Source organism: Nomascus leucogenys, chromosome 15, assembly GCF_006542625.1.
Source record: "Nomascus leucogenys isolate Asia chromosome 15, Asia_NLE_v1, whole genome shotgun sequence".
NCBI lineage: Eukaryota > Metazoa > Chordata > Mammalia > Primates > Hylobatidae > Nomascus > Nomascus leucogenys.
Window position 1 is genome coordinate 46,725,589 of NC_044395.1, and position 60,948 is coordinate 46,786,536.

The window sequence follows — 60,948 nt, forward strand, 5'->3', positions numbered from 1 at the left end:
GGGTGTGTGGTGGGTGCCTGTAGTCCCAGCTACTTGGGAGGCTGAGGTGAGAGAATTGCCTGAACCCGGGAGGTGGAGCTTGCAGTGAGCCTAGATGGCGCCACTGCATTCCAGCCTGGACAGCAGAGCAAGACTCTGTCTCCAAAAAAAAAAAAAAATAACTAGGCACTAGACAATAAGTAAGCATTTTAAATGTATGTTTTGCTAAAATAGAAATAAAATAAAAACCTAGGCCAGGCAAGGTGACTTAAGCTTGTAATCCCAGCATTTTGGGAGGCCAAGTCAGGCAGGTTTTTTGAGCTCAGGAGCTCTAGACTGGAGACACGGTAAAATGTCTCGATAATCCCATCTCTAAAAATACATATATAAATTAAAAAAATAGGTCTGGCGCGGTGGCTCACGCCTGTAATCCCAACACTTTCAGAGGCCGAGGCAGACGGACCACAAGATCAAGAGATGGAGACAATCCTGGCGAACATAACGAAATCCCGTCTCTACCAAAAAAATAGAAAATTAGCTGGGTGCGGTGGCGGGCGCCTATATTTCCAGCTACTCTGAGGCTGAGAGTCATTTGAATCTGGAAGACGGAGGTTGCAGTGAGCCAAGAGAGCGGCTGCACTCCAGCCTGGCAATAGAGCATGATTCCATCTCAAATAAATAAACAGACAACAAATAAATAAATAAATAAATAGCTGGACATGGTGGCCCATGTTTAATCCATAAACTTATGGATTATGTTTAAATTAATTTTAAAAAAGAAATGGAGCCATTTTTAAAACTCAGAAAATGAGATCATTTCATCTAAAAATAATCAAGTTTGCAGATAAATTAAAGTCCCCAAATTTTGTTTTGGTTTGTAACCTAACAGTAGCTCCTACTCTGAAAATTGTATACTTACCTCAGAAATATATCTATGTTCTCACCAAAGCTTGCTGTCGAATAGGATGAATTCAGCTCAGGAATGAGAGTCTACAGTGCAGTGCTGGTAGCTTTTGGAAGTCTCCAAGGCCAGTTGCAAAGCTACTCTGTGGGCTCTGGAAAAATGAGCTTGGCTCCTGAAGTGTCCGTTTATAAATCTCTGAAGACCACACTCCTTTCTTCCAACTGATTGCATTTCACAGGGCGTAAGTGGGTGTTAACATAGATGATTAAGTTTCTTCAAAACAGAAGTTTTTTGTTTATTTATTTATTTATTTATTTTGAAAGGAGTCTGGCTTTGTCGCTGGCTATTTTTTTTTTTTTTTCATTTTTAGTAGAGAGGGGCTTTCACCATGTTGTCCAGATTTGTCTGGAACGCCAGACCTCTAGTGATCTGCCCGCCGCGGCCTACGAAAGTGCTGGGATTACAGGCATGAGCCACCACACCCAGCCAATTATTCGTATTATAATGTAAGAATTTAATCTAAGAACACCGTTGGTATTACAAGCTGGAGCCACTGGGCAAGCTTTACTTTTTGAATGTTATATTTTGACTTGTTGACTTGTGTTTCTCACCCTACAACTTCATTAGCTCTTTAGGTACAAGAAAATCTGTCTCTTTTGTTCAATTCTGCATTGGCTTAGAATACTTATTAAGACACAGTAGGCAGTTGATACTTTGAAGAAAAAGGTATTGTAAGTAATATCCTTAAAGATATCACCTTTAAAGAAACAGGATGACTTATAATATGAATAATTAAGCTGATGATATCTCTCACTGTCTTTCACACAGAACCATTTGATTTCTTTCTTAGTGCTTAGAAGTGTCTTTAATATTGTCTGTATTTGGCTGGGCGCGGTGCCTCACGCCTATAAACCCAGCACTTTGGGAGGCCCAGGTGGGCGGATCACGAGGTCAGGAGATCGAGACCATCCTCCTGGCTAACATGGTGAAAACCTGCCTCTACTAAAAAAACATAAAAAATTAGCCTGGCGTGGTGGCGGGCGCCTGTAGTCCCAGCTACTTGGGAGGCTGAGACAGGAAATGGCGTGAACCTGGGAGGCGAAGCTCACAGTTAGCTGAGATCATGCCACTGCACTCCAGCCTGGGCGACAGAGCGAGACTCCGTCTCAAAGAAAAAGTATTGCTTGATTTTTACTTTTCCGTCAGGAAATCTGTACTCCTTTCAGAATATATATGTACTTTCATTTCATCTCTTCTCCTAGCAGTATTCATTTTATGTCCAAATCAATAAATAATCAATACAGATTCTTCAGCTGTGCATTAGGCCCCATCTTGAACTACTCTATGCTACCTTTTCTGCTACATCTCTAAGCACTGCCTCTCTCATGATATATGTGTAAATTACATATGTGAACTATACGGAATTCCAATAGTATGATGGTTTATCTTGTATGTAGTTTCTAACCCCACTGCCCCAATTTACCTGCCTGAAATTCTCAGGAATTTCCCATTTTTTTTGTAATGTTACTTTAATTTTATTTAGAAAATGAAAGAGAATATAGTTTTAAAACTTTTGACTTACACATGCTGTTGATCCTTGAATAACACTGGAACTATGTGAGTCATTTATAATTGGAGTTTCTTCTGCTTCTGCCACCCTTGAGACAGCAAGACCAACCCCTTCTCTTTCTCCTCCTTCTCAGCTTAATCAACATGAAGATGATGAGGATGAAAACCTTATAATGATCCACTTCCACTAATTATATTTACTATTCCGTTAGTGATAGCAAATATATTTTTCTTTTCATTTTCTTCATAACATTTTCTTTCCTTTAGCTATCTTTATTGTAGAAATACAGTATACATATAACATATAAAATATGCATTAATCAACTGTTAACATTATCAGTAAGGCTTCTAGTCAACAGTAGGCTATTGATAGCTAAGTTTTGAGGAAGTCAAACGTTACATGCTGATGTCTGACTTCATGCGATCTCGGCACCCCAACCACCACGTTGTTCAAGGTCAACTCTAAGTTTATTAAATTTTTTTTTATCATTCAAATAATCTGAGAATCTCTTTGTGAACATTCAAAGACTTTATCTTTCTGTGAAACCCTGTGTTTATCTCATGTAATAATTATTGCATTCCATAGGATAGTGTATTTTCTCATACCTATTAATATTTTATATCATTCCCCAGGAAATGAAAAATATTTTAGCTGAATATGTTGATATTAGCAAGAAATCCTAATAAAAAGTTTGCTTCCATGTTGAAATGATTAGATGGAACCCTTTTGCTATTGCTCTGCTGCTCACAGTAGCATAACAATTTATAGCTTGGTAGCGCCCATTGCTCTAGTTGGTACACTGAAGCATATGCTTTTCTGATAATATTGTGAATTATATTAACTTTTTGAAAGTGATAGTTATATATTGCTAAAGTGTCCAAGAGCTGTCACAAAGTTCTATACTTTATTGTAGTATTTTCATTTCTTGAATTATTTCTTAAGAAAAAGTCTCAATTTTGGAAAAGAAAGACTGCTTTGAAAAAGACTTGAGTTCTAAAATGATAATAGCAAGTATTTCAAAATAACCTGTTCCTAAGAGAAGAGAAATTGCTAGGTAAGTTGATATTCACCAATTTGAACATTTTATAATAAGTAGAATTGATCATTAGAGGCCTGGCGCGGTGACTCATGACAGTTATCCCAGTACTTTGGGAGGGCAAGGCGGGCAGATCACCTGAGGCCAGGAGTTTGAAACCGGCCTGGCAAACATAGTGAAATCCTGTGTCTATTAAAAATACAATAAATAAATAAATAAATAAACAAACAAACAAAAATAAAAGACTAGCCGGGTGCTGTGGCAGGCACCTGTAATCCCAGCTACTCTGGAGGCTGAGGTAGGAGAATGGCTTGAGCCCTGGAGGCGGAGGTTGAGGGGAGCTAAGACCCAGCCACTGCACTCCAGCCTGAGCAACATAGCGAGATTTCGTCCCAAAAAAAAAAAAATCGATTATTAGAAATACAATATAAGATATTTATAACAAAATATGAAGTAAGCAGAAAGGATGTAAAATTGTAAATGTAATTTCATTAATTTTATTTAACAAATACAGGAAAAACTTAAAGGGAGTTAATCAATTAGTATAATAATTATGTTATCTTCAAGGAAATATTGGGAGAATTCTTTCCTTATTGTTTACAATTCTTTCTAATTTTTTATGTGGGTAAAAAATCAACAATGAGCATGAAAATTTAAGCAGATTTCAAATATGGCAGATTCCATGAAGCTGATTTTCTATCTTTAAAAGAAAAATGATGTTTTTGCTCCCTGACAAAATGCCTCATCATTTGAATTATGGCTTGTTTAGGACACACTTTTTCTTCCTTGAGTATTTCTATATTTGTTTCATTTTCTCCAAATGATAGTAAAGATTCAGTCTGTGTCTCTATATGATGTTTACAATTCCTGAAACACCTGAGCAGTGAGTTGCACATAATAATAGTAACCTCTCACTAAGTAAATTAAGCTGAATGTTGAATTTCTCAACCAAAACTTTGAAATCTAAGAAAGAGACATATCTTCATCCTGCTTTTCTTGTATGACTTCTTTCCCCTGTATCAAAGGATACAGGGTGTTAACACATGATACATAGAAAGAGAACTGTGTGTGCCTGTGTGTGTATTTACATATGTGTAGCCACATCAATTTTTGTATTTGTAGGAACGCCTTCTTGAGAATTTGATTCAGAAACCCATAGCATTTTATTGAAATTATGTTTCCTTTGATTGTCTCATCTGTTTATGGGAGCTGTTAACAGGTATTCTGTGTTTCATTTATCATACACTATACAAAATCTGAGTTCACGATGCTAAATTCATAAACGTTGAATACAGCTGCAATCCAAATTATAGGGGTTTTCTTATTATAGGTTATTCCTATTTTTCTTTTGTCACAGGGTGCAGTTGAAAGAACAATATGGAGCTCCCATTTCATCCTAAAACTATCTAGTGTGAATTTAGGCAAGTTATTTAACTCCAGGCCCTTTGTAATCTCATCTATGAAATAGGGCTACTAGCCTGCCCAACTTGCAGAATTGCTCTGAAGATTAAAATCGTGTATTGTACAAACATTCAAAACAGTAATTGGCACATAAGAAGTGATCAGCCAGTTCTAAATGCTAACTGCTAGTAAAACTAAATTATAAAAAAGTAAGACATAAAGTAGTGAATATAATAATTAACACTTTCTTAATGTAATAATTGTTTCTCATTAATTACACTGTGACAGAATTGGTATTTGAATTCCATGACTCATTGTTTAGCTACTCAGAGCTTGTTGATACACTTTCAATTAGATTGAATCATTCATATTGCAATAGCAACCCCATCACGACTTTTGGAATGTAAGTTCTGTGAAAGCAGGGAGTGTTTGATTCATAGCAGGCATCCAGATATTGTAGAAAGACAAATAAACACTATGTTTTGTTTTCCTAATAGGTTTAGCTTTAAAAATAAGAATATTGTTAGTTATCACTTGGCAAATATTTATAATTTGCCAAGCATCTTACTAAACATTAGTAGATTATCTTATTTTAATGTTGATATTACTTCTGTGAGTACATTACTAGGATATCTAAGGTGAAGAAATTCTGGCCTATGTTTGTATATATGGGCTTATCAGTTAATTATTATTCCAATGTAAATACAAATCACTACCATTTTTCCCATTGGCACGTGCAGCTGTTTCTGTGCTTTCATAAGCCTCAGCAGAATAGCGTTTTATAAGATTTAAAAATATGGTAGCTATGTATGTTACTGTTTTTAATTTGCATATTATAGAAATTTAAAATATGCCTTTCATGCTTGAAGAACACTGATTTGAATTGCACAGGTCTATTAAGAACAATTTTTGTTTGTTTGTTTGTTTGTTTGTTTGTTTGTTTGTTTTTTGAGATGGAGTTTCACTCTTGTTGCCCAGGCTAGACTGCAATGGAGCAATCTCGGCTCACCACAACCTCTGCCTCTGGGGTTCAAGTGATTCTCCTGCCTCAGCCTCCGGAGTAGCTGGGATTACAGGCATGTGCCACCACGCCCGGGTAGTTTTTTGTATTTTTAGTAGAGACGGGGTTTCTGCATTTTGGTCAGTCTGGTCTCAAACTCTCCACCTCAGGTGATCCTCCTGCCTCGGCCTCCCAAAATGCTGGGATTACAGGAGTGAGCCACCACGCCCGGGCCACAATTTATTAAAAAATACATATAGTCAGCCCTTTCTGTCTGTAGATTTCACATCAGCAAGCAAAGGTGGATAGAAAATACAATATTATTCACTGTAATCCCAGGTACCTAGGAAACTGAGAAAGGAGGATTGCTTGAGCCCAGGAGTTTGAGGCTTTAGTGAGGTATCATCAAGCCACTGCACTCCAGCCTGGTGAAAGAGCAAGACTCCATCTCTTAAGAAAATAAAATGAAATACAGTATTGAAGGAAAGAAACCCACAATTATGGGGGGCCAACATTTTATTTTTAAAGATAAGCTTTATATTGCCAAATTTTTTTTGTTTTCAAACTTACATTTTCAAATATTACTATTACATACAGAAAATGATTTTGTTAAAAAATCACAAAGTAGGAAGGACATAAATCCAGAAAAAAAGGCTTTTAAGTGAGTAAATTTATTTCTATGGAATAAATCTCAACAATTATTTTTCCTTTAGCTTGATATGTTAGAACTTTTATCAAAGAATGATACTGGTTGCATGAGCTCAAATCTGAGAACCTCAGATGTAGCTAACAAAGAACTAATGAATAATGTAAAGTAAGAGAATTATGAATGTTTTTCTAAAAAACAAAAAATAAAACAAAACTGTTGCATTCCATGTGGACTCTTAGCCATGTTTTTCAGAAATATTTTCTGTTTTATATTATTGCCTACATCACTGTCTTAACAATATGAAGACCGGGATGTCAAAGGGCATTAAGCATGTGGTAAGTTATATTATGGCCAGTTAACCCAAGGGAGGTCAGATGTGGCTTCAGATTCCACATACACAGCTGCTTTTCCTCACTGAGGCAGAGAAAGGTAATCCAGAAAGTCTTTTCAGACTCTGAGATTGCTGTACTTACATTATTCTGAAAATCACTTGAAAACATGAGATATTAAATAATTTATACTAAAATCTGTATTATTATTCTGATAGATCAATTTGATTTGTTTAGTGGTTTGTTCACGTTCAGCTTGTTAATTCCACAGAAGGGGGGATGCCTACTTTTCATGTATACGTGTCTTTTCTGCAGGACTTGAGTATGCACAAATTTTGATATCTATCAGGGTCCTGGAACCAATTTCCAGAGATGACTGATTAAGTTCAGTCTTGTTCTGAAATTTTTATTTTGTGTGTAGAAGTACATTTTCATAAAGTTATAACTGTATTCATTTCTCATTACAATATTATTACGAATCATGAATGATCAACCAATGTTTCTGTAACAAACATTTATTGATCCTTAGGGTTACCAGATAGACTTTTTATAGGTAGGAAAATAAAAATGACTCCTCTTATAATGTCACTTTTCCTCTTTTTTTGGTACTGTGGAAAATATCATAGTTGATTTCTTGCAAGCCAAGGGAAAATTTCAAAATATATGTAGCAAATGATAAATACAATATTTTCTCATACAATGTAATTCAATTTTTTCATGTGTTTATTTTCAGTATCTTTTTGTTTCTTATTTTGAAAGAATATACATTTATTTTAGAAAATGTAAAGATCAAGAAAGCCACAACAGAAAATAAATATCTCCCTAATTTCATCAGAAAATTATAAAATCATGGTTATAGTTTTGTGTGTATAATTCTATTCCCTTTCTTATTTTAAATATATTTTCGTTCATGTATACACAAACCGAGTAACTCTCTCTCTAGATAATGTATATAATAAACATATTTATTTATTCATTTTCCCATTTTTATATTTAGAGGTTTTACTCCCTCCTAAATCTTGACTGTTGCAACTTTATTCTGCCAAACATTGACTATCGCCAGGTTGATCTTATATGTATTGCAGAAGGGGTTAGGTCATTGGACAACCAGAAATGGCTCTATCTTTCTGTCCAGGGATTATCAAAGGGTCTGATTTGGGAGTAAGAGCATGTTTTAAACAATTTGATTGGTTGGCCAGTGGCAGCATATTTTTAACTTACACATCATCCCCTCTTATGTTGTTGTTGTTAAGAGACATGTTCTCACACTTTCTCCCAAGCTGGAGTTCAGTGGTGCAATCTTAGCTCACTGCAGCCCCAAAATCCTGGGCTCATTCAATCTTCCCACCTCAGCCTCCAAAATCGCTAGGATTACAGTCACGTGCCACAATGCCCAAGTGATATTTGTACTTTAATTTGTTGAGACAGGGTGTCCCTATGTTGTCCAGGACGGTCTACAACTCCAAGCCTCAAGCAATCCTCCCACCTCAGCCTCCCAAATTTACGGGATTACAGGCATGAGCCACCGCTCCTGGCTTTATCTCTTTACTTCTATGTTTGTCCTTCTCTTCTAGGTCTATCCCATGAACTGTCTTAGCCCGTTCCATAAAACATTCTTCTGCCGTGGTCATGTGAAACATTACAAGATTGTTTTTGATGATTCTTCATGTTTTATGTTATGTATTCTAACATGGCAGTGTGACTTTTAAAAGGACAAAAAAGCACAGTAGAAGGTTGGCTAATCACACAAACTTACTCGTAATGTGCCTTGAGATAAATCATTTAGTCAGTTCATTTCTCAGACCTCAGTTTCTCCTCTGTGAAATACTATATCAACTGTGTGTAATTTATTTTAAAGAATTAGCTGCATAGTATTCCATGTGTATATGTGCCATTTTTCTTAATCCGTCTATGATTGTTTGACATTTGGGTTGTTCAATCTTGCTATTGAATAGTGTGCAATAAACATAGTGTGAATACATGCCGCCATAAAAAATGATGAGTTCATATCCTTTGTAGGGACATGGATGAGCTGGAAACCATCATTCTAGCAAACTATCGAAGGACAAAAAACCAAACACTGCATGTTCTCATCACAGTGGGAATTGAACAATGAGAACACATGGACACAGGAAGGGAAATCCACCAGGGACTATTTTGGGGTGGGGAGGGGGGAGGGATAGATTAGGGATTACCTAATGCTAAATGACAGTTAATGGGTGCCACCGTGTCCGGCTAATTTTTTGTGTTTTTGGTAGAGACAGGGTTTCACCATGATGTCCGGGCTAGTCCTGAACTCTTGACCTCATGATCTACCTGCCTTGGCCTGCCAAATTGCCGGGATTACAGGATTGAGCCACCGTGCCCGGTCAGATGTCTCTTTAGAGATGATTGAATGTGGAAATTCAGTTGACAAGTGGCTGGTTCAAATAGTTAAATTAGAAATATTCAATGTTAGAATTGTAGAGTGCTCTTGTGTTTCTCTTCTATATCATTTGGGCAACTAGTAAACAGCATACTGCTTTATCGACAGGCATGTCATCTATGCTCCAAGCAGCCACAGCAAGTATTCAGAGGAGTCATTTCCAGGAATTTCTAATGCTCTGTTTGAAATTGAAAGCAAAGTGGACCCTTGCAAGGCTAGGGGAGAAGTGAAGAGAAAGATTTCTGTTGCAGCCCTAACAGTGCAGGCAGGTTCAGAGGCTTTTAAACAAGTAGCCTAAGAGGATTCTTTAGAGAACCCATATTGAATTTGTGTGATAATGTCACTCAGAAAGAATCATGATGGGTATATTGATGAATTTTAAAATTAGTATATTAGAAATGAAGCTAGATATTATATACAGTTATGTGAGCATTCATATACTTGTTTGGGTATATGTTTTCTTTTATTTTCTTGCCATGGATTAAAAATAAAAAATAAAAAATAATAATTATACGAGGTTATTCTGAAGTGGAAGAATCAAACTCAGTATTAAATCCAAGGAGAATAGACAAACATCATAAAACTCTCCTCTGGCATGATCGGTGAATCAAATCTAATCTGTTCATGTCGCTTCACACATAAGAAAATATCAGTTTGTCATAGAGCACACTGGGGAATATGCACAACTGCTTCAAGCCAGAGGTCTCACACCCTGCCTGGCCTCCCAAGGCTGAGATGATCATTATCTCAGCACAGTCTTTGGTACACTGATTAAATTACACTTTTATAAATTAATCCCTCTATAGCATAAGAAATAATTATTTTTTAATCAAATATATTTTATTTATATAAAAGACTATAATGTAACACACAAGTATTGAGAAAAATGCCAATGACACGAATATCTGTGAACCTACTAACCATATGAAGAAAATAACGTTTCCAATATCTTTGGGTTCTCCACGCACTAATGACAGTTGTGCTTGTTCACTTTCTTAAATGTTATGTTTATCTTTATTTCCTCTGTTATTCTTTATAATTTTATCAAACATGGCTATATGATTTACATGTTTGATATTTTGGCTTTTTGTAATTTTGAACTTTTTATAAGTAAAATCATACCATGTATATTTTATGGTACTTGTTTTTTTTCACTGGTCTTTAAGGATTTAGATAGATAGATCGATAAGTAGACAGATAGATAGATATAGAGCATTTATTCAAATGAAAGTAAGATTCAGGGTCCATCAAGAAAGAGAAAACATATAAACATATAACATATGGTTATAAATGGGATAACCGAGGGGCAGTTCCAAGATAGCCAAATAGGAATAGCCCCAGCCTACAGCTCCTAGGATGAGCGGCCCAGAAGACGGGTGATTTCTGCATTTCCAACTGAGGTACCAGGTTCATCTCACTGGGGCTTGTCGTACAGTGGGTGCAGTGCACTGAGCATGAGCCAAAGCAGGGTGAGGCATTGCCTCCCCAGGAAGTGCAAGGGGTTAGGGAATTCCCTTACCTAGCCAAGGGAAGCTATGACAGATGGCACCTGGAAAATCAGGTCACTCTCACCCTAATACTGTGCTTTTCCAATGGTCTTAGCAAACAGCACACCAGGAGATTATATCCCGAGCCTGGCTAGGAGGGTCCCACCCCCACGGAGACTCACTCGTTGCACTCTAACATTCTCAGTCCCATGGGGAGACCACGAGGTCACATTCCTTTGATCCAGTTTTACCCAATTTCTGGCAATTTCTCCAATGCACTTCATGGTCTATCCTCTCTCATCAATTGCACCTGTGAGTCTCTGCCTGAAAAGTTCTCCCCGTCTGGGGTCCACAGAGTGTCTTTTAAGTATAACCCATGGACTGTCTGCCCTGGGGCCTGTGACTGACCTAGCAGCACTTCCTCTGGGCTTCCCTAGTCACTGTGTATTAACAATTTATTTTCTTGGCTAGTTATAGAAAAGTTTACTTGAACCATTCCTATGATACTTGAATTGGACCCTCATTGTAGTTTACGAGTGGCAAAGAAGGGTCTGAGTATTCCAGCAAAGAAGTATGTAAGGAACAAATTATGAGAAAACATTTAGGAATACGGAAAAAGGGCCAGGTGCGCTGGCTCACACTTGTAATCCCAACACTTTGGGAGGTCCAGGGAGGCGGGTCATCTGAGGTCAGGAGTTCGAGACTAGCCTGGCCAACATGGTGAAACCCCTCTCTACTAAAAACACAAAAAAATTAGCCGGGCATGGTGGCAGGCGCCTGTAACTCCAGCTACTCAGGAGGCTGAGGCAGGTGAAGTGCTTGAACCAGGGAGGCGGAGGTTGCAGTGAGCCGAGATTGCACCATTCCACTCCAGCCTGGGTGACAGAGCAAGATTCCATCTCAAAAAATAAATAAAGAAATAATAAAAAAGGAATATGGAAAAGAGACAGATGAAGATTCATAAACCAGGAACATACTGAAACCGTTCTGATGTAATTGCATATGCTGGAATGATGATCGTGAGCTTGTCTAGAGACTTCAATGATTACCCTCCTTATAACAAAGCAGAAAGCCTTCCTTAGAATTATCTGGGCTGACATCATTCTTTGTCCAGACCTGTTAACAGACGTCGGCAGCCCAGTGCTGTGAGTCTCAGTCTCAACAATGCAGAAGGCCTGAGATCCCACAGAAATTATCCTTGAATTTCTGAAGACTCTTAAGGCACAGTAATTTATGGATCCTATGAATTTCATGTTTTTTAAAATATCAGATTATGTGAGGTTTTTGAACAAATTAAGTTCCAGGATGATATCCACCACCCAGACAGGAAATCAGTTTAAAGAATTAAAATCTCAAAGTCCAGAATGATGAAAAAAAATGTTTTTCTTAGAGCTTCCTTGTAAATTTCTTTCATTTTTCTTGAGATATAAGTAGTGGAGAACAATCTCTGCCTGATACATCTGCCCTAGTCATATGTAAATTTATTAATTGTAGAAGAAAGAATTATACTTTTGAAATAAAATAGCTACTTAAAGCTTTCTGTTGTTTTTGAGGCAAAGTCTCACTCCATCACCCAAGCTGAAGAGCAGCATTGCAATTATAGCCCACTGCAGTCTCAAACTCCTGGAATAAAGTGATTCTTCCACCTTAGCCTCCAAAGTAGCTAGGACAACGGGGTACATCACCAGGCATGGCTAATTTTCTTTTTATTTTTTGTAGAGATGGTGTTTTACTATGTCTCCCAGGCTGATCTTGAACTCCTGGCACAAAGGGATTCTTTACACCTGTTGTTTATGTTAGCATGCAATGTGAACTGCAGTTCTAAATTTACTTTTATAGCAGGTACTAACATAGCTTATACAATACTATAGTTGAATAATCTTTCCCCATCAATTTTTACTGTATTCTTTATTACTAATACTTGCTTATATATCACTGAACCTATTTCTGGGTCATCTACTCTTATCTTTTTATGTATCCTTACATCAGCTCCCAGGATTTGATATTTATATCATGACACTCTATTTAATACACAGATGCTTACCCTCAAAATTCTACTTTAAAGAAATTACCTTAGTATTCTCACCAAGTATTTTTCCTTCCATCTTAAAATGTTGTTCAAATTGTGTTCTACTATTTTGATTTTACACAGAATTAATCATAAATTAATCATAAATGTTTAACATTTTCAAAATTAATGGCCTCATAATATTGTTATTCCGGATAAATAGAATTTTGCCAGATGAAAGTGGAAATAAGGAACTCTGTGTAAAGGTAACGACCAAAAAAATGGTAGAAAGAAATCAGGCTTTGAAAATTCAATTGTTTGGCTGAATATGATACATCAATACTAAAAACAACATGAAATAAAACTGGAAAAAGCCAGGGTCAGAGTGGAGGGCTTTCAGTGTTAAGCAGAGTATGCTGTAATTAATCAATTGATAGTAGGGATGCGCTGGCATTTCTGAGCAGCACAAATCCCACTTATTATGTCAAAAATAGGTCTTTTGAGATAGGGCAGCCCTGCATAGGACGCACTAGAATGGAGAGGCAGATGCCAGAGTTCAGAGACTGATCACAGCAAGAACTTCCCAAGTCTCTTTCAGCAACACTGATGTGAGTTAGCATTTCCTTTTAATTATATCTATTATAGCTATATAAAGAAAACATTTTTTCAGATAATTTGGACGCAAATTTTGTCCTTAATAATATAAATTATTTGTGCTGTTTAAATAAATAATCCCAGATTACTGAGATATTTATTCTCCCTTCCTTGCTTGTGAGGATACAACCAATGCTGAAAAGATGCTTTTTTAATTAGAGTACCAAAAATATTTGTTAACTATATGATATTCAGAAAAAGCATAAAGACAAGATAATGAGGGCACGTAATTATCAGAATTACTTTTCACCATTCTCTGTGAGCATTCCTCATCCAGAAATCCAAAACGTATATTAAAACATCTCATGCACCCTACAAATATATACACCTACTATGTGCCCACAAAAATAATAAAATAAGAATTTTTTTTAAAAAGGGTCAAAATCCAAAAGTTTTTGAGCAGCAACATGACATTGAAAGAAAATGTTAATTGGAGCATTAATTTTAGCAAATAATACTAGCATATCCTAAAATACGGGATATTTTAGGATATGTATTAGGATATGTATTAGGGATGTTAAACCAATAAGTATACTGCAAATATACCAAAATTTGAAAAAATCAAAAATCCAAAACTTTTCCAGTCTTAAGCATTTTACATAAGTGATAATCAACCTTATAATCTGTTGAATTGCATCATATGTATAGATTACATATTCTAAAGAGAAATCATGTTTTGATGTCTTGCAGATTTAATTTTGAGACACACAGTAATATTTTATTTATGAACCCAAGGAATGCTTTTCCTTTATCAGCTTTTAGAGCACTTTGAAAGTTAATCTTTAACATAATGGTTGAAAGACAATACTCTTTTATTTTCAAAACAATCCCACATTGAATTCAGTGGGGAATTGTATTTGATTCTTTACCTAGACATGCCAGTGAACTCCGGGGAAGGACTTTTTTTAGTTAAGTTTTCATGAGGAGATTTACCTTCAAAGCTTTCATCGGGGCTTTGCAGCTACACAACTTAAAAGAAAAAAGAGAATACATAGAAATCAGATATATTAAATGCCCGTTAAACAGAAGTAAATAACTAAACCATAATTCGGCAAAAACAAGGGATGATATCTGCACATTAGCAACTATTAAGAATTATAATAGTGAGTTTCCAACAATATGGAAAAATACTGATGTTATTATGTGTAGGTGCAACTAAATTATTAAAATAAATGCATAAACCACATAGAATAAGAAGTCTGCAACTAAATAGCACCAAGACATTGTCTTTAGATGAATGGTTATATCATATTATTTTTTGGTCCATTTTGCTGAATTGAAAGCGATAGCTCTCAAAAATATTTACCTTTCTCTTACAAAAAAAGAAAATAAAAAGTAGCAAACTTGTTAAGGTAAAGAAGAAGAGAGAAGAAAGAGAAGGAGCCTGAGCTTCTAGGATGCCTCACTTTGTACATGGGTAATCTGGATGATTCCACCAAAAGGTATCTATTTGTTGGCTGGACTTCATTGAAATCTGGGATTTTTCCAGAATTAATCCATTCAGAGATAAGACAGGTTTAATTCTGGGGCAGAAGGCAGAGACTAAAGACAAACAATCTCTGTAATATCCAAGTGATCGTATACCTGGATGCATAAGCATAGTGGAGGGAGAGGGATAAATAATCTTTTGGAATCCTCAAGTGGCAGAAATCTCTTAATTCTCCAACACCAGTAGATAGAGCCATCCAAAAGCAGGAGAAGAAGCCAAGTAAAATCTGGAAGAAGGAATGTTAGAGAGTAGGAGTTGCAAGGACAAGCTTTTACTGCTCACTGGACAGAGCAAACTCTCAGCTTCAGAAAGAAGGAGTGAAGGTAGAAAGAGTGGCCCTTGCTCTGGGACCAACACAGTGGAGCACTTCCTAATGGCCTTTCCAAAGTTGCCCTATATAACCCTGCTGGAGGAGAAGGCTGTGAAGTTTTCTGGCTCCTAGAGTGCCTCTCGGAATTCCAAATCCCAAATTCCCTGTCTGAACAAGGAGTTTCTTACCTTTTTCTTCCTATTTTTCCCAGAGCAGATGAGCCAATATTGCTCCATGCTGAGGTCTTGGAACCATCCTTTTAAACGCCATAAAATTAATTAGGGAAGAAGAGACTGGGAGAAATAAAAATAAACCAAACTTGCAACATTTTCAGAATAAATTATTAGGTGAGCTAGATCTCTGAACTGCTTTTTCATAGTCATTTATTACCTATTTCCTAGAATCAGGTAGACCCTAGTTTATAGTTCTCTGCAACTGTTCTATCTGCATCCCAATTAAACTACAGACTGTGGTGCTGACAGTCCCCAGAAGCAACTGACTCACCGAATAACGCAGTGTCCACATCCTGATAATTTCATACCCCCTTGCAGTGACCAATCAAGCAGAATTTTCCAGCCCCTCACCTTCCACAATCCCCTTAAAAATTCCAGCCCAGAACTCCTTGGAAAGATGGAGTTGAGGGTCTCCTCCAATGTTCTCACTCAGAACACTGTGATCATTCAACTTATTATCTGCTGCAAATCTCCTGTCTGAGTGTGGTTGGCACGTTACTGCACAGTAGGCTGTTACTGTACAACCTGTTGGTCCTATAACAATTGGAATTCTAAACTCAGCACAGCCTTCTAGTTATGAGGAAGTTATATACTATTTTTTAAAGAAAAAGGATGCAAAATCTTTATTGACAGATTGTTAGCTAGAGTTATACATTTTAAACATTTGGACATTTGTGTGTGGGCCTCTATTTATTTCCTTGTAGTGGTTTACAAGTATGGGAAGATGTCTGCCAAAAAGTTATTACCAGAAGTTTAACAGTCAAAAGGATAAGCTGTGTGGAAAGAATACTGGTAATTAAGTGAAACCAGGTTTTGACATGCACATTTTTCCAGGCCGTTGACATCTACTTTGATTATTGCTTATTTCCTCGTTTTAATATTTAGTTTACAAAATTTTATAAATAGCATTCAAACAAAAAAGGCAAAATGGTGGGAAGATAATAAAGAATAATTTTAAATGAATAACTCACTTCCCAACTCTACCAAAACTGAATAATGAAATCTGGATGCCTTCCTATTCTGAAGTGTTTCTTACCTAGATACAGCTCTAGCCATGAAGAGTTTTGGGAAGAAATGCATCTCTAAGCTTTCCACAATATGAGTGTATATATTCCAGGTAGAACCTGCTAAGGTGCTGTTAATTTTTGTAATACGGGACTGAGGGATCTGGAGACCGCAAGACTGAAGGACCATAGATGTGCTGGACTCACCGCTGGCGTCAGGCTTCAAGAGAAGCACAAGGCGCATGCATAGTCTCCAGAGGTTTTGATGTTTTCTGCCTGGCTTTCTTCTGAGCCTCCTACCTCCTATGCTGCTGCGACCCTTCAATTTGGCTATAGCCTTTACCACCACCTCTGGCTTTGGTTCCCTCTTTTTTTCTAAAATTACGTTGAAGCAAGAAGTTTTAAAAGATGGTTTTCACAGACTTTTTAAGAAAAGGGAAATTCGTTGAAAGCATTGAAGATTTACCTACCTACAGACCCTTAACAACACGTAGGAGTACACTATTTCTAGAACCATAAGAGTTAGCTTCCCAGTAAGAGAGAAATATCCCAGAGGCAACGATGGTTTCAGACAATTTAAACATAGCGTCTCTACTTATTTGCTTACGGAATCTGAAGTTTTCATTAACTCCAGATCTGACTCACAAGCTGTTTATCCTTTGCAAAGAATGGCACATAGTCAGGATGGACCAAATTTCTCATGAATGACAATGCACAATTACTGATCGTTTATCACCAAGACTCTCAATTTGAAGTTAACATTGAAGAAAACATAGATGATAATAAAATGACTTCGACAAACCAGTAGTTTTTCTGAATCCAGTATTTATGAGAATATTGAAGAGAAGAATCAGCTGCGTTTGGTGGCTCACATTTGTCATGCCAGCACTTTGGGAGGCCGAGGCGGGCATATCACTTGAGGTCAGGAGTTTGAGACCAGCCTGGCCAACATAGTGAAATCCTGTGGTCTCGATTAAAAATACAAAAATTAGCCAGGCGTGGTGACACGGGCCTGTAATCCCAGCAACTCAGGAGGCTGAGAATCGCTTGAACCCAAGAGGTGGAGGTTGCAGTGAGCCCATGACAGGCATCTGTATTTCCAGCCTGGGAGATAGCGGGAGTCACAGCCTCAAAAAAATAAAATAAATAATCTATGCTAGAAGCAAAAAAAAAAAGAAGAATTTGTTCAGCTAAAAATTATTTGCATCAAAACAAACTTCTTCAAAGCTTTTCCAGTCTAAGTTTACATTCTATGATGTTACTTTGGAATGCATGCAAGGGCCATTGAAACCAAGAACTGTAATTGAGTGTATATGTCAGTAAGACAATTCAGTTCACTCTTATAACTAATATATTTTACACATTTACAAAAATCAGCAATTTTTAGTAACTGATGATCCAGACCATATTTTGTATTATTTGCTTTGCATAAAATGTCTACAATACAGAAATCCACAAAGATCTAAAGTACAAAAGGGATTGTGAGTCGAGTGGGTGGGGAAGGCACAATGAATAGACAGTAATGATAAAGAGTTTTGGGTTTCATTTTGGGGTATATAAAATGTCCAGGAATCAGACAGTTATGGTTTTTCACAACTCTTTATTAAAGTTAAATTTAGGAAACAAATGTATAATTTCAATGTGGTTATCCCATTTCATACTCAGATAATAATTTTGTTTCCTGAAGTTACAGTGAGCTCAAAGATGCTCACACATTGTCCTACTGTCTCACATGAGAAGGTCTTGAGATTGGAAGTTTTTTCAGGCAAGAGAGCTCACTAAGAAATCATAATGAAACCTGACTTTCATGGGGAACCAATACAAACGAAAGGTGTCAAAAGGGAAGACAAAGAGGAAGGGAAAAAGCTGTATATGAGGGAACCTTTTGAAACATCATAAAAGCTCACAACTGTGTTGTCATAATCCAGAAACACCCCAACCCGACCCAAAGGTCTTTGCACATAGTGAGTTAAGGGAAGAAAGATGTTGGAGAGACTATAAAGGTTGTTTCTCTTTGAAGAAAATAGAAAAAATGCTTCCTCAAAAGCAGGAACGTGATTTGTGTTTGCTGTCCTGGAATCTTTACAGACTCCCAGAATCCAGTTGGAGGAGTGAGTTACATCCACTTCCCAGTAATGCCTGCCGGAGGAGAAGGCCTGAGCTCCCCATGCTGCAAAGTTCTCTGCTCTCTGGGACTCCCCGGGCGCACCATCATGGTCATCTCCAAATATCACATTTCTCGCATCCTCAGAAAGGCTCATATAGTGACTTGCCCTTTCCTTACTCAGAGGATCATCCACTGCAAGAAGAACAAAAATCAGGTCAAGGAGTTACGTGGGGGTCAGATGTTATCTGCCCAGGTACTGGCTTTATTTATACCTCCTGTAAGTGACAGAATACAGGGAGCAAAAAAGACTTTGGAGACTCTCATCTATGAAGATCAAGGGTTATTATGACTTCTACAGCACAGGAGAATCCTTAAAATCACACAGAAAAACAAATAAACATATCATCAATTGTGTGAATCAGTGATTTAATGTCTGGCTTTGCATGATTTGTTTCAAGATATATGTAACATTTATTTAGTAGAAAATGCCACTTGCATTGTATGTATTCAATATAAATAACAAATAGACTTCACGCTGCTATGATGCTCTTATTTAATGGGATATAAAATGTGCCTGTTGCTTTTTTGTTCTTTTTTTTTTGAAAGAGTCTCACTCTGCTGCCCAGGCTGGAGTGCAGTGGTGTGATCTCAGCTCACTGCAGCCTCCTGGGCTCAAGCGATTCTGCTTCCTCAGCCTCCCGAGTAGCTGGGATTACAGGCATGTGACACCATGCCCAGCTAATTTTTGTATTTTTAGTATAGATGGGGTTTTGCCATGTTGGCCAGGCTGGTTTCCAACCGTTGACCTCAGGTGATATGCTCGCCTCAACCGTAGAGGATTACAGGCATGAGCCACTCTGCCAGGCCTCACCTCCTCCATTTTTAAACATCAAAATATGATGGACTTCCATCCATGTGCAGTTTAGAAGTTTCTGAAAATAATGATCATGTTCTGCTTTTACATGACCTGGTCGGCCACTGCTTCATTCAGTCTAATCCTGGTTTTAGCCCTCTGTTGTCTAATGGCTGCCTTACAAGTTTGGGCCATTTTCATAGAACCCTCAGCTTCCAGTTGTTGTGAAATGTATCTTACAGCAGTAAAGTTGTTCTGTTCATGGAAGTTTTAGTTATTTGCTTGGTCAAAGCTTTCTAATTTTTATGATAACTATTATTTCTACAATATATTATAAATTCACAGAAATTAGAACTAAAATGGGAAATGGCTCAACCAAGGAATCCACTAAACAGAAATTGAGGCTGTACTGCCAAGCAGCTGGCTCTTACCTCTGAATTTGTTGAGCATCTCTAGCACTCCGGTGATGTGCCAGGAAGTGAGTTCTGGGTTCACTGGCTGGGGCTTTTCCATTTGCACCAACTCTGTCCTGCAAAGAACAACCTCGGTTACACTTTTAGGCCCAGGGATAATCACACAGTCATACAAATGTTTCAGATTTTCATCCAAGATATTTCTTGAGAAATCTCCCTTTTTTGTTAAATTCAGTACACATTTTATTCAACTCTATTGGGGATACAGCAATGCTACTTTTATCTAAATTTAACATGTTCAAGCCCAGTTTCTCCATTCTCTCATACATGATCCTAATTTAAAGTTACTGAGTGTCATCTCCTCCCTCTCCCCCTCTGGCCTCTTCAAAGCATACAGATATCCTGGGATTCTTGCTGAGAGAAGAAAACTCAGCCAAAGCCTTTGCGACCTCACTCAGTAGTTGTCACCAGTGATGCAGTCAGGGTCTTACAGGGAATGCCCACTGGCACTAAAGGTTTTGAACTTCTGTTCAAACCAAAGGAGTCTATTTTCAGCCTGTCAGCTCTGGTGCTGAGGGTGCTGAGGCAGCCATTCCCTTCTTAGATTCTGCCTACAACAGGGGAGTGCAGAGATGGAACAGGGCCTGGCTATTGATGTCCCTGGGAACAAATCCTCCCTCCCTTTCCTGTCCTTAGGGCATTTCCCTCCTTCCTCTCTTTTTCACCTCTCACTTCTCTAGAATAGGAGACTCCTTTGTGATAACTCAGAGTAATCTTCTTCTTAAGATTTGCTGGGGCGGGGCTGGAGAAGATGGGGTGAGTGGGTAGAAGAAAATCCAGAATGGCACACTGTTGTTACATACATTTTCATTCAGCCAGATAAGAAGGAAACTTCTGAGACAGAGAAGCTTAAGGTCTCAGGTTCTCCTTTGAAACCAAAATGGAACACAGCCACAGATCAATGCTAAATACCTCAAAACATGTAGTTGACCCTTAAGCAACAAGGGTTTGAAATTTGGGGGTCCACATATAAGTGGATTTTTTTCAATGAAAGTTTCACCTAGCTTGCCTGCCTCTCCTGCCTCCCACTCCATTTCTTTGGTTTCTGCCTCTGCCACTACTGAGACACTGTCTTCTCTTCTTCCTCCTCTTCAGCCTACTCAATGTGAAGACGGTGAAGATGAAGACCCTTATGGTGATCAACTTCTTAATGAGTAATAAGTATATTTTCTCTTCCTTATAATTTTCTCAATTATATCTTTTTCTCCAGCTTACTTTATTGTTAGGATACAGCATATTATACATATAACATACAATATATGTTAATTGACTATTTACAGTATCAACAGGCTTCCAGTCAATAAGAGGTCATTCATAGTTTGGTTTTGGAAAAGTCAGAAGTTATACTTGGGTTTTCAACTATGTGGAATTGCATGAAGGTAGTTAGTGAATCTAATCCCTACATTTTTCAATGGTACATATCAATAAGGGAATGACTTTCTCAGAAATCAAAGTTCATTAGTGTAACTCACCATTCCAGTATGTTTTCCAAGTCCTGCAGAGAAAAACACAAGGACTTAATCATGAGAATTCTGTCCTACTTTCCCTAGTATTCTTTGTTGTTTTTCTGGGTTAACAAGATAGGTTTATTGATACACCTCTAAGGAATCATCCAAGGCTGTGTTAATAACAGAACCTCAGCTGAACCATGGTGGGCTTCCTCAGTGGGCATTAGGAATGAAGGAGCTGAGAATAAGACTGTGGAGTGATGTACGCAGCTATCTAGGTTCTCAGTCACTCATCTCCCAGGCTTAATCCCAAGAAGTGAGGATGTACTAGGGAACTTAAATTGAGTTTTATTTACAAAGTTAATATTCTCCTGGCCTAGCATTTGGTTGATTTTGGATAACATTTCTTTGTGGCTAGTACTCCTGATTATACCGAAGAGGATTTTGTCCTATGTGATCTACCAAAATGGCAAAAATCTCCCAAAGATTACCAGAATATGCAAAAATAAGTCACTGGACAAAGCAATGACAGAGTCAAGGAGCATGTGTCACTTATCTGAGAGTAGTTACATTTGCAGGTAGCATATGAATGTCCTGGCAGCATTGCCCAACAAAGTCTTCCTGACTCTGGATGATGGACCCTCCCTCCTCACCTGGAGCAGCTTCACATCAGGCATGTGGCACATCTCCCACAGCTCTCTGTACATGTCTTTCGTCTGTTTTATATGTTGGGCTATTCTTACTTCACTGTGTCGGAGTTGTCGAACAATCTCTTCTGCTTCTCTGTCCATTGTCTCCAGATGGCGTTGCTCCTCCTCCAGGAGAAATTGGCGCAACTTCTGATATTGATATCTGATCATCCCTTTCCTGAGGGCCACATAGTCCTGCAGAGATGCTCAGTTAAAAGAATTGCATCTCCTCACTCTCAACAAAACACTTAACACTTCAACTGTTACTCTCCTAGGATATGCAAGCAGTAAACTCATAAGCTCTGTGTCTCATACTTGGAAAGGTTCTAGAAGATCTGCTAGTCTCCTCTACCCATCCTTTCTTCATGTTCCTCCTAGTCTCCCTTCCTGTATAAATCAGTACCTCAAAAGGGCTCAAGATCCCTTCCTGTGATGCTTCTAGAGGATTCTTACTTCATTGTCTTTTTTACCTGCTTCTTCTTAATTTTCTCTTGTTCCTTTGCCTGATTCTTCTAAACATTTTTAAATATTTCAGTATGCACTCTACTGCCGAGTTTTTAAAGGAATTACTTCAGGGTGTTTTTTGTCCCCACTAATTTCTCTATTTCTCTCCTCACCTTCACAGCAAAACTTTAAACTACTCAATGTGAATACAATGCTTTAAATAACTCAATGCTATCCTATTCTCAGTGCCTTGGAAGTTTTATCTAAACCCTCAAGGTTACATCAGGAATCACTATCATGCCCTGTTTATTTCATATACATGTACATACTAGTATTTTTTGCACGAGCTCCTGTTGGCCTGTATAATGATAATTGCTGATATATCATTTGAAACCACTGTTTTGTTTTTTTCTGGGAAGAGGACACTGCTATTTTTTAACTGGTAAGCAGAATTCAGCTAAGAAGTCTAAGCTAGCATTGTGCCAAACTACATTAAAAATATAAAACCTTTTTATCCCTACCGTCAATGAATGGATTTTGCTAATTTCCTGATTTAGATTGTTTTGCATTTCTTGAGTGCTCCTCCATAAAGGATTCATTTTCTTTAGAAGTTTCTCCTGCAAAATAGACATGACCTTTAGTAGCAGATAAGACATTACTGGATATGTTATTCCCTTTTTATGAGAAAAGTCTGTTGTTGAGAGAACAGTAAATTTGAGTTCCCCTGAAGTGGTCAGAGTTTTTACAAGTTAACCTAATTTGATTCTAATATGTGGAATATCAGAGGTAACAGAAACATATAGTAGAGAGTTTCAGGAGACCCAACAGCTAATCAATTTTTTAAGAAATTGGATTTCATATATCCTGGCTCTGGAGAAGTCAAGCTTGCAGCGAAAGCAACCCGTGTTCCCAGGGTTTCCAAAAATTCAACCTTTACATAAATACAATGAAAAATTGTTATTTCTTATTGAAGACAATGTTTTTGCTCAGACTGAGCTCAGACCATCAGAGTATCTTCATATTTTGAAATGCTGACTACACAAGCGATGAAAATACTCAGCAACAATTAATCAATTTTTACTTAAACCAAAAAAGAAAGTAAACACTTGAATTTTTTCTTTCTTTCTTTCTTTTTTTTTTTTGACACAGAGTCTCGCTCTGTCACCCAGGCTGGAGTGCAGTGGCATGATCTCTGCTCACTGTGAGCTCTGCCTCCCAGGTTCACGCCATTCTCCTGCCTCAGCCTCCTGAGTAGCTGGGACTACAGGCGCCCGCCACCACGCCTGGCTAATTTTTTTGTATTTTTAGTAGAGAGGGGGTTTCACCGTGTTAGCCAGGATGATCTTGATGTCCTGACCTCGTGATCCCCCACCTCGGCCTCCCAAAGTGCTGGGATTACAGGCGTAAGCCACCATGCCTGGCCCAAATTTTTTCTTTAAAGAATCCAGAGATGTAATTAATGGAAGCATGACCACCAATTTATCTTTATTCTCTGTATTTCTCCACAGAAAGTCCCTACTTCCTGGGAGTCTTTACCAGTTGATGGGATCTATTTGAACACTTTTCAAATCCAGTCTGCTCTTTGAAGATTTGAAAAGGACTACAAACATGACCTTTACAACAAGGGTTTTCCAATTAATCCTACACATTTAACACTTACACGACAACATGTAGTATACTACAAATCTACAGTAAGCAAAGCAGCATGGTACTGGTGTCAAAATAGACAAGTAAACCAGCGGAACAGATCAGAGAACCTGGAAACTGTTAGACCTCTCTACAACGAACTGAATTTTGACAAGGTAACAACAGTATTTACTGGGGAAAGGACAGTCTTTTCAATTAACACTACTGGCAAAAACTGGATATTTACATGCAGGGAATAAAATTACACCCTCACCTCTCACCCTATGCCAAAATCAACTCAAAATAGATTGAAAACTTTAATGTAAAACCTGAAAGAACAAATCTACTAGAAGAAAACAAAAGAGAGATGCTCCAGGACATTAATTTGAGAAAAAATTGTATGAATAAAATCACAAAAAGCTAGTCCACAAAAGCAAAAATCAACAACTGGAATTATATTAAACTGCAAAGCTTCTGCACAGCAAAGGAAACAATCAATGGAGTGAAAACACAACTGACAGAATGAGAAAAAATATTTACCAACTATTCACTGGACGGGAGATTGATATCCTGAATATACAAGGAAGTCAAATAACTCAATAGCAAATTAAAAAGAAGAAAAAAAACCCAAACAACCCAATTAAAAAATGGGCAAATGATCTGAGCAGACAATTAACATATGCCAATTTACAAAATAAAATTGAAGTGGAAAAAGGCTAGTCCGTATATGTAACATATTGAAAATTGTAAGCTCTTTTTGGAATCCATAATTACAAAATACGGTGGAATTATAGCTGCTAAGACATAACATGTCAAATAATGCATAAGCTAATATAATACAAAATGGGGGCTAGGCATAGTGCGGCGTGCCTCTAATCCTGGCATTGAGGAGGCCAAGGTATGAGGATGGATTCGGGTCAGCAGTTCTAAACCAGCCTGCGCATCTTATTGACATCTCATCTCTACTAAAAATTCTTTTAAAAATAATGCTGGCATGATGGCACATGCTTATAGTCTCAGCTACTCAGGAGACTGTGGTTGGCAGGATTGCTTGAGCCCAGGAGGTCCAGGGTGCAGTGAGCCATGATAGTGCCACTTCAGTTCAGCCTAGGTGACAGAGTTGAGACCCCATCTCAAAAAAAGAAAATAAAAAGCCAGTCAAATAACTCGACATAGCACAAACCAATATATTACAAATACTCTCATTACAGATATTTTAAACAATGATGTTATTTCAAATAACTGGGTAAGCTACTCATTTGCTTAGACAAGATGTAAATGTCCTGGCCAGTGAGTTTGAAGTATTTTTATAAGAAAAATTAAGCATGAAGGGCCTTAGTACAAATGTCATACACACCAGAATCTGCGATGTATTGTCTCAAGTCTAGAAGATTCGTGGATATCCAGGTCAGCAGCAACACTGAGCTCACCAAAGCCCCGGCTCCACAGATTCAGTCTGACATCTCTGGAGAAGCCTTCTCTGGACAACTCTGCTTTTTAAGTGATTAGACTCACCTAAGAACACTCCCACTTCCTGGGATTGGCTACTGTCTGGAGAAAGAAGTGGAAATGGAAGATTAGGTTACACAGAAGGGTGTAACACTGGGGAAGGGTGTAACATGGGGTGACTGGATTTATCAAGTATAGACAATCATGCCTAGGGGATTATAGCTCACCAGAAGGTAGAGGATTTTGGAGTGAGATGCAAGAATCTTAACCTGACATAGGTAGTTCACAGACATTAAAACTGAAACAATTATTTCATTGAGTAATGTTTTATTTCACAAACAATGCCCTCACAATTAAAAACAATTGCTTTATTATTTTGAACTGAAATGTATCATCTATATTTCCATTAAGGATTTTTTATTTATTCTTCAACAAGTATATACTAATGACAATGAACTAGGTATTAGAAATAAATTATATTAAAATATAATAGACAATTTCAGTCCTGCTAGAACATCCAGACTAGTGAATGAGATGTATCATAATTAAAGAATCACACAAGTAAATATACAATTAGAACTATAAGCTCAATAAATGAGCAGTACGTGTTTTGAGGGTCTGTAGTAGGAGGGAGGTGCTGAATGCAAGTTTACACAGGGCTTTCATGAAGATATGAGAGCATTGAGATTGTCTTCCCTATTTTATGACTATTTTCAATGGTGAATTTATGCAAAAATAAAATATGTGTTTTTGATTTTACACCACGGTGAATAATTTTAAATTAGATACTTTACATAAGTATATATGTATGGACACGTAGAAGATGTACAGCATGTATATTTATATTAAAACATGATGCAATGTCATAAATCATTATTTAAACAATAATTATGTGTATAATTATCTTTAACAAAGTACATTCAGAAAACTAATTTTGAATAGAGTTTGGTGACTCCTGTCTGTAATTCCAGCCACTTGGACAGCTGGGCAAAAGGGTCACTTGACTCTAGGAATTCCAGGTTTCCCCAGGCAACATAGGGTGACACCTGTCTCTAAAAAAAAATGTTTTTACCCAGGCCTGGAAGCAAGCACATGTAGTTCTGGCTAATCAGGAGGACCAGGCAGGAAGATCACTTGAGCCTAGGTGTTTGAGGCTGCAATGAGCTATGATCATGCACTGCACTTTGCCCTGAGTGACAGAGGGACAACTTGTCTAAACAAAGGAAAGAAAAAAATGAAAGAAAAACAAAGTTATAAGTTAGAAAGTGTTGCTTTTTCCCTGTTCTCTAGAAGAATTTGTCTAAAAGTGTGTTATTTCTTTCTAAAATGCTTTGAAAATTTCGCTGAAAGAGATCACTGGAGTTTTCTTTGTGAGTTTTGCTTTTTAAATAATACAGGGAATTCTAAGAATCCAAATCATATCTTTCATTTTTCTATGTTCTCTTCCGTCTGTTTTAGTCAGCTGTTTTTCAGGAAATTTTCTCCTGTCATCAAAATTGTCAAATGTATAGGCATAAATTGTTCTTAAAATATTCGTACTGGCTTATTGATATCTGGATGACCTATGAGTTTGCCTGTTTATTCTTGATTTGAACTCCCCCTATCCATTGTTTAAATGAATCTCATTTGGAATTTATTAATTTAATTTATCTATTTAAAGAGCCTACTTTTGAATTTGTTGATTTATCTTTTGCATGCTTTTTAATCAATTTTCTGCAATTTCTCTAATTTTTTTATTAGTTTTTTAATGGGAATTTGCTTGAATTTTTCTGGCTGTTTGCGACAGACCTTTCTTTGTTAATAACAGATGCATTTAATGATGTACATTTTTTTTTAGCATTGTCTTAAATACATTTCAAAAGTTTTTTGTTTTGTATTTTGAATAGTATTTAATTAAACATACTTTCTTCATTGTTTTTCTTTAGTGCATGTATTTTCAGGGAAACTATAAAGTAGAGGGGAGGGAATGCATTTTTCTAATGATATTTAAAACAATTAGAAAAAATTGAAATTAATTTTAATAAAACATTATATCCTAATATATCCAAAATGTTTTCAATGTAATAAACATTACAAATATTAGTGAGATATTTTATATATTTTTTCTGAGACAGGATCTGGCTTTGTCACCCAGGCTGGAGTGTAGTCGCTGGATCCTGTCTAGCTGCAGTGTCAACCCCCCGGGCTATAGCGATCTTCCCACCTCAGCTTCCCCAGTACCTGGGACTACAAGTTCATGGCACCATGCTCCGCTAATTTTTATTTTTTAGGAGACACGAGTTTTTGCAATGTTGCCTAGGCTTTTCTCAAACTCCTTTCCTGCGTCCACCACTCAATGTGCTGCGATGACAGGCTTGAACAATAATGTTCATACATTTTAGGAAGAAAGTCCTAAGCCTACTTAGGTTTTTTAAAAAAAAGCGTAGATTGGAATTTACTTTCTCTAAACTCAATAGTTTCTAGAACTATGAATTAGAGTCAAGTATTAAAGGCCCCAGGAAGACAATTTTAGAAGAAAAGTTTTCAAAGTGAGCCAAGCTAGATGCTTTATAATGGAGCATTCACTGGATATGTCTTGGCATCCTAATGGCCAATGCTGAGGGTTTTTATTTGCTTTAATAATGTGAAAGACTGAACTTTGTTACATGTACATTGTGTAGAATTTCCAAAGTTAGAAACTTTTCTTAAAAAACACTTCACTACATTCATTTTATTTATGTATTTTTTGAAAAATTTAAACTATGCATGGATACACCCTTAATAGAAGATTAGGTTTCTGCAGTTTCAAAGGCAAAACCTAGTCCTTTTGATTGGCTCAATTTAATTGTTTAATTGCTGTACCGATTAAAATTTAAAAAAAACTTCTACAAATACATTCCAATGATAGATAACTAAATCAGTTGTCTGATGTCATTATACAATGTTACATTTTTTTTTTTTCTTTTGAGATGGAGTGTGGCTCTTTCACCCAGGCTGGAGTGAAGTGGCAGGATCTCAGCTCACTGCAACCTCCACCCCAGGGGTTCAAGCAAATCTCCTGCTGGGATTACAGGTGCCTGCCACCATGCCCAGCTAATTTTTGTATTTTTAGTAGAGAGGGGGTTTCACCATGTTTGCCAGGCTGATCTCGAACTCCTGACCTCAGGTAATCCACCCGCCTGGGCCTCCCAAAGTGCTGGGATTACAGGCATGAGCTGCCACAGCGGCCTGATGTTACCTTTTTAAGTCCACATAAAGTGACTTTATAATTATCTTTTTATGGCTCCTTATTAAAACCTAAAATATATGAACAGCAATTTTGTTTTCTACTTTTATCTACAATACTAGATTTTCCATGATTTTTAAAGAGCAGAAGACTTTTTGTTTTTTTTTTTGAAATGTAGTCTCGCTCTGTTGCCCAGGCTGAATTGCAGTGGCACCATCAGGGTTCACTGCATCCTCTGCCTCCCAGGTTCAGGTGATTCTCCTGCCACAGCCTCCTGAGTAGCTGGGACTACAGGTCTGTGCAACTATGCCAGGCTAATTTTTGTATTTTTATTAGATATAGGGTTTTGCCATGTTGGTCAGACTTGTCTTGAACTCCTGATCTCAAGGGATCCACTCACCCCGGCTTCCCAAAGTGTTGGGACTGAGCCACCACGCCCAGACTGGATTGGTTTCTAAGAACTTGATTTATACATGTTTAGTTTTAAAGAATGACTTTTGGTGTTTTTAAACTTTTTAAAGTGAAAAACATTTCACAAGAAACTGGTGAACTTAAATGACATTGAAGATAATTTACTATTACTTAACAGAGGGGTCATCTTTGGAGAATGGGTTATGGGTATAAAATTGAAAAATAGATTTGTATCCTGAGATTAGTATTCTGAAGCTCTATCTCTAGTGACTTAGAGAAATTCTCAAATCACCAAACACAGTAAATAAATGAATATAAAAGTATAGTGGCTCATTCACTAAAGCATTTTCTAAACTCCCAGAATTACAAAAACCACGGAAGACTCAAATATTTTGCTGAAATGGGTCAGAATGGGAGGTATCTACTTAGCCTATGGGTGCTTTCAACTCTGACTCAGCAAATTATAGGTATTAACTTTCTCTGTGGACTACTCCTCACACCCTCCTAACCCATTCTTGCTCAACATTCTTCTTAACTCTGCATCTAGGTTTGCTATCATATTACCATCCAAATAATAATTGATTTGGATGTATTTACATAATACAAAGTTCTTTAAGTAACTAATAACATTTACTTAGCATTAATTGGTCCCTTTCTATGTATGAAGCACTGTTCTAGTTGCTGATACCTACAATATTTTTTACAGACTTTAAAATACATCGGCATACTCAGTGTGAAATCATTTTTGTGTGTGCTTGTTATTTAGGTCACAATATAAAATACATACTGCTAGAATTCTAATAAAAACATACTGCATCCCAGCACTTTGGGAGGCCGAGGCGGGCGGATCACGAGGTCAGGAGATCGAGACCACGGTGAAACCCCGTCTCTACTAAAAACACAAAAAGTTAGCCGGGCGTGGTGGCGGGCGCCTGTAGTCCCAGCTACTCAGAGGCTGAGGCAGGAGAATGGCGTGAACCCGGGAGGCAGAGCTTGCAGTGAGCCGACATTGCGTCACTGCACTCCAGCCTGGGCGACAGAGCGAGACTCCGTCTCAAAAAAAAAAAAAAAAAAAAAAAAAAAAAAAAAAAAAAAAAAAACATACTGCACAGGAATGATGAGATAGCATTTAAACATTTAAATCGAGACAGTTCAGCTTAACAGGGTCCTATTACTAGTGCATCCTGTTAGCCGAACAACATTCAACATCATAATTAGCACATCAGTAACAAGCTCTTAACTGAGACGAGGTTAGAAATGTGTATTTTTATTTTATAAATAATCTCTGAAAAAGATAGCCTTCTTAAGCACAAATGTCATTTATTACGGTATGTTCAGTCTTTTTCAATATTTTACTTTCGAACAATATTCTCAAATATATTTAGAAAAAGGTTTCAAGGCAAAGTATTTCATTAATGCTCATCGTTGGGAAAAAAAAAACCCAACTGGAATACAAGCACATGAATTTATGTTTATTTTTGAACTGTGGATTATCATGGTATTTAGTCTACTTACTACAAAAAATTTTTGAAAATAGTAATTGATATAACTTGAGACTTTTCATCGAAATTTGAAGAGATCTAACATGCATAATGAATTTGAGTTGGAAAAAATGTGTAATACAAGTAACAACAAAAATGCATTTTCCATTCCTACCTGGAGAAAAAAGAGATGAAAAACCACACAGGTTGAGCACCACTAATCAAAATATCTAAAAATCCAAAATACTCCAAAATCTCAAATGTTTTGAGCTGTGAAATGTCACCAAAAGTGAAATATCCCACACGTGACCTCATGTGAGAAGTTACAGTCAAAACATATTCTCAGTGGACAAAAGACTCTCCCAGCCCCTTCAGTTGCAATATATCTTTCTGTGTCCACCTAGATGCCCCCAAGCAAGAGCACTCACAAAGGATAATAAAATGGCATGTCTACACAAACTTTGCTTCATGAATAAAATCATTTAACACATTGTCTAAAATTATCTTTAGCCTATCTGTGTAAGGTGTATATGAAACATAAATTTTGTGTTTACACTTGGGTTGATACACAAGATATATTATGTATATGCAAATATTCTGCCATCCACAAATATCCAAAATCTGAAATTCTTCTGGCCCTAACATTGTGAATAAGAAATAGTCAACTTGTATTACTTGGTTTTTATAATGCATTTATTTGAAAATGTGACTGAAATCTGTGGACGAAATTTTACAAACATCAGTTTAAGCCAAATAGCATTATTTTGTATAGCAGCAGGGGATACACTGGGTTTATTTCTCCACATCATCCAAGTAGAACGTGACAGGGGTAAAGAGGAAAGATTTCTATATGTAGTACTCATGATCCTTTGGGCTTAGGATAGGTGAAGACACAAGACATGCTATTCTTACATTCTGCTCTGTTCCTTAGAAATTTATAAACAACACTTACTGTTGTTTATAGTTGTTCATGGATTCCAGTGAAGGGAAATGGCTAAGTCCATGAGCACCATTAGAACTGGCAGGGTTCAGGAAAGAATGTGACAACTCTACTCCACAGTACTCATTTTTCTTTACTGTGCTAGGAAAGATGAATGGAAAACAAATTTGGCAATGTAATGTCTGAGAACAGGATACACAGCCACATATGGGAAGAATAAAAGACAAGAATCTTGTGTCTACTGAATCTAGAGAAGAAAATGTTCTGTTAACTCTTTGCTATGAAAATGCTTTGAGGCTGGGAACAGTGGCTCACACCTGTAATCCCAGTGCCTTGGAAGGTTGAAGCAGGAGGATTGTTTGAGTCCAGGAGTTTGAGACCAGCCAGAACAGCCTAAGAAGACCATATCTCCACAAACAATTTAAAAACTAACCTGAAGTGGAGATGTCTGCCTGTAGTCAGAGCTACTCAGGAGGCCGAGGTTGAGGATCGCTTGAGCCTAGGAGGTTGAGGCTGCAGTAGCTATGATCCAGCAACTGCACTATAGTCTGGGTGACAGAGTGAGACCCTGTCTGTAAGAAAAGAAAAAGAATAGAAAAGGAAAAACATGATTGAAATCTAAAACCTAGGGTGCTGTTTGTAATTGTTGCCTCCATTATTTTCTTAAGGAAGAAAACCTATTTGATTCTGATTTTTACAGCCTAATGATAATGTAGCAATATTCAAGAACTGAATGTTTCATTCATCAGAGAAAGAAACTTCAGAATGTAGGCTGAACCTCACCTGAACACACAAATCATATGTGCTTCTGTGGCTCTAAGTGAGACAATATATTGAGAGATTTGAGGATTTATGGAGTTGACGGCATGGGATTGATCCCTGAATCCATCCCATACAGGAAATAGGATCATAAAAAGATTGCTTACTACAGGGCGCGGTGGCTCATGCCTGTAATCCCAGCACTTTGGGAGGCTGAGGAGGGCGGATCACGAGGTCAGGAGATCGAGACCATCCTGTCTAACACAGTGTAATCCCGTCTCTACTAAAAATACAAAAAAATTAGCTGGGCATGGTGGCGGGCGCCTGTCGTCCCAGCTACTCGGGAGGCTGAGGCAGGAGAATGGAGTGAACGTGGGAGGTGGAGCTTGCAGTAAGCCAAGATCACGCCGCCACTGCACTCCAGCCTGGGCGACAGAGCGAGACTCGGTCTCAACAACAACAACAAAAAATGCTTACCTTTTATGTGCTCATATATAAAGCTGGGACAATGCTACACAAATTGCATATTTTCTGTGGAGATTAGGAACAATGTGTGCATAGAGACAGCGCAGTAACTGGTACATCATAGCCCATGTATCACATTGTCCCCTTCCTTTTTCTAACATATTTCTCTCCACTCAAATAGATAAGAGGTTTCTTTTTTTTTTTTTTTTTTTTTGAGATGGAGTCTCGCTCTGTCGCCCAGGCTGGAGTGCAGTGGCGCAATCTCGGCTCACTGCAAGCTCCGCCTCCCGGGTTCACGCCATTCTCCTGCCTCAGCCTCTCCGAGTAGCTGGGACTACAGGCGCCCGCCACCACGCCCGGCTAATTTTTTGTATTTTTAGTAGAGACGAAGTTTCACCGTGGTCTCGATCTCCTGACCTCATGATCCGCCCGCCTCGGCCTCCCAAAGTGCTAGGATTACAAGCGTGAGCCACCGCGCCTGGCCGATAAGAGGTTTCAAGAGAAAATGACTGGGGTTTGTAGAAAAATAGATAATAAATGAGTAAAACAATTGAGAAGAAATGCAAAAAAAAAAAAATGTGTTCAAGAAAAGATAGCCCTGGACATTCAGGATGCAGAAAGCAAAATATAACTTTTTGGAAAATTAATAAATTTTGTTAGCATGAGAAAAAATATGCAGAATTCTCTCCATGTGTGCAAATAAAACAAACAAAATGTCAAAGGAGTTATAATACCTAGGATTTAAGTGGTATTTATCATATAATGGCATTTTTATAAAAATTAAAAAATTTCCAGAATTAAATAAAGTGAGATTTCTACATATGTTAAGGAAGCAGAACTAGATCACCAACTTTCATACAAAGATTTTCCAATGAGTTTTAGAACTCAGATGAATAAAAGAGTCTATTATCAGATTCTCAAAAATAGATTTGTAACTCAACAGAAAACTTTGTGGTAGAGGTAGGTTTCAGATGCTAGAATGAAAACAGTCTCATGTACAAAAAAGTATCTTTTCTATTAAAAGGAGAAGCACTGGGAAATAAGGAAATATTCCAAATTGGCTGGAGTGTCCTTTATCCACATCATGGATTGCTCTTGCCTATGCCCACCTCTACTCTGTCTTCTGGATTGGGTAGGACTTTTGGAACCTACAAAATGTCAACTCTAAAGAGAATTACTTTCTTCTATTTGTTTCATGGTCTGAGACTCAAGTAGGAAAATAGGTTGTTTCCTTGATAATGCCACAGTAGACAGAGGTAGGTCTGTAATTGAAAGCTCCTAATTTCCAGTGCTCTAGGCTTTAGCTGCCTAAAGCTGAGTGTTTGAATAAGTGAATGATGTGGTGCAAAAAGTGGTTGGAATAAAATCAGAAGCTACCTACCTTCCTTTCTCTCCTTGCCCTAATTCCTTCCTGATACACAGCATCATCAGACCTTGTAATGGAGTACCAGGGCCCCGCCACAGAGCTCCAGAATTTCAGCACAGTGTCCGCAGGATCCAGTCCATGACCTGAGGGTTTCACAAGTTTCCCACTCTGGAGTCCAGGACTGAGCCAACTGGGCTCCTCCACACAACCAGCACAGATCTTACTTCTGTGTGGACACTTTGATTAATTACTTAGATTTATTGAGGTACAGAACGTGCATACAGGGTGGTCAGTCAGTTGGTGGTCTTGGACAGTAAACTGACAATAGAACAAGAAAATCTATTGTTCAAATCCTTGTATTTAATGAAATATAAACTCTGGATGATTTTATGATGTGTCTACTTGAGTACATGTACGTACAAAGAGGGAAATGAGGGCAGTAGCCGTTTTGTGGCATAGACATACCTCATTATTCTTCAATGAAACACTTACTTAGGACCTGCTGGAAAGGCATTTTGCAGATGCAAGCAAAGGTCCTAATCCTGTGACTAGGAAGTGTACCCAAGTAAGCCTGACTTCATCAGTGAAAGTCCTTTAAAGAAATACATAGACATTCCTTGAACAACATTTTAAACAGCAAATGGGACTCTAATCTTCCAACTGCCCGCTGTTGACTTTAAACCAAAGCTTTGATTCATGACCACTGGGATGCAGCCAGCAGGGGATTTCTTTTCCTGATGGACTGTACCCAGGCTCTCACATTTGCTTAAGCAGCCCCCACAATTGTGTAAGCCAAATCTTTGCACTTAATTCATATGTGAATCTCCCTAACTATACATATATCTTATGGGTTCTGCTTTTGTCTTTGAATCTTGACAGACATGGGTCTGATAGATTTGTCTTCACTGTTTTGACAGTCTTGACCATAAGTCTTCTGGACCACTGGCAAATAATTCCTCTGTCAGAAGATATTTGAGTAGTCCCTTCTGAAATCTCTTTCTTTTTAAAAAAATAATTTTCATATAACAACAAAAAGATTTGGTATAGAAAGAAAAATATAGTCCATCCCTATCATTTGGATTCTGTATTTGTGAATTTGCCTATATCCTAAAAGTTATGTATAATCCCCAAAATAATTCCCATGGTGCACTTCTAGTCATTGTAGGACATCATGCACTATGCGGAGAATGGCATTAAAATAATAACTCATCTTTCACCCAAGAGACTGGTGAAGTTTTGTAAATTCAATGAGAGACCTCAGGTTAGTGAGTTTATTTGGTTAATCAGTGATTTCTCTTAGAGTGGTAGAAAACAGAAAACAAAAAGGAAAGTTTTATCTTCCATTGTACTTCTCTGGAAATATCCTATAAATATGCTAAAGCAGCATTTAAGCTGGAAGAGGTGGTTTATACCTGTACTCTTAGCACTTTGGAAGGCTGAGACCAGAGGACCACTTGAAGCCAGGAGTTGGAGAACAGCCTGGGCTACAGAGTTATACACTGACTTTACCAAAAATTTCAACAAAAAAAATTAGCCAGGTGATATAGTGTGAGCCTAAAGTCTTAGCTACTTGGAAGGCTGAAGCAGGAGGATTACTTGGAATTCAAGGCTGCAGGGAGCTATGATTATGCCACTGCACTGCAGAAGGAGACCCTTTCTCTAGAATAAATAAATGTGCGCTTAGAGGAATGCCTGTATCATGGAAGAAACTCAATAAACAGTATAAAATGCATCTTAGTTAATTTCTAGCCTATGTATGCTCTGACAGGATTTATGTTACATATGAGTCATTCAGGCACTGGTGTTCAGAATGAAAGTGTGATGATAATTTAATCAGAGCTTCAAAGGTGTGTTCTAAATACTGCATAAACCTAATCATCTTTGTCTCCAACTTTCTGAATGCTCTAAATACCTGTAAAGAGGTGGGTGTGGTCTTCACAGATTCTTATAAAAGGACGCAGAAGAGACAAGCTCAGTTTTCTCTGAAGGAGAAGGACTGCACTTAGAACTGCATTTTGGTGACCTCTGAAATTCAGTACTGCAGTGAATGAGCTTCTGATCTTGAGGAGAACTTGACAAAATTATTTTTGGAAGAATCATTGTGGGAACCATTAAAAGAACTCAGGGGTGAGTGAAACATATTGATAAAATTATATCATCTTTCCTTTACACAATAATAAATTACAGTGTTAAACATATCTCATTATCTTAAATCTGCACAATGATACCATTTGTAACTCATGTTCTTACTATAGATTTTATGAATTATAAGGATACTAATTGTTGTTATTTTGTGTTTTCTATGATTGTTTAATATAGTTCTGAAGAACTTAAAATATCTAGTGTTTGCTGCAACAGATATGTATGCATAATGAATATATGGAGTTGATACATATATGTGCACATAGGTGTGTGTATATGTGTGTAATGAGTGTATTAATATTGTCGAATTGAATTGAGAAGACAATGAATGATGTAAGTTATTTGCTTTCATAACTTTCAGGTTTTAGACATGACTGTAAATTAGTAAGGTAATGAAGAGCGATGCAAAATAGTGAAACTAAAACAATGAGAAAACTCCCCAAAATATCCTACTTTAGAAATCAAAACACAGTTTTTCGACCAAGTAAATTTATAAGACCTAATTTGGTATGTGATTGTGATTGTCCTCTTACTTGAGTCTCAATCTTATTAAACTGTGAAAAATTTCTTAAAATGTCTTAGATGAGCTCTGGAAAATATTTGCAGTCCTAAGATTTTTCACTGCTTTCACTTAAATTCAGAAGTGATATCAAACTAGCAGCATAAAGGACTTAAAATTGCCAAAACAAAGATTATAGTTTTTATATTAGTCAGGGTTCTCCAGACAGAACCATAGGATGTATATGTATATGTGTGCAGATACATTCATGGGCCATTTGAGTCAGCCACAAACCGCATATGGTGGTCCCATAAGATTATAATACCAATATGTTTACTGTACCTTTTCTTTATTCAAATATGTTTAGATACACAAATAGTTATCATTGTGTTATAGTTGCCTCCGGTATGCAGTACAGAACATACTGTACATGTTTGTAGCCTATTGTAGGAACAATAGGCTATAGTGTATTACATAGGTGTGTAGTAAGCTATACCATCTAGATTTGTGTGGTATATTCTATCATATTAAAACAATAAAACCACCTGCCTGGGCACTGTGGCTCATACCTATAATCCCAGCACTTTGGAAAGCCAAGGCGGGTAGATCACTTGAGGCCAGGAGTTCAATTGCAGCCTGGCCAAGATAGCAAAAGCCCATCTGTACTAAAAAAATACAAAAATTAGCCAGGCCTAGTGTCACGTTCCTGTAATACCAGGTACTCGGGAACCTGAGGCAGGAGAATCACTTTGACCCTGGAGGCAGAGGTTGCAGTGAGCCAAAATCACGCCACTGCATTTCAGCCTGCATTACAGGGGAAGCTCTGTCTCAAAAAAAAAAAAACTCCTAAAAACACCTGACACATTTCTCAGAACATACATCTGTCCACAAGCTATACATGATTCTACATGGGACAGAATTCATCAGGAAAATTAATTTGCTTGATGATGGAATCTAGAGAGTTCCAATATAGGCTGTCTTTAAGCTGGTGTCCTGAGAATACCGGTATCCTGGCTAAGCTCAAGTCTGAAAGCCTCAGAACCAGTTTCAGGAGAGAGACGGAGGAAGTTGCCTTTTCTCTGCCTTTTTCTTTATATCTGAGGTATCAGCTGATTAGATGGTGCCCACACACATTGAGAGATGAGGCTCCCACTCAACTCACCAACTCACATGTCTCTCTCCTCTAGAAACACCTTCACAGACTCACCCACAAACAATGCTGCACCACTTCCCTAGGTGTTGGTTAATCCAGTCAGACTTATATTTAAAATTCACCATCACACCATGCAAATATAATTACACCTCTTTGAGTTTAACAAAAACCTCCTATATGTTATTCAGAGTTTGCACAGCCCTAGGGTAAGTTAATTTAATCCACGAGAAAATAAAAAGACCCAATATCTTTAATAATTTTTCTTTTCTCTACTAGTAAACCTTGATTGGTTTAATTGCAGTCTTTTTCTTTGTTTATTTGGTTGGTTGGTTGTTTTTTTTTAATTTTGTTTTGATTTGGCTCTTTGTTTTTAATTTAATTTAATTTAATTTAATTTTAAGTCCTGGGATAACTGTGCAGGACGTGCAGGCTTGTTACGTAGGTAAACTTGTGCCATGGTGGTTTGCTGCCCGGCTTTTGTGTCCTTTATAAAAATATGTCATAGAACCCTCTGGCCATCTTCTCATATTTCTTCGGCCCAGGTATTTTTTTCCCACTCTCTCATAGTCATTCATCAGTTATTGAAAGAAGAATAGGGACAACGATGATTTATTCTGACCACTTAGAATCCAAACCCAATTTCCAGATCCACATTCAGAAAATGGGTAATTGAATAGATTCATATTATGCTACAGACAGGAACTAGCAGTAGAAGGGACTGTGAGTCCTCTAGTTAGTAATATCTGCTATGAAGCCAGGAGACTCCCTCTATGTGTGAATTTTTAAGTTTGTAACAGAAGAAATAGTTTGTTGTACTTTAATGAACATTGTCAAGAGAAGAAAATATAACTATCACATATCTCCACTTGTTTAGAAGCTTTTCATCAACCCAGGCCCCAAAATGACATGTTGCTCTTTGTTCCTCAGAAACATGAATTCTGGAATCTTACAGGTCTTCCAGAGGGAAGTCACCTGCCCCATCTGCATGAACTACTTCATAGACCCGGTCACCATAGACTGTGGGCACAGCTTTTGCCGGCCCTGTTTCTACCTCAACTGGGAAGACATCCCAATTCTTACTCAGTGCTTTGAATGCACAAAGTCAACACAGCAGAGAAACCTCAAAACTAACATTGATTTGAAGAAGATGCCTTCTCTTGCCAGAAAAGTCAGTCTCTGGCTATTCCTGAGCTCTGAGGAGCAAATGTGTGGCACTCACAGGGAGACAAAGAAGATGTTCTGTGAAGTGGACAGGAGCCTGCTCTGTTTGCTGTGCTCCAGCTCTCAGGAGCACCGGGATCACAGACACTGTCCCATTGAGTCGGCTGCTGAGGAACACCGGGTAAGTGATGCCTCTGAAGATTGATTTCTGTAAAGGATGCATAAAATTCCTGTGGGTCTATTTTCTTGGAGATTGGATAAAGCCAACCCTGAGTCCCTTTAAGCAGCTCTGTTCGGGCTTTCTTAGTTTCCCACCTCTGGGCTTTGACAAACATGAAGGGAAACAAAGGAAATGCCATTTACTAGGGGTTTATTTGTCTCTCATTCTGGGCCCCCTCCCTATGTCATAGTCTGCACTGGTGCTTCAATTTATGGCTCTTTTGCAGGAGAAGCTTTTACAGAAAATGCAGTCTTTATGGGAAAAAGCTTGTGAAAATCACAGTAACCTGAATGTGGAAACCACCAGAACCAGACACTGGAAGGTTAGTCCTGTACTACTCTACCTTCTCCAGGAACTTATGGTGGGCAAATGGGTGACTCTTAAAATAGGAACTTGATATCAAACTGTAATGTTTCTGGGATTCAGTAAAAAAAAAAAAAGCAAGAGAAAACATTGAGAAAAAGTGGCCTCACTTTTATATAGAATAGTGTGCCTGTTAGGTAAGATTTCTAAGAAAACCACTGATGTCACCCAAAGCATGCTGGTTTGTTTCATACAAACGTATAGTTGTACACCAATAGATCCAAGAAACTGGGCCATCTCACAGCATTCTATATGTGCTGGTTGGATAAAAGCTGGGCATAAGAGTTATTTGGCGGTCATGGAATGCTCAACTGAAATTTCTGAGTGTCGGTCAGCATTAATCTGAATGCTGGTGTGCAAGTAGTATTTGGAATTGTACGGAAAATTTGAGGCAGAAAAATTGACAGGACAAATCTAGGGCAACCATGAAATTAAGAATCTCAACTAGTTAATGTTGAATAATACATAACATATGATGAGAAAAGTGGTGAGAAATACGGATTTGTGTCTTGAGGGAGACATGTAAACATGCCAGAAATATGGGAACTAGTATCTAAATATAAGGAGAACTCCGAGGACTTCAGAAAAATATTAAAAATAATTTTCTGTTGGTGGATGTATACTTTGAGTGTATGATAGCTAATATTAGTTTGTTGAAAAGTATTTCATGAGAACCTAGTCTATGTTGAATATTAAATAAGAAAATATACTAGTAAAGAAGAAAGGAAGCACCTTTGTCCTCACAAATCATACAATCCAAATGAGAGAGTCAAGTGGTCAATACGCAAATATACGCAATACATGATGTATTTGAGTGTGGTAGGTTTTTTGTTGGAGAATAATCAAGCAGGGAAGTAGAAAAGGACAATAGAGGCCAGAAACTGGAGATTAGTGTCTGAGTTTTAAATAGGGTGGTCAGAAAAAAGACTCACTGAAAAATTCAAATTGAAACAAAGTTTTGAAAAGAAGGGGGAACACAAATGTGTGTGTGGATATATATGTGGACCATGAGTGTGTATATATATGTATATGTATGTATGTGTGTGTGGTTGTGTGTATATATATATATGTATATGTATGTGTCTGTGTTTGTATACATATATATTTTATTTATTTATTTATATATACATATGTAATTCTAGTTGGAGAGAACAGCATATGCAGTAATTTTGAGTTTGTTTATATTTGGAGGCCTGAGGAACCACAAAGAAGTCTATGTTTCAGATTGGGATGACTTAGAAAAAGAATGGAAGGAAATGAATTCAGAGAGACAAAGATGCCCAAATCATAAGTGCAGCCTTATTAGGATAGGTTTTGCTGGGTGAAATGCATTTAGCTGGACATGTTAGTCTAAGGTCATTTTATATATAATGAGTTTAAGCAACGTGTTGCATATCTCAGAAATAGAAATAATTGTTTCCTTTCTAGTAACTATAGCTCTATACTCCAACTCTTAAGCATGAACTGTTCTTACTTTTCCATAAACATGGGCTGGAATAGAGAAATTCAAATTGTGTTTTTTTATTTCCAACTATCTTAGAACACACATTATCTTGAATAAATTTCATGTAATTGGTCAGATACAGCCATGTTGACCTTTATGCAGAAAGAAAGGAAAGGAACAAAATTTGTAGATTCTAAGAACTGGCAAGACTGAGGTTTAAACTATTGGATGTTTGAGAGATAAAAAGAATCAGTGAGATTTAATAGGAGATGAATAAATACATTTCTCTTTTGACTAACCCATTATCACTGCAGGATTATGTGAATTTAAGGCTAGAAGCAATTAGAGCCGAGTATCAGAAGATGCCTGCATTTCACTATGAAGAAGAAAAACATAATTTGGAGATGCTGAAAAAGAAGGGGAAAGATATTTTTCATCAACTTCATTTAAGTAAATCCAAAATGGCTCATAGGAGGGAGATTTTAAGAGGAATGTACGAGGAGCTGAAGGAAATGTGCCATAAGCCAGATGTGGAGCTACTTCAGGTACAAACTCACAATGTGGTTTCAGGTTTTTGAATATTCACATGTATAAGTATTTTCCTCATAGCTGAAATCCATCTCCCTATTTTTATTTCCATGATGTGTTTCCAAAAACACATTCACATAACTAATGCTACTTTTTTGGGAGATTATAGCCCCACCAAGGGATTCCACCAGGCCAAAGGTCCCTCCTACTTTATCCACCAGCCACAAAATTTTGTGGAATGGTCAAGGTAACAGCCCCAAGAAATATTCCCCATCTAATTCAATAATATACTTTGGGTTGTTAAACATGTATAAAATAGTGATTCATTTACATTTAGGTTAATTTGGAAACATGGCAAAATCAGAAGTTTTAGGAATCTAGGTTCGTGTTAACATTATTTTGGGGTACACGCATTTGGGTAACAGGTTCAGCTAAAGATGACTGAGTAGGTTTTTCGTGGTTAACATAGAGCATAGACCCTCTGGGCCTCTTCTCCCTTCCCTTGTTTAGAGAATGTCTTCAAGACTCAGACTTTCCCAGGACGTTAATTAATGACAATACAACTGACTGGGTTTTTCATTACAGAAGAAATAGAAAATGCTTTCCAGAAGAGAAGATGGTAGGGGAATAATATCTTCAGAAATTGAGTACAAATCTCACACTGAACTTAGTGAAAGATGCATCTTGTGAAATGCACTAAATCTTTCTTCTTCTTTTTTTTTTCAGGCTTTTGGAGACATATTACACAGGTGAGTGTGTACCTAGATTTTAGCATATGTTATTTAAGATGCCACGAATATCAAAGCAGGCTCTATTAAAGTCATGGCATAAATAATTAAGATATTGATACCACTTTTTTTTGCATCTGCTTTCGTTCCCACACCTTAAAAGACAAGGCCACAAAGTAAATAAATGAAAATAAATGAATAAAAGAAGAGTGAACTAAAACAAACAATTTTATTCCTGATTTTTTTTTGGGCGGGGGACGGTGTCTCGCTCTGTTGCCCAGGCTGGAGTGCAGTGGCGTGATCTCAGCTCACTGCAAGCTCCGCCTCCCGGGTTCACACCATTCCCCTGCCTCAGCCTCCCGAGTACCTGGGACTACAGGGGCCTGCCACCACACCCAGCTAAGTTTTTGTATTTTTAGTAGAGACGGGATTTCACCGTGTTAGCCAGGATGGTCTCTATCTCCTGAGCCTGTGATCCACCCGCCTCGGCCTCCCAAAGTGCTGAGATTACAGGCGTGAACCACCACGCCCAGCTCCGATTTTGTTTTATTACTTAAAAGCCTGCACAGGAGAAGGATAAGAGTTTTGTTTTGTGGATGGTGAGAAAGTCACCAGAGGAAGCAGGAAAGAAGAGGAGGAAGTATTTTACCAGTGAAAAAGTGTTGATGTTTTGTTTTTTATACATATATACATATCAGTTAACAGTTCTGAAAAATAGATTGAAAGAAACTGTGGAGTGTTAGAACTGTAAGTCTCTAGGGAGGTTCTTTGCTAAAAGGCAGATTTCCCTGCCTAGAACAAGTTTCCAGTCTTTATCTTGAGAAGGGAGCAGTGGATGCATCAGTCTCCCCAGAACCCGGCTATTTCAGAAAAAGATGTCAGGGGAGTCTGCCAAGAAGTGGAACTCAGAATTTCATATCTAAGTATTCTCAAGGCCATAAGGCTAAGGAACCTTACACATCTGGGGCAAAAAAAAAGAAGGATCAGATTGAATTCTGACTTAGACTTTTCCATCATGCTTTAAAATTTAGAAACTGTAAAGAATTAATTTGCAAAAGGAAGTAATAATTTTTGAATTATCAAATGTGTAGATTCAAAGGATTCTCATGAAATGTCTTTTGCATACAAATAGTGATTTTTATTTATTTTATGGCTGTAGATGTTGTAACTGCAGGTTTTTCCTTGCAGGAGTGAGTCCGTGCTGCTGCACATGCCCCAGCCTCTGAATCCAGAGCTCAGTGCAGGGCCCATCTCTGGACTGATGGACAGGCTCAACCAATTCCGAGGTAAGTCTCCACCCATAGGCAGCACTCCCACTTTATCTAAATATTATTATTGTTAAGATCATATAGGTAATATTTCATATTTTATCAAATATTTTACTTCTTTTAAGACATAAGTGAACAATATAACCATGCAACTCTTTGGTATCTGTGTCTGTATTTATAGTCAGATTTATAGCATTAAGTTTGAAAGATAGTGAAAAAGAAATACATTCTGGCATAATATGTACTCAATTATATAACGGGAAAAAGGAGTAGGTAGAAAATTTAAAAAAGGAGCAAAGGAAATAATGCTCAGGATGGTGAATTATTTAATGTTAAATACAAAATTGTACATTTCTTTAGTATATTCATTTGAACTGCTAAGAACTGTTCTTTGCGGGAATATAGTTTTCTGGAGATTCTTGGGGGTTTTGTATTTTTTTAATGTGTATATATTATTCATATATTGCAAACATTTGAATTAATGGGTAAAGCTAAAAGGAAGAAATCATTTTGTGAATACAAGTAAAATTACAAATGAAATTAAGTTCAATTTAATTGCAATATGAAGAGCTACATGTTAAGTCTAAAATCCAGCTTCAGCCCAGAGCTAGCATGGAGGACCACAGAGAGACTGGTCAAAGATTTTGCAGAGATCTGCTTTAAATTATCACTTATAACATGTACATATGGATTTTTATCCAGATACCTAGAGCAGTTCTTGAGTAAGTGAAAATCTTCACATTCTTTCCAAAATGATAGCGCTAGTTTTTAAGAATAAGAAACATTTCTAAATAATGATCTTGATAACAGCATAGCATTTAGGGCATAAAATGTGTAAATTTTACTTTGAAAATTGGATTTCAAGAAGTTGGTCTCACATTTGGCTCTCAATATGTAAGTTTTCAAAAAAAATATAATATCTGTGGTTAGGGTTTTGTTTGTCTTGTATACAATATTAATCATCTCTATACTTTACTAGAAGTTACAAGCAAAACTGTCTTTATGACTTTACATTTCCTGGTAAAGTAACTTCTTGATAGAACAATTATTTTTTTTTATTTACACATGTCTATGCATGTTTTCTTTTTCTTTTTCTTTTTTTGCAGTGCATATTACTCTGCAACATGAAGAGGCCAACAGTCATATCTTTCTTTATGAAATTTTGAGAAGCATGTGTATTGGATGTGACCATCAAGATGTATCCTATGTCACTGCAACACCTGGAAGTTTTCTTGCATGGGGTGCTCAGACTTTCACCTCCGGCAAATATTACTGGGAGGTCCATGTGGGGGACTCCTGGAATTGGGCTTTTGGTGTCTGTAACATGTATTGGAAAGAGAAGCATCAGAATGAGAAGACAGATGGAGAGAAGGGACTCTTTCTTTTTGGGTGTGTTAAGAATGAAATTCAATGCAGTCTCTTTACCACCTCCCCACTTATGCTGCAATATATCCCAAGACCTACCAGCCGAGTAGGATTATTCCTGGATTGTGAGGCTAAGACTGTGAGCTTTGTTGATGTTAATCAAAGCTCCCTAATATACACCATCCCTAATTGCTCTTTCTCACCTCCTCTCAGGCCTATCTTTTGCTGTATTCACTTCTGACCAGAGACAAATCAGAAATGTGTTCACATGCTGTGGGAACCCCCTTATCCCAGGAAGTCCTCTTCCTTGTGCCTTAACATACAGGACAAATAGGCTCTCTTTTATGTCTTGAATTGCCTTCTAATGTTATCAAAACTCATTTACTGTGTTACTATTAAATATGCTGAAAACGCTAAAAGTATATGTATTGGTCCTTTATTAAATAATTTTTGAAAAATCATTATTCATGATCATCTCATACAGTATATTCTCTTTTTTCTCTTTCTTTCTGACTGTCACTGAGTGAAATAATAGATGACAGACATGTCTGAATGAAGTTAAAATCAATTGAAGACAGTCCGGATCTTTTGCTTCACGCCAAAAACTTGGAGTGAAGTATCAGTGATAACTGGGAAATGTTTTTCTTCCTCTTTATCTAACTATATCAAACTTATCCATCATGTTTCATTGTATTAATCTGTCCTTTGAGGTAATATTATTTGGCCTTCTATGCTGGGCTTTATTTCGCAATTCTCACCACAGATATGAATAATCCTTCATTACTAGTGTGCTCCTCTACATTGAAATACACAAGGTGATCAGACCAATGCTGGATTAATTAAATATTGGAAAAAAGGTAACTAAATATTGACTCCTACCTCAAACCATACACAGTCATTTCCAGATAGATTCAAGTCCTGAAAGGAAGGGGAACCTTATACAATATTCTCATAAGGATATCTTAACCAGGGAACAAATTAATAATTAAAACAATTAGTTCATTTATATTGATAATGATGACTTCTGTGTTTCAAAAAACATTATGCAAACTAGTAGTGGAGAAAGATATTTACCCCAACATACATAAAGTAAAATATAATACATGTATATGATGAATACTTAAATTGTAATAAATAAAAGACAGTGAACTCAATAGAAGATTGGCTAAAATATCTGAACAGACACTTTACAGAATTGGATACATAAATAACTAGCCAAATATAAAAAAGTGTTCACTTTCATTAGTCGTACAAAAGTAAGAATTAATCCACCAGTTGTACCACAGGCCCCCATACAAAAATACCAAAATTTAAAGACACACAATAGTGTGTGTTGTCAAAGATACAGAATAAATGAAATTTATTCATGGCTGGAGAGATGTAAATGGAAATCCTTTTTGGGAAACTGACTATTAGCATTTATTATGAGCTAGATATTCTAATTCTAAAATATAGTCAACTGATCGCCTACATATACTTCAACATACACAATATTGTTCACTGCATCAACTTTTATAGTAGCTCCAAATCAGACCCAAAATATTCTTCAACAGTAGAATAGCTAAATAAATTTGGTGTATTTATGCAAAATAATCCTATAAAACAGAGAATAAATAACTCACTGAATGCAACAAAGTTGACGAATCTCAGAAACAAGTTAATAAACATATGCCAATTTAAACAATAAAATTGAAGTTAAGAAAAGACTCTTCCATGTATATAATATATTGGCAATTGTATCCTCTTTATGGGTTCCATAATTACATGAACACTGTGGAATTATAACTTTTAAGACCCAAAATGTCAAATAATGCATAAGGTAGTAGAATAAAAAAGGAGCCCAGGCATGGTGGCACTCCCAGCACTTGGGGAGACCAAGGTGTGAGAATGGCTTGTGGCCAGGAGTTCCAGACCAGTGAAGGCAACATAGTGAGACCTCACGTCTACCAAACATTCCTTTAGAAATCAGCCTGACATGATGGCACATGCTATAGTCCCAGCTACTCAGGGGGCTGATGCAGCAGGATGGCTCATGCCCAGAAGATCCAGGCTGCAGTGAGCCATGGTGGTGCCTTGCAGTCCAGCCTGTGACAGAATGACTGTCTCAATAGTAAAACAAACTATCATTACTTGATATAACACAAACCAATATATTATAAATGCTCTAATTATAGGTATTTTAAATATTGATGTTATTTAAAATAACTGAGAAAGCTGAGATAGCTACATGTTTGCTTAGACCAGACAAAAATGCCCTGGGAAGTAAGTTTAAAGTGTTTTTATTAGAGTAAGTGAGGATGAAGTGCTTTATTACAAATGTGATACACACCAGAATCTGCTATGAATAGTCACATGTCTAGAGGATTTGTGGATATCTAGGTAAGCAGTAATTCTTGGGTGCCTGAAGCCTAGCAGGTGCATATTCAGTGTGTCTTCTCTGGAGACGTCTTTGGAAAGTTTGATTTTTTTTTTTATTATACTTTAAGTTCTAGAGTACATGTACACAAGGTGCAGGTTTGTTACATATGTATACATGTGCCATATTTGTGTGCTGCACCCATTAACTCATCATTTACATTAGGTATATCTCCTAATGCTATCCCTCCCGCTCCCCCCACCCCACAACAGGCCCCGATGTGTGATGTTCCCCTTCCTGTGTCCAAGTGATCTCATTGTTCAATTCCCACCAATAAGTGAGAACATGCAGTGTTCATTTTTTTCTCCTTGTGATAGTTTGCTGAGAATGATGGTTTCCAGCTTCATCCATGTCCCTACAAAGGACATGAACTCATCATTTTTTATGGCTGCATAGTATTCCATGGTGTATATGTGCCACATTTTCTTAATCCTGTCTACCACTGTTGGACATTTTGGTTGGTTCCAAGTCTTTGCTATTGTGAAAAGTGCCACAATAAACATACGTGTGCATGTGTCTTTATAGCAGCATGATTATGATTTATAATCCTTTGGGTATATACCCAGTAATGGGATGGCTGGGTCAAATGGTATTTCTAGTTCTAGATCCTTGAGGAATTGTCACACTGTCTTCCACAATGGTTGAACTAGTTTACAGTCCCACCAACAGTGTAAAAGTGTTCCTATTTCTCCACATCCTCTCCAGCATGTGTTGTTTCCTGACTTTTTAATGATGGGCATTCTAACTGGTGTGAGATGGTATCTCATTGTGGTTTTGATTTGCATTTCTCTGATGGCCAGTGATGAAGAACATTTTTTCATGGGTCTGTTGGCAGCATAAATGTCATCTTTTGAGAAGTGTCTGTTCATCTCCTTCGCCCACTTTTTGATGGGGTTGTTTTCTTCTTGTAAATTTATTTGAGTTCTTGGTAGATTCTGGATATTAGCCCTTTGTCAGATGAGCAGATTGCAAAAATTTTCTCCCATTCTGTAGGTTGCCTGTTCACTCTGTTGATAGTTTCTTTTGCTGTGCAGGAACTCTTTAGTTTAATTAGATCCCATTGGTCAATTTTGGCTTTTATTGCCACTGCTTTTGCTGTTTTAGACCTGAAGTCCTTGCCCATGCCTATGTCCTGAATGGTATTGCCTAGGTTTTCTTCTAGGGTTTTTATGGTTTTAGGTCTAACATTCTAGCCGATTAAGGGGATGGAGCCAAGATGGCCGAATAGGAACAGCTCTGGTCTACAGCTCCCAGCATGAGCGACACAGAAGACGGGTGATTTCTGCATTTCCATTTGAGGTACTGGGTTCATCTCACCAGGGAGTGCCAAACAGTGGGTGCAGGACATTCGGTGCAGTGCACTGTGCATGAGCCGAAGCAGGGCGAGGCATTGCCTCACTCGGGAAGCGCAAGGGGTCAGGGAGTTCCCTTTCCTAGTCAAAGAAAGGGGTAACAGACGGCACCTGGAAAATCGGGTCAGTCCCACCCTAATACTGCGCTTTTCCAACGGGCTTGGAAAACGGCACAACAGGAGATTGTGTCCCGCACCGGGCTCAGAGGGTCCTATGCCCACGGAGTCTCGCTGATTGCTAGCACAGCAGTCTGAGATCAAACTGCAAGGTGGCAGCCAGGCTGGGGGAGGGGCGCCCACCATTGCCCAGGCTTGCTTAGGTAAACAAAGCAGCCAGGAAGCTCGAACTGGGTGGAGCCCACCACAGCTCAAGGAGGCCTGCCTGCCTCTGTAGGCTCCACCTCTGGGGGCAGGGCACAGACAAACAAACAGTCAGCAGGAACCTCTGCAGTCTTAAATGTCCCTGTCCGACAGCTTTGAAGAGAGTAGTGGTTCTCCCAGCACGCAGCTGGAGATCTGAGAATGGGCAGACTGCCTCCTAAAGTGGGTCCCTGACCCCCAAGCAGCCTAACTGAGAGGCACCCCCCAGTAGGGACAGACTGACACCTCACTCGGCTGGGTACTCCTCTGAGACAAAACTTCCAGAGGAGCTACCAGACAGCTGAATTTGCGGTCTCACAAAAATCCGCAGTTCTGCAGCCACTGCTGCTGACACCCAGCCAAAAAGGGTCTGGAGTGGACCTCTAGCAAACTCCAACAGACCTGCAACTGAGAGTCCTGTCTGGTAGAAGTAAAACTAACAAACAGAAAGGACATCCACACCAAAAACCCATCTGTACATAACCATCATCAAAGATGAAAAGTAGATAAAACCACAAAGATGGGGAAAAAACAGCAGAAAAACTGGAAACTCTAAAAAGCAGAGCACCTCTCCTCCTCCAAGGGAACACAGTTCCTCACCAGCAACGGAACAAAGCTGGATGGAGAATGACTTTGACGAGTTGAGAGAAGAAGGCTTCAGACAATCAAACTACCCTGAGCTACGGGAGGAAATTCAAAACAATGGCAAAGAAGTTTAAAACTTTGAAAAAAAATTAGACGAATGGATAACTAGAATAATCAATGCAGAGAAGGGCTTAAAGGAGCTGATGGAGCTGAAAGCCAAGTTTCGAGAACTACGCGAAGATTGCAGAAGCCTCAGTAGCTGATGCGATCAACTGGAAGAAAAGGTATCAGGGATGGAAGATGAAATGAATGAAATGAAGTGAGAAGGGAAGTTTAGAGAAAAAAGAATAAAACGAAATGAACAAAGCCTCCAAGAAATATGGGACTATGTGAAAAGACCAAACCTACGTCTCATTGGTGTACCTGAAAGTGACGGGGAGAATGGAACCAAGTTGGAAAACACTCTGCAAGATATTATCCAGGAGAACTTCCCCAATCTAGCAAGGCAGGCCAACATTCAGGTTCAGGAAATACAGAGAATGCCACAAAGATACTCCTCGAGAAGGGCAACTCCAAGACACATAATTGTCAGATTCACCAAAGTTGAAATGAAGGAAAAAATGTTAAGGGTGGCCAGAGAGATAGGTCGGGTTACGCACAAAGGGAAGCCCATCAGACTAACAGCTGATCTCTTGGCAGAAACTCTACAAGCCAGAAGAGAGTGGGGGCCAATATTCAACATTCTTAAAGAAAAGAATTTTCAACCCAGAATTTCATATCCAGCCAAACTAAGCTTCATAAGTGAAGGAGAAATAAAATACTTTACAGACAAGCAAATGCTGAGTGATTTTGTCACCACCAGGCCTGCCCTAAAAGAGCTCCTGAAGGAAGCACTAAACATGGAAAGGAACAACTGGTACCAGCCACTGCAAAAACATGCCAAATTGTAAAGACCATCCAGGCTAGGAAGAAACTGCATCAACTAATGAGCAAAATAACCAACTAACATCACAATGACAGGAACAAATTCACACATAACAATATTAACGTTAAATGTAAATGGGCTAAATGCTCTAATTAAAAGACACAGACTGGCAAATTGGATAAGGAGTCAGGACCCATCAGTGTGCTGTATTCAGGAAACCCATCTCACGTGCAGAGACACACATAGACTCAAAATAAAGGGATGGAGGAAGATCTATCAAGCAAATGGAAAACAAAAAAAGGCAGGGGTTGCAATCCTAGTCTCTGATAAAATAGACTTTAAACCAACAAAGATCAAAAGAGACAAAGAAGGCCATTACATAATGGTAAAGGGATCAATTCAACAAGAAGAGCTAACTATCCTAAATATATATGCACCCAACACAGGAGCACCCAGATTCATAAAGCAAGTCCTGAGTGATCTACAAAGGGACTTAAACTCCCACACAATAATAATGGGAGATTTTAACACCCCACTGTCAACATTAGACAGATCAACGAGACAAAGTTAACAAGGATATCCAGGAATTGAACTCAGCTCTGCACAAAGTGGACCTAATAGACATCTACAGAACTCTCCACCCCAAATCAACAGAATATACATATTTTTCAGCATCACACCACACCTATTCCAAAATTGACCACATAGTTTGAAGTAAAGCTCTCCTCAACAAATGTAAAATAACAGAAATTATAACAAACTGTCTCTCAGACCAAGTGCAATCACACTGGAACTCAGATAAAACCCACTCAACTACATGGAAACTGAACAACCTGCTCCTGAATGACTACTGGGTACATAATGAAATGAAGGCAGAAATAAAGATGTTCTTTGAAACCAACGAGAACAAAGACACAACATACCAGAATCTCTGGGACACATTCAAAGCAGTGTGTAAAGGGAAATTTATAGCACTGAATGCCCACAAGAGAAAGCAGGAACGATCCAAAATTGACACCCTAACATCACAATTAAAAGAACTAGAAAAGCAAGAGCAAATACATTCAAAAGCTAGCAGAAGCCTAGAAATAACTAAAATCAGAGCAGAACTGAAGGAAATAGAGACACGAAAAAACCCTTCAAAAAATCAGTGAATCCAGGAGCTGGTTTTTTGAAAAGATCAACAAAATTGATAGACCGCTAGGAAGACTAATAAAGAATAAAAGAGAGAAGAATCAAATAGACGCAATAAAAAATGGAAAAGGGGAAATCACCACCAATCCCACAGAAATACAATCTACCATCAGAGAATACTACAAACACCTCTACGCAAATAAACTAGAAAATCTAGAAGAAATTGATAAATTCCTCGACAAATACACCCTCCCAAGACTAAACCAGGAAGAAGTTGAATCTCTGAATAGACCAATAACAGGCTCTGAAATTGTGGCAACAATCAATAGCTTACCAACCAAAAAGAGTCCAGGACCTGATGGATTCACACCAGAATTCTACCAGAAGTACAAGGAGGAAATGGTACCATTCCTTCTGAAACTATTCCAATCCATAGAAAAAGAGGGAATCCTCCCTAACACATTTTATGAGGCCAGCATCGTCCTGATACCAAAGCCTGGCAGAGACACAACAACAAAAAGAGAATTTCAGACCAATATCTTTGATGAACATTGATGCAAAAATCCTCAATAAAATACTGGCAAACCGATTCCAGCAGCACATCAAAAAGCTTATCCACCATGATCAAGTGGGCTTCATCCCTGGAATGCAAGGCTGGTTCAACATACGCAATTCAATAAATGTAATCCAGCATATAAACAGAACCAAAGACAGAAACCACATGCTTATCTCAATAGATGCAGAAAAAGCCTTTGACAAAATTCAACAACCCTTCATGCTAAAAACTCTCAATAAATTAGGTATTGATGGGACGTATCTCCAAATAATAAGAGCTATCTATGACAAACCCACAGCCAATATCATACTGAATGGGCAAAAACTGGAAGCATTCCCTTTGAAAACTGGCACAAGACAGGGATGCCCTCTCTCACCATTCCTATTCAACATCGTGCTGGAAGTTCTGGCCAGGGCAATCAGGCAGGAGAAGGAAATAAAGGGTATTCAATTAGGAAAAGAGGAAGTCAAATTGTCCCTGTTTGCAGATGACATGATTGTATATCTAGAAAACCCCATCGTCTCAGCCCAAAATCTCCTTAAGCTGATAAGCAACTTCAGCAAAGTCTCAGGATACAAAATCAATGTACAAAAATCACAAGCATTCTTGTACACCAATCACAGACAAACAGAGAGCCAAATCATGAGTGAACTCCCATTCACAATTGCTTCAAAGGGAATAAAATACCTAGGAATCCAACTTACAAGGGATGTGAAGGACCTCTTCAAGAAGAACTACAAACCACTGCTCAATGAAATAAAAGAGGATACAAACAAATGGAAGAACATTCCATGCTCATGGGTTGGAAGAATCAATATCATGAAAATGGCCATACTGCCCAAGGTAATTTATAGATTCAATGCCATCCCCATCAAGCTACCAATGACTTTCTTCACAGAATTGGAAAAAACTACTTTAAAGTTCATATGGAACCAAAAAAGAGCCCGCATGGCCAAGTCAATCCTAAGCCAAAAGAACAAAGCTGGAGGCATCACACTACCTGACTTCAAACTATACTACAAGGCTACAGTAACCAAAACAGCATGGTACTGGTACCACAACAGAGACATAGATCAATGGAACAGAACAAAACCCTCAGAAATAATGCTGCATATCTACAGCATGACATTATACTGCAAAAAAAATAAAAAATGATTTTCTCTGATTTGAATTAAGATCCTTCACACAGTTCACTCCCAGGCCTGTTTTGTGCAGTTGGTTACAGGCTTGAAGTCAGAAGATGACTGGTTGTTTGCACATCCTCTGGTTTCCTGGGGCTGCTGGAGGACCCCTGAGGGGCTGTCCAAAGGAACACCAGGCGGAGGCCATATTGTCTTTTCAGCACAGTCCTCTGAGATAGGTGGAAAAAATAAGAGGATTCCAGTGTAAAATGTTGCTGTCCATTTCTGAAGAGACACAGCTGTCTCCTCTGCTAAACTCTTCTGGATCTTCTGTGTGACTAGAGCTGACATTGTTTCTATTATACTGACTGCAAGTGTGCTGAGTAGAGATTAGTTCCACATTGTTCTTGATGCTCTCCTGAGGCAACTGGCCACAATCAGGGATGCAGAAGCCAGGCATACGGGCATCTTCGTTTGACTGAGGGGCCTGATTCCCACACCATATTGAGGATAAAGTGCCACCCTAGAAACCACAGGAAAAGGGCTACTGCTGAAAGTGCTGTTGGTTTTGGTGAAACAGTTATTGTTGTTTCAACAATTTTGACCATTAACACATTCCAGAGGGTCAGTCTGAGGCACCACTATTTACATTCTACCCCCGTTCACTAGATGATGAAGCTGTTCAAAATTCACGCATCCTGGTTAGAGAGTTGGTGTCCCCAGAGTAGAGTCCTCCATTTAAGCTCCCATTCGCAATTGCATTGACTCCACTGGAGACCTTATGGTGAAGGTGGGAACAGCCACTGCTGAGACTGCCATGGCTCAGGAAGCCTCCATGAACACTTCCATTTATTTCATTTGCTCCTGAGAGAGTGGTGTATTATTACATCATCTGCCCATTAATATCTGATCCCTGGTAGAGATATCCCAGTGGGTCATATTTCTCTATGATATTCTGCCGGTGATTCTTCCACAGGCACATTGCGATAAAAAGCCACAAAAATAAGGACCATGACACCCAGCATACAGCCAAGGATCAGATATAACATGTCACTGCTTCTGGCAGGGCTGGTTGCAGGCCTCACATTTCCTTCACTTCCTGAAGAATTCAGAGGGATACTCAAGCCTTTCGGATACTCAGAAGCTCCAGGAACACGTTTTACTTTACTCTCGCAGATCGTCACATTGATAAACTCACTTTCTTCTCCTTCACTGAAGCACTGCATTTTAATGCCATAGGAAATTTCTGACAGCAGATGGCCAATCATGTGCCACTCCTTTGAACCTTCTACTATATCCCTCTTGTAATCACTGTCATTGTCACTATCTGATGGTCGGTAATAGATATAAAATAATGGAAGTGTTATTGTTACTTCATGGAATGTATGTCCACTTTAGCACTATCTGGGTAACACTGACAGCCTCTGTGTAGGCTGTCAGTGGTTGAAAGTGGTTGTCAGTGGTTGTCAGTGGTCAGTGGTTGAAAAAATGACTGGGGAACCCAGCCACCTGATAAGGACAACACTCTGGACTCCTAAAACTCCCTTCCTAATGATTGACAGCAATGACTCTCAATTTGTATGTTGAACCCGGTTCTAAACTATGAACTTCCATGGAAATTTTGGAAGCAAGGATATCTTCAGCTGCCACCAGCCAATCACTGGTCCTCATCCTTTTATATTCAACTTTGAAGGCAGTGATTGGAGAAACCCAATTTTCCAGAAGAATCCAAGTGACATAGACCAATGTCCCTGATGCATTGGAGATAGTAGGGCCATCTGGTGCCTCTGGAACTTCGCCGTGCCTTCAAGAATCTGTAAGTACCACTGCAAAATTGTTTGCAGCTTCTGAAACAACAGGATACTTACGGATGCCCATAGGTGGAGAGGATGCCTGGGTATTTTTTGTCAATGTTCTTTTTTCTTTGCTGATTAAGAAGGTAAGCATGGCAGTTTGTCCTTCACCTGCTCCACTTGTTGCTACTATCAAGACTTCATAAAGACTAGATGGCCCTAGTTCAGCTAAATGGAGCTCATTTTCACTCCTTGGGACTCAAACCGTATGACAAATTCCTACCAAACCAACCCCATTGTTCAGCTTTTGATACTTCATAAAATACACATTAATGGATAGCCCACCATTCCTGCCTGCCCTCCACACCAGGTTATACATATCAGGTGTGTGGGTCTGTCAGGGGATCAGTATAATGAGGGCATCAGGAACAGCAATGCCATTAACATTTTTCTCTGATGCTGATTCCACTGCACTGGGATGTACCTTAACTGCACATGAGCTCAATCCAGTTTCTGGACCATCTCTTTTATTTCTTTCATCATTCTGAGTAGCAGCAGAAAGTATGACTGTTTCCACTTTTGTATTTGTTTCAAAAGGAACAACCATGAGAGATGCTTCTCCCTGCATGGTACTGTGTCCATCTGGAGCTTCCTATATGTGATTCCCCACATATTTCTGAGTCATATCCTGAATATGGAGAAAGCTTGAGCCAACTTGGGACATGATGAAGTAGACAGGCTTCAGGCCCAAGATTCCAGGTCTTGATAAGTGTGACTTTTGGGACTTAGATCTAAGGACTTAAGACAGATGGCTGGCTATTAATCCATAGCTGTCATAACCAAGGAATGACTGGAACTGGCAGCCCGGTGGCATTGCAAGGCAGAGCAACAAATTCTCCACCTACCACCTTTGTGCTTACTGGTGCCATGATTATAACTGGCTTGAATCCATTGTCTTTTTCAATTTCGAGTCTTCCAGTAGACTGCATAAATCTAATCCCATTATCTGCTAAACACTGATACAGCCCAGTATCTTCCATGATAACCCCACTGACTTTCAGTCAATTTCCTGCAGTTAGGTGTCATGGGGAAGGATGAGTAGGCTGTGCAATATAAAACCAGGTACGGTTGGTGGCTGGGTTTCCACGAATATAACAGGTAAAATGTACTGTGGCACCCAGAGACTATCTGATCCTGTAGTCCTTTATAAATGGGAGCATATTCAAGCACATTAACCATGTATGTCACATATTTTACATCTCCAGTCTTGTTTCCCACCATGCAATAGTTTCCAGAGTCTACGGGATCAATGCTATCTGTCACAGCATGAGAATACAACCTTCTTAAGTTGCTTCCTGGAGCAATATTCTCTGTCCTTTAGCCAATACACTTGAGGATCCAGGACCCCACTAATCACATACTCTAAGGTTAGAGGAATACGTGAAAAAACAACTAATAGCTGTGAGCAAGCAGGATGAAGAATGTCAAAATCATCTGAAGAAAGGTGACTCACAAGGAGCTTTTGGCCAGTGGGTTCAACTTTTAATTCACGTATGACAGGATTGTAAGCCACATATTTGTATGATCCCTTGTCCTCTAAGGATATACTCAAAATGTAAAGATATCCTAATGGAAGGGTTAAGTAATTCTTTGTGGAATGTTTCAGCCACTTCCCCTGGATTTTTGTGCTCACCTCTACTTTAGAGTTACTCTCTGGTAACCTGCAGCCAATTAAACCAGCACTTTTTTCTTCTGCTGTAATAGCATGCTTTGTGGATGAACCAAAATCACACCAAGAACTGCTGTGGATACTGTTACAGGGCCACTTACAACATCAACCTATTGTTGGAAATGCATTGGTAGTAACCCAAAAGGGAGGTTTTAAGAGAAAAAAATTGTCAAAGTCCTCTGATGATTCTTAATATATTCCATGTTTCTATCCTATTTTTTTCCATTATGTGACCATGAGATATGAGCAGTCACAGGTTTAGCAGAACAATATAGTTCTACAGGTCCACTAAGTTTCTGGACGGCAGAGAGTTGCTCAAAAATGAAATAAGGTGCCAAGTCTGAACTCACAGAAAATCACAGAATCATCAGAGTAACATACAGTAGTGTCCCTAAAGGGCCAAGATCCGGATGCGGAGCACCAGATTACAGAAGCAGGCAGGACAGACCCAGGCCTTGGTTCATTTTCCATAGTAATGCAGTCCAGGATAATCAAACACGTTTTTTTTTTTTTTTTTTTTTTTTTTTTTTTTTTTTTTTTTTGAGACGGAGTCTTGCTCTGTCGCCCAGGCTGGAGTGCAGTGGTGCGATCTCAGCTCACTGCAAGCCCTACCTCCCGGGTTTGTGCCATTCTCCTGCCTCAGCCTCCCTAGTAGTTGGGACTACAGGGGCCCACCACCACGCCCGGCTAATTTTTTGTATTTTTAGTAGAGACGGGGTTTCACCATGTTAGCCAGGATGATCTCGATCTCCTGACCTCGTGATCCTCCCGCCTCTGTCTCCCAAAGTGCTGGGATTACAAGCGTAAGCCACCACGCCCGGCCATCAAACACATTCTTTAATCTTGACTCCTTCGTGCTCACTAAAGACTCTGATAAGGGACAGTCTTCATGCTGTCCACAGGGGTCTCCCAATATAAGAGTAACAGCTGGCTTACATCTTCAGTGATTCAAGTCTGCAAGGTGTATAGACTTCTGCTGGGGAGGGAAAGCAGAGAAGCCACTTTATGTACTTAGCCTGGAGTTCACTTCAGTGCTATAAACGTCATCGCAGTCCTGTTTGTAATAAAGTCCGGACTAGCAATCTGCCTTTGCGTTGAGCTTTTCTCTTACAAGATAAGTTGTTAAGTCATGCCTTGATTTTAGGTCACTCCACGGAGAGGGCTAAGTATCTAGAGCTCCTGCGTGGCAGCCAGCTGGGAAAGCCACCCCTGTGTCATGCTCTCCCGCGGGCGGCAGCAGCTGTGGCGACGGCTGCGATCTGAAGGGGCCCCTCCAGGCCCCGCACAGGGCAGAGGAGGGTGTGATGCCTCGCACGCCAGCGCAGAAGCACTGGGTAGGACCGGAGGGTGCGGGGTCCCAGGTCTCCTCGCACGGAGCGGCTTGAGCCGGGCACCCGGGCTCAGGGGAGGGTAGCTGGCGGGGCGGAGTGACAGGACGTGCCCCTGCAGCTGTGCTTCTCTGGGCGGAGGCTCGAGGGCAGGTAACCCGGAGGGCACAAGGCCTGCCAGGAGCAGCAGAGCAGCAGGAGGAGCGATCCGGAGAGAGACAGACAGACGGGGCAGGCTGTAGAGATGGCCTTCAATAGGTGGTTTTATAACCCATCCCTCTCCCTCCACCCTCAAGTAGTCCACAGTCTATTTTTCCCATATTGTTGCCTATATTTGTGTTCAGTGCTTAGCTCCCGCATATAAGTAAGAATATACAGCATTTGGTTTTCTGATGCTGCATTAATTGGCTTAGGATTACAGCCTCCAGCTCCATCCACATTTCTGTAAAGGACATGATTTCATTCTTTTTTATGTCTGTGTAGCATTCCATGGTGTATAAGTACCACATTTTACTTACACAGTGTGTAATTAATGGACATCTAGGTTGATTCTGTCTTTGTTATTGTGAATAGTGCAGCCATGAACATAGGAGTGCATGTGTCGTTTTGGTAGAATAATTTATTTTCTTTTGAGTATATACTCAGTAATGGGATGATTGGATCAAATGGTGCCAGTTACATTTCTGCCTGCTCCAGTTTGTTGTTGTTGTTGTTTGTTTTCCCAAAATGACTGCCTTATTGATCTCCAACTTGCATAGTCAGTCTCCGTAGTAATATGTCATTATTTTCTTTATTCTCCCTCCCACCCTCCTACTGGTTCTGCTTCTCCTGTTGAACCCTGACTGATACAAGACTAATAGATTTATTTTCACTATTAAGATAGCTTTATATAATTTCTTCATTACTCTGCATATCATTCTTTGGCAGACTAAGCTAATCTCACTAATATAATCAATACCCACACTTGGTTAGCTAATGCTTTATATTTGGGAGATTTAACTCTCATAAAGTTAATATATACTAAACATTCTGTTAGCTAAGAGAAAATCCTGGAGATTATAAGAAAGACATATTAGAAACCTTTCAATTAATTCAGGCCAACACTATTGTGAGTTTTCCACCTCCTCTAACTTTACATTTTATGAACTTATTTCAAAAGTCATTTTCTTTAGTCAACTCCAGATAGTACAGAATAATATAACATAGAAAGTTATAGTCAACAAATTAAAATAAAAACAGGTTATTTTCACTTTACTAAATATTGTTTGAATTCTTTTTTTTTCTTATATATGTCCAGATTTTAAGAGGCAATTTATTCTTAGTACTTCCAAATCCTTATTTCTTGCTTTATTTTCTTTTCCGAGTTGCACATTCATAAAGCCACCTAGATATTGTGCGGGCTCTTAATATAAATTACAGCCACTTCAAGTTCCTCACATCCAAAAGAACCCATCAGGTTTTGTTCTTAAAAAGTTATTCTCATCTTGTCTTCCTGGTTTCAGGAATCAGTATGACTACTTACTTCCTTATCCATACTGGAAAACTAAGATTTAGTTTAGATGCTGTTTTCTTCCTCAACCTCTACATCCTATCAGGCCCTACACAGTGTTATTAAGTGATTAAACTTTAAATGTCTCTCAGATATATTTTGTCCTTCACATTTCTAATTTCTTCTTTCTTAATTCAAATTTTCATTATCTCCTGCAAATTTCTTCTAATTTTTGGACTTACTTCTGCCATTAGATTTAGCCTCACGAATTGTTTCTGAGAAACCACTTTCCGTGGGCACTAGGTGGCCACCCACTGAATTCTCCTTAGGTGCTTGTGCTCGTGCCTGACACTGGGGGACTTGTAGGTGAACCTGCCCAGTGTGGCCCTGCCCATCTTCCCCTGGCTGCCCCCAGAGCTGAGGAGGGAGCTGGGAACATTGTGTACTCCATGAATCAGCCCATTGCCTGGGGCTTCTCCTAGTAAACAAGGGTCAAGTATAAACCCAGCCATGTTGGTCAAAACCAGTTCTAACATATAAGCACCATTTACTGGCTTGTAGGTCGAACCGCAGAGCCCAATAAAAAAACCTGTAGACAGAAATGCCTAGGGCTGTATGAGAGAAGCTGAAAGACCAACCAAACCCAGCATTCTCTACATCAACTGACCTTTGACAAAGGAAACAAAAATATAAAGTGGGGAAAGGACACCCTATTCAACAAGGGTCCTCAAACCCTTGGCCTGTTAGGAACCCGGTCGCACAGCAGTTGGTAAGCAGCAGGTGAGCGAGCATTACCTTCTGAGCTCCACCTCCTGTCAGATCAGCAGTAACATTAGATTCTCATAGGAGCTGGAACTCTATTGAGAACTGCGCATGCATTGGATCTAGGTGACGTTCTCCTTATGAGAATCTAACCCGTGATGATCTGAGGTGAAACACTTTCATCCCGAAACCATCCCCCTTCCCGCTTCCCAGGAAACCAGGCCCTGGTGCGAAAAAGGTTAAGGACCGCTGCTCTACAGTCATACTAGGAAGGAGGAAAAAGAGAAAGAGTGGGGTGGGGGACAGGTGGGGACACAAAAACAAACAAAAAGGA

The 60,948-nt window shown here is 38.5% G+C and overlaps 2 protein-coding genes and 1 pseudogene across 2 annotated transcripts; 1 reads left to right on the forward strand and 2 right to left on the reverse strand.

The window, feature by feature from the left end:
• Positions 1-18,283: 18,283 nt before the first annotated feature.
• Positions 18,284-22,219, reverse strand: LOC115838554 (putative tripartite motif-containing protein 64B). The gene is made up of 4 exons (XM_030828708.1): positions 22,013-22,219; positions 21,384-21,406; positions 19,870-19,967; positions 18,284-18,777 (listed from the first exon to the last, which is right to left on the reverse strand). The coding sequence occupies exons 1-4, from the start codon at positions 22,217-22,219 to the stop codon at positions 18,284-18,286; spliced, it is 822 nt and encodes a 273-aa protein (XP_030684568.1).
• A 12,623-nt stretch (positions 22,220-34,842) lies between these two features.
• LOC100587084 (putative tripartite motif-containing protein 49B) lies at positions 34,843-45,781 on the forward strand. Its single transcript, XM_003254481.2, has 8 exons — positions 34,843-34,981; positions 36,136-36,321; positions 38,916-39,330; positions 39,596-39,691; positions 41,491-41,721; positions 42,431-42,453; positions 43,621-43,718; positions 44,807-45,781. The coding sequence occupies exons 3-8, from the start codon at positions 38,920-38,922 to the stop codon at positions 45,304-45,306; spliced, it is 1,359 nt and encodes a 452-aa protein (XP_003254529.2). The 5' UTR covers positions 34,843-34,981; positions 36,136-36,321; positions 38,916-38,919; the 3' UTR covers positions 45,307-45,781.
• A 7,801-nt stretch (positions 45,782-53,582) lies between these two features.
• LOC100581404 lies at positions 53,583-57,460 on the reverse strand (annotated as a pseudogene).
• Positions 57,461-60,948: the final 3,488 nt, after the last annotated feature.

Coding starts and splice junctions, on each gene's coding strand:
- LOC115838554 (XM_030828708.1), bottom strand. CDS start 22,219: ATGATCAGATATCAATATCAGAAGTTGCGCCAATTTCTCCTGGAGGAG. Junction 21,407..22,012: donor CTGATGTGAAGCTGCTCCAG/GTGAGGAGGGAG, acceptor TTTTCTCTGCAG/GACTTGGAAAACATACTGGA. Junction 18,778..19,869: donor GATGCTCAACAAATTCAGAG/GTAAGAGCCAGC, acceptor TTCTTCTTGCAG/TGGATGATCCTCTGAGTAAG.
- LOC100587084 (XM_003254481.2), top strand. CDS start 38,920: ATGAATTCTGGAATCTTACAGGTCTTCCAGAGGGAAGTCACCTGCCCC. Junction 39,692..41,490: donor CCAGAACCAGACACTGGAAG/GTTAGTCCTGTA, acceptor TTATCACTGCAG/GATTATGTGAATTTAAGGCT. Junction 42,454..43,620: donor TTTGGAGACATATTACACAG/GTGAGTGTGTAC, acceptor TTTTCCTTGCAG/GAGTGAGTCCGTGCTGCTGC.